This window comes from Chelonoidis abingdonii, chromosome 2 (genome assembly GCF_003597395.2).
Source record: "Chelonoidis abingdonii isolate Lonesome George chromosome 2, CheloAbing_2.0, whole genome shotgun sequence".
Taxonomy (NCBI): domain Eukaryota; kingdom Metazoa; phylum Chordata; order Testudines; family Testudinidae; genus Chelonoidis; species Chelonoidis abingdonii.
The window spans coordinates 62,696,281-62,768,369 of NC_133770.1; positions in this window are offsets into that span (position 1 = coordinate 62,696,281).

The following is a 72,089-nucleotide window of genomic DNA, read 5'->3' on the forward strand; positions in this document are numbered from 1 at the left end:
TGATCAAGAGGTGATGGCTGTCAGGGTGAAGGAGGAGCTGACACCCTCAGTAAAATTTCAGAATCGGTTTGTGAGAGCTTTCTTCTCCGTTATCATGAAAACATGCAGCATTGTATGTTCACTGTTGCATTACAGACAAAATACCTGCAGGAGGGACCTGCGGTGACCAACAGAAAGATCAGTCCCAGGGTCCCAGCTTGGAGAATGGTGGCCTGCCTACATTAGGGCTTAAACTATTTAAAGTTGAGCAACCAAAATTACTAGCTACTCTTTTTTAAAAAAAGTGGCTGCAGATTTTCAGATGCCAAGTGATACTTTGCTTTTGCACGTGGCAATGTATAACTCTTGCATTTGCCACTTTCAACCCCTACTCTAGTACTGTACTTCCTGTCCTTCATTGTACATATATGGTAGTTACTGTGTGATCTTTCAACTTGACTATAATGGGAACTGGAATTGTGCTCCCATTTTGTATTGCAGAAAGGCGAGCACACATCTTTCTATGAATACTTTATTTTATGCAGTCTTTGTCTCTCTAGGTGTCTAATGCAACTAACTTGTGGGCAGTCTTTTCTATTTGATCATCTGATAACGTGGCCTTTTGCATTAAAATAGTACAGGACAATATATACTGTACGAATAATAATATACTTTACAAAGCATATCAAAGAGTTTTTCCAGAGCTCATATCTGGAAAAAATGAGGGGAAGGGGGAAGCTGCTTTTTATATAATATATATATGTTTAATGCTTTAAAAATAGAGAGAGTGAATAGCAAACTAGTTTCAGCTGTGCTTATAATAACTGCTTGCTAGCTGAATTATCACACAGTTTGTTGAGATTGACTCCATACCAAGAACTGTTTATTGAAATATACTACATAAAAATAATCCTCCTCTTTGAACAGCAGGAGGGAATTCATCTCCAGAAATGTTTGTCAGGGCTGGGCAAGTGTTGAAATTTGTCAGAGAGGAGATCAATAAGTGGGCACTGCTTGAAAAGTAAATCACCTGGGGAGAGCCAGAGAATTGTCATTGTAGTTGAGGCATCTCAGTAGAAAGAAGTATCTGTCCCTGTTCATTAGAAAGGAAAATGAAGAGGACAGGGAGGGAATGAGGAGGGCGGATTGACTAACATAAAGAATAACTGTAGGGGGTTAACTCTTCCTGTTTGTGCAGTCAGAACCCATGTTTTTAGTTAGTTCTTGTCTCTGGGGACCCCAGAAGGAGGTAACAAATTGTTCCCCGGCTGCAACACATTCACTGAGTATACAGACTTGCCTGTTCGAACGCAGGGGGGAGAATGTTGAGAGGAGCAAATGAAAATATTTCCTGGGGATAAAATGAGTATCCCACATTTGTACCAAATATACCCCTTTAGAATGCTAGGTGTGACATGGGGTAATGATGGGGGCTGTGCAGTGGGAAAGGTTAATCGCCCCACGTCTCACATGTTATTCTGGAGATATTTAGGAACAGCAAAGCAGACAATCAAAAAGGGCCTGAGCCGAAGCCCACTGAAGTTAATGGGAGTCTTTCCGTTAACGTTGCTGGGTTTTAGACCAGGCACTACACTAGAACAATGAAGGCCTATAGTATTCCAAGAATGAACCAGACCCACTCTGGATTTCTCAGGAAAGCCACAAAAAGGGAATGGGAACCTGCAGCAGATATGTTAATTTCAAAACTTCCTTTAAAATACAGTAGATTAGGCCTGGTCTACACTACGCGTTTAAACTGATTTTAGCAGCATTAAACCAATTTAACGCTGTACCCTTCCACACTAGGAGGCCCTTTATATCGATATAAAGGGCTCTTTAAATCGGTTTCTGTACTCCTCCTCAACGAGAGGTGTAGCGCTAAAATCGGTATTACCATATCGGATTAGGGTTAGTGTGGCCGCAAATTGACGGTATTGGCCTCGTGCGTTCCACAGTGCTCCACTGTGACTGCTCTGGACAGCAATCTGAACTGGATGCAGAGGCCAGGTAAACAGGAAAAGCTCCACGAAATTTTTGATTTTCATTTCCTGTTTGCCCAGCGTGGAGCTCTGATCAGCACGGGTGGCAATGCAGTCCCAATCCAAAAAGAGCTCCAGCATGGACCATACGGGAGATACTGGATCTGATCGCTGTATGGGGAGACAAATCCTTTTATCAAAGCTCCGTTACAGAAGACAAAATGCCAAAGCGTTTGAAAAAAAAATCTCCAGGCTACACAGTGCTGCGTGACAAGCGTAACGGGAAGCCCGAGACTCAAATGGATGCTCATGGAGGGAAGGAGGGAAGGGGTACTGAGGACTCCAGCTATCCCACTCCACAGCAGTCTCCGAAAAGTATTTGCATTCTTGCTGAGCTCCCAATGCCTGTAGGGCCAACACATTGTTCGGCGTGGTTCAGGGTATAGCTTGTCAATTTACTCCCTCCACCCCCCCGCACCGTGAGAAAAGGGAAGAATAGTTTCTTGACTTCTTTCAATGTCACCCTGTGTCTACTGAATGCTGCTGGTAGACCCGATGCTGCAGCAGTGAAGAGCAGTATGCGGCTCCTCTCCCTCCCTGGTGGCAGATGGTTGCAATATGACTGATATCCGTTCGTCACCATCAGCCCGTGATTGCTCCTGGCTGGTCTCGTGGTGGGCTGGCCGGGGGCCTGGGTAAAATAGGAATGACTCCTGGTCATTCCCAGTAGATGGTACAGACGGCTAGTAACGTCTTCATCATAGCAACTGGGGCTGAGCTCCATCAGCCCCCTCCCTTTCCTGTGTAAAGAAAAGATTCTGTACTGCCTGGACTATCATAGCAGCGGGATGCTGGGCTCCTCTCCCCTGCACCGCTTAATGTTCTGCCTGGACTGTCATAGCCCGCGGAGGCTGCCTCCCCTCTTTTATCTCACTAACAAGTCTCTGTTTCTTATTCCTGCATTCTTATAACTTCATGAACAAATGGGGGGGACACTGCCACGGTAGCCCGGAAGGTTGGGAGGAGGGAAGCAATGGGTGCGGTTGTTGTAGGCACCCCCGTGAAGGCATATAAGCTCATCATTTCTGCGGGATCTGACACAGAGCCTGTGCTCTCTGATACACTGGTTCTCTAGTACACTTGCCCATATTCTAGGCAGACTGACTCTATTTTTAGAAACCATAAAGGGGATTGACTCGGGGAGTCATTCCAGTTTTGCTTTTGTGCCGCCGCCAATCTCAGCCAGGGGCTCCCATGATAGCAGCAGAACAGTACAGAGGAACAGATAACCGTAATCTCATTGCCAGTTTACACTGCAGCAGACGGTACAGACAGACTGGTAACCTTCTCTGCTATCATGCAAGCAAATGAATGCCTGCTGTTAGGCTGGAGTATCGCCTCTTGTCCGTGGCATCCAGTACACATACGGTGACAGAAAAAAAAAAACGCTGAACGGGCTCCATAGTTGCCGTGCTATGGCGTCTGCCAGGGCAATCCAGGGAAAAAGGGCGCGAACTGATTGTTTGCCTTTGCTTTCCCGGAGGAAGGAATGACTGACGACATTTACTCAGAACCATCCGCGACAATGATTTCTGCCCCATCAGCCACTGGGCTCTCAACCCAGAATTCTAAGGGGCGAGGGAGACTGCGAGAACTATGGGATAGCTACGGAATAGCTACCCACAGTGCAATGCTCCGGAAATCGATGCTAGCCTCAGACCATGGACGCACACCGCCGAATTAATGTGCTTAGTGTGGCCGCGTGCACTCAACTTTATACAATCTGTTTTATAAAACTGGTTTATGTAAAATCGGAATAATCCCGTAGTGTAGACATACCCTTAGAGAGAAGTTAAGATAGCTGCTATGTTTTTCAGGGATCTAGGAAAAGCATCATTGATCAGGACAGAAAGTATGATAGAAATCTCATTTATTAAGGACAGGCAGCATATCTATTAAGGAAATTAGATCAGACCTTAACTGGTGTTTTTGTATGTAAGCATATGAAACTGCTTGTGCAGTAAAACTGCTAATGGTTGCTGTACAGTATAGTCACATTCCTCTGGTACTGTATGAAGTAAATTTAGTGTTGTTCAGTGGAACACGCTCTGTGGAACAGGAAATCTTAAAGACAGAAGGAATTTTAAGACTCCAGGACTGCTTGTTTTTGTGTTTGTTTTGTTGTTTGTATAACAGCATCTAATAAATACGATTGACCTGCAAGTTTACAAAGCTTAGTTTAGAAGGTGATCTACTTGAGAACAGATCAAGAACTGGCTTGCATGTGAAACAGATATTATTTACAACCAGATTTTTCTGGGCCTTTTCTAAGACCCTGTTCCTGCAAACATTTATGCAAGTGCTTAGCTTGAAACATGTCATCCCATTGTTTTCATTGGAACTGTTCATGCGCTTAAAGTTAAGCACATGAGTGTTTGCATTATTGGGATCTAAATTTGTATCTGCAAGTTTGGTATTTATCCAGCTGACTGGTGCATATGAGGTGACCTTCTGGCCCATTGGGAGCATAGTCAGGTTCTATCACCTGCCATATCATGGAACTTTAATCAGTGTAGGAAGTTTGTCATCTGCTATCAAGAATAACTGAGTTCCTTCTCATTTCTTTATGGAGGCAAAAAGGGAAGGACACTGCTAGCTATGCCAGGGATGTTGAAGGGCTTCAGGAGGAGCCACGTTGGATGCAGGAAAGGGTAAGGAGTGTATCAAATGATTAGTTATAATGACTGGCTGATACAAAAAATATATTTTCTTGGGTCCTGGGCCTCAAAGACTTGCAAGTTCTATCAGACCCAGGCCTTAAATATTTCTTCATCTGCCTAGTGGAGGCAGGGGGGTGGGGTTGTGTTGCACTAGCCATGTTTTTGTCTCTCACTTGATGAAGCTGGACATTTGGCATTGTTGGGGGGTGGTGGTTGGGGATGGTTTATTTTCTTTGTTGTTGGTTTTTTGTGTGAGTTCTCAATATTTCATACAAAAAATATTTTCTCTGCAAGAAAAATGCAAAGTGAGAGTGGGAAATTTCACCCACCCCTGCGAAGGGCAGGATGAGGTAGATGGTTAGGAAGATGACATAGCTCATCCATATAAGCATCTCAAAGTGCCTCATAAACATAAATTAATCTGTGGGACAAGCCCTGAGATCGAGGAAGTCCTATCCTACCTATTTCATGCGCAGTCACTGTGCCACAGTTCCCCTGCTCAAGGCTTAATATGGAGTCAGAAGAGCCATATCTAGAAGCCAGGAGTTTGGGTGCCCAATCACTTGCACTAACTAGAAAATAATCCGGCAAGAATAAATTAGAACCAACAATCATTTTACACCACAAAACAAGATATTCTGCAGTCTTTTAGCACAATATGAAATCTTTGTTTTTTAAAAATGTAACTCTGGAACGTGCTGAATGAACATAAACCAGGAATGATTCAGGCCTTTTACAAGGGAGCAGTGAAGGCTCATTTGGAACACTGTACAGTACTGTGTCTGACTATTAAAAACACCAAAGGTTTGCCAGGCGAGTGGCTAGGCAGAAGGGTTTGAAAGGAACTCAAATAAACTGGGGGCATAGTGTCAGTTTGCCCGTCCCTCTCTGTTTTTTACCCCCCTTCAACCTGTTTTGCCCTGCTCTCCCAAATCTTCCCACACTGCTGGACTGATTTTTTTTTCTTTTTTTGCCAGATAGATTTAGCACTGAAATCAGTGGAATAAGTATGTCTGACCATCAAGCCACTAGTCTCACAAACTAACTTTGTGTCTTAATCCTGAGCATCTGATGGCACTGAGTAACTGATACTAGAGTTGCCAACCCCCCAGGATTGTCCTGTAGAATACCAGGAATTAAAGATTAATCTTTAAAGATTATATCATGAGATGAAACCTCCAGGAATACATTCAACCAAAATTGGCACCCTACCTGATACTGCCTGGCATTTTGGGAATACCTTGATTTTGCTAAATTTGCTTTTGCAGCACCCCACTTTCCATATGCTGTGGAGCACTGCATGGGAGGAATAGTTCAGTGGTTTGAGCATTTGCCTACTAAACCCAGGGTTGTGAGTTCAATCCTTGAGGGGGCCATTTAGGGATTGGGGACAAAAATCTGATGGTACTTAGTCCTGCTGTGAAGGCAGGGGACTGGATGTGCTGACCTTTCAAGGTCCTTTCCAGTTCTATGAGATAGGTATATCTCTATATATAAACTGCATGAGCATACATGCTTCCAGAGTGTTGCTCCAAATTTTTCTCTGAAGTATCCCTGTGATGATCAGGGCCCTCACTAAGGCCTTGTCTACATTTACAGTGCATTACACATACCTCTTTACAATGCAAGATGTGGCATGGGGGAATGCTTGTGGCAGTGCAGTGGTAAAGACTGATCATCCATGTCTCACAGGTTGTTCTGGAGGTATTTAGGATCAATAAGGATGTGAGCCAAAGCTCACTGATGTCAATGGGAGGCTTCCCATTAACTTCACTGGTCTTAAGATCAGAGCCAAATTAGTATATTTAATATAAATTAAATATCGTTAAAGTGGTGCAAACCCACATGTACACTTTTATTCTGGTGTAAGACTGACTGACTTCAGTTTAACTTAAACCTATTTCCAATAAACTTAAATTAAGACACCATATGCCAATTTTACCCTGAAATATAGTGTCCATATAGGTAGTTCCACTGGTTTAACTATACTGATTTAAATTCACACCTTAGGTTATACCAGGGCAACTTTGCTATGTGGACAAAGTCTGAGTTTAAAACAGGATACAGGCTATATGACAATTTGAATGTTTATATGCAAGAATAAGAGTGCGAAAGTAAATAAAGGTAAGGCACCAAAAGAATCTAAAATTCTTTCGTGGAGATGGTAAACTAAGGACAGCTGTCAAAACAGATTCGTGAATGAAAAATTATTGTGGTGTGTAAATGCTAACTCAAAGAAAGGACAAATCTAAATGAGTCTTCTGGGCACCTTCCAGTCAAATGAATGTTCTTGAATCCAAGTTTACTCCCTGTATCAGGCTCCAGCTTAAGCTGCATTGGTATCTCCCCATCACCATCAAAAAGAACTTCTTCACTGGGTGGTATGTGTGCTGAGCAAGATTTGCAACAGCTTTGGCTATTATAGCAAAGGTTAACCTGAGAAGATGAAGTTTAAAAAAGAAAGTTCATGTTTTTTTCCCTCCTTAAGGTCAAACTCTTCAAATTTGTGCATTTAAAACTAGGCCTAAATTGAAGGACTACAAGATAGGCTCAATACATACTCCATCAGTGTTTCTCACAGCCCTGGGGAGGGAAGTCAAGAAAGGCAATCAGGATGTTTGCTAACCATTGAAAGTTTTATTACAATCTAAAACAAAGAAAATCTCTCCTTCCCCCCACTCCTGGTATACCCATACCTTCAAGTCAGGTATTCTGTCAACCTCTCGAAACACAGACACAAATAAATTATATAGTCTCATCCATGTAATCATTGATATACTTTCTACTCTTACTTTTCTAGTAAATATATGGGGGTTGTGAAAAGTTTTTATTTCAATAAAGGGGTCGGCAGTTTGAAAAGGTTGAGAAATGCTGTAAACAAATATAGGCCTATATACTGTAAACATTAAATGACAACGTACAGTACAGAGTGATGGAGAGATAGCACAGAAACAAAAAAACCTGGAGATATTCTGAACTCCACAATGTATGCCATTTAAAGGTCTGTCAACAGACAGTACTGAAGGGGGAAGATGTGTTAGTGTTAAGGGGGTTTGGTGCAACCAAGGTAGGTAGACTTTCCCAGTCTGGATGCTCTGGAATTTTGTCTGACCTCTCTGTAAGGCTTCTTGTGGCATCCTGCCACTGCTCTCATTCTCCCTCTGCATCTACTCAGAGCCAGCCACAATCTGGCCCAAGGTCTCTCTCTATATTAATTACACACACAAAACTATATTAAAAGAACATATTAAGATAGCAAAGTCAAGGCCTCAGACATTTGGAAATGCCAGAATTAAGGTTGCCTGTGGAACTTAATTCAGCCCCCATGGGAATATATAATTACGTGAACACTTAGTGTGTTTTCCACAGGACCTTTGACTCATTCATGCTTTTCCTATCTTTTGAGTGCTTGAATTTGCAACCTTAATAACATTCTTTAAATGTATTTTTGTGTGTGTATTTTCCTTGGGTTTTAAGAAACAAACTGAAAAACCCAGAAATTCCTTCATGTGGCAGGATTGGAACCTTTATATCCACTGCCCAGACCTCTTTCTTCTCCTTGAGCTAATGGAGTAAATGATAGCAATAGTAGATTGTCATCCTCTGTGTGGACCCAGACTAGAGGGATGTTTTACAGATATTTGTTGACAGCAGAGGAATGATGAGACTCAGGGATCTTGGGTTCCATTCCAGGCTCTGAAGTACAGGGTGCTCTAGTGAGCAAAGATTATTTTGTCTATTTCCCCTCAAGTTCAACCCCATCTGCCCCATCCCCTCCAACCTGTTCTTGTCCCACCCAGCGCTACTCTTCTGAGTCCCATTATCCTTGCCTAGCCTGTCCCAGTCTCCACTCATCAAGTATCTCATCCTAGTCCCCATCTCATTATCTAGCAAGCCCTGGGCTTCCCAGCCCACCCCTCTGCCATACTGCCAGTCCTGTCTCCAACCCTCCCCCACCCTAGGCACTTTGGCTCCGTGTCAGATCTTTCACTCCTTCTCTTCTGCATGCTGGTTCTCTGTCCCAGGCTCCATGCCCACCAAGTCTCAGTCTTTCCCCAAACTTACTGGTTCCTAGTCCCACATGCTGTTTCCCTCCTAGCTCCCAGTCCTTTCCTGGTTCCTTGCCGTAGTTTCCTTGTCTAGCCTTTCCCACTTTTCCTCTTCTCCCTTCCTCCCAGTCTCTAGTCCTTGTCCTCCCCCACAGGCTCCTTGCCCTAATCTCCCAATCTGCTTCCCTCTCCTCCCTTGCAAGTCTGGCTCTTCTATCCTCTGCATTTGAATCAGGCAGCGTCCTACTCCACCATGCCTGGGTTTAGCAGGGAGTCAAGAGCTCAGGTGAGACAAGCTCCCTCCTCTCAGGTCAGATATCTGGACCTAGACTCAGCATGGCCCGTGGCAGCCCAGAATTGTAATTGCAGAAAAAGACCTGTTCAACCCCAGGCTAGAGCATGCTCAATATTTATGCAGTCTTTGGAGAATTTAGCTGCTAAAAGCTAAGATGTATCTATTGAATGTGTGAGAACGGTGATTTTTTTCCCCAAAGGCTTGTAAATTGGGTGAATTTTCACAGGAGCGGCAAAAAACACTTCCCTGACACCAATGCCATCACCTACCAAATTCAAGTGTATAGTTCCTGGAGGCACTAAAGCTTTAAAACAAAACAAAACAAATTTATTTGTTGCTTTTTCTTAAATAGTGTATTTTTTCATTAGCCATGTTCTTGGAAATAGCTGAACTATTTTGCCTGAAATTTTCCAGAACATTGCAGTTTGAGATGCAATTAAAATTTGGCAAAGTTATAAGCAACTGAAAACAGGCTCTTACAATGGGAAATGTCGGACTACCTTAATAATAGATGGTACTCCTAGCCCCGCCTGTAATGAGAATTTTATATATACGTGCTTTTTGAACGTTATATTGTCAAGCACTTAACGAACAGGCACTCCTAGACTGCCTAATGCTTTTATCCTTGGTTGCAAGAGTTATACTGTAAATTGAAAGGCATGGGTTATATCACTTTCTAATTGGCCCTCCAAAGAGATTCAATGCACCAGATACACAGGGCTCGTAACAAAGAACAAGGAAGGGGTTAAGTAATTTTCTCTCTCTCTCAAACCCTGTGAGAGAAGCAGCTATTCTGTATGGTCAATGTGTTACTGATACAGGTTGGGAATAAAGCTCTTACACTAATTCACCTTGCAAAAGTCACTACAAGAGAGTATATATAATCCAGCAGTTACAAAGACTTTATCTGAGCACTGATGATATCCCTACTGATAAACTGACATTGCATTTTTTGCTGCTGCTGCTTTCACTGAAAAGCCATAATAGTCCTGTGGTACCCAAAGGGAATAAAAACATAAGACAAACAGTTTTTAGAATCTGTTTCAAGCTTTCCCTGATTGACCAAATTCACTTAGGTACTAGTTTAATTTGATTTTCTTTTGGACAGACATTTAACACCCATTCAAACCTCCACGTGATTAAAGTACATTTAGAGTCTGACAAACTGGAACACTTAAGGCTCCAGGAAATGTTATGTGGGGTATGTCTGGCCTTTATTTGCCTTGTGTATGGTTTGGACTCTTCCAGCATGGTAGTCTCTGTACCTTCACCCACTGTCTCAATCTTCACCAGTGTCAGGCCAGTATAGATGACAGCACTGGTATAATAGACCCAATTCTGCAAACAATTCTTCCATTGACCTCCAGCAGGGCACCAGCCCCTATCTGTATGGCCTCTCTGGTCTACCTTCTATATTCTACTGGCCTGGGTCAGAGGACATGACGAGAGATGCCAAGAAGTTTTTTGTGAAGCAGGATTAATTTACGGAGAACAAAGAATCTATGATGAACTATATCTGGCATGACTGGGAAATGAGGTTGATGCTATGGGAGCAGGAATTCTACAGGGAAACGTTGAGAGAATGTGAAGATACAGAAGGAATTGCACTGTTTCCCCAGCAATAGGCCACAATTCACGTTCATCATGTACCCACTCCACAATACCTCTAGAGGATAGATGACAGTAGCAGTTGTTAGAATGCCCTATATTTACCAGCACTCTCTTAGGCACTTCCACAGCAACAACCCTGCACAAACAAGAGTGCCATATTGCCCTGCTGTTTTACTTTACAAACCTGATCACTAATTGCAGTTGGTCTTTGCATTACATGATGTTTGTTTTGCCTAATTACCTCTGAGAGTCGATTAAGTATACTGTATTTTTAAGTTATTCTGTTCTATAGGTCCTCATCACCATAGTATCTAAGTGTAAGCAGAGTCAGGATGAGCTGTACCCTGACATCTGGTGGTGAATTATGGGAAGTGTGGAAAGAATGTCCAGAATGTGAAGTCTCAAATATTTGCATAGGCACACCCAGCAAGGAGCCAGCAAGGGGCCTGGGGATGGTTATTTTGACATTTCTGGGATCCCCAATTTCTTCATTATTGGGGCAGGATAAATAAAGTGTTGGCACCTGATTATGTGAATGAAGAACTACGAGACTGCTTTATAACAGAAATGTCTCAATATAAATTAAATGACACTTGCTAGACAAGGGACATGGGTCTAAACCCAGGAATTGAGAGAGAGGGTTGGGGACAGGTCTGTGCCTGATCGTGCAGTCCTCGCTTGAGCAGAAACACCAAATGCCCCCTCCCTTCTCCACCTGGAATCGCAAAGTTTGATTTTCTTTATTCACTGTAACATCGCAGATACAGTTGCTGACTGAACTCACTTTGACTAATGTTGCACTAGCACGGGCTCCCCATATGCTGCTGAATCACCAGAGCTGAAACACAAAAGAGAAATAGATGGGAGCACGGAGTACTGTGCTAACTAGGGGGAGCCTGAAGCTAACTGTGGAAACAAAGCAGCTGGCAGAGTGGAGCAGTTTGTGGGGAAGGCTGGAGCGGACCATCGGACAGCGTGAGTGAGCAGCTGCAGACGCGGAGCTACCTGATGGGATGATGGACAGCCCCACAGAAGCGAGCGTGCAGCCTGACTAGTTGCAGGTACAACTGGAAGCAGCCACCGGGCAGCTTGGGGAGGTGGAGCGAGCAGTTTGTGATAACGCTGGAGAGCAGAGTGGAGCGGCTGTAAGGCGGAGCAGTCGTGAGAAGGCGGAAGCAGAACCATGGAGAGCAAGGAGTTGCCCTGGACCACGTAAGGTGCCCCTTCACCCAGTGGGGGGAGGAACCTGTCTACCAATAGACTCTTGATTCCTGGGGATTGACCGAGAGACTTTTGGGTTGTGGACTTTGGAGTGATTGGATTAAACCCAAGGACTTGCCAATGTACTGGGTGGTTAGGTTTTGTTAAATCTGTTTGTGGTGTTCCTCCAATGGAATGGCCGCATTGATTCCCTCCTATTAAAAGATTGGCTACACTCAGACCCGTCTGCGAGAGGGAAGTATTGCCCCCTAGAGGCGCCCAGAGGGTGGTATGTAAGTGTCCCAGGTCATTGGGTGGGGGCTCGAGCCGGTTATGCATTGTGTTGCTGAAACGGAACCCCTGGATACTGAACCTGGCCCTTGTTGCTGCCAACTCAGAAGGACAGAGGGTTACATAAGCACTCCCCTTTAATGTAGTAAGTGGCATGACAGATGTTAGTCATGTGTGGTTTGTTCTCTCTCTTTCCACTATTTTCCCTGATTCACCCCTCCGTAAACTCCCTCAAACTATTCACATAAAAATCAAGATAAAAAGAAACTCATTCCTACTAGATATGGATGAACCCATCATCCACATAACAAGTAATGATATTATTGTGCTGAGTGTTCGAAAGTGCTAGAAAGAGTCTTTGATCTATTGGCAATAACAGACCTCATTGAAGCTGATGGCATGCTAACCAGCTTTCATTCTAGCTAAGTGGAAGAAGCAATTAAGCTCTTTTTATGGAGTTAGCTGAATAAATAGATCTCACCACCCAAGGTGGAGGTTGCATGGGAAGGTCTGACTGAGAACTTAACTCAGAGAGGTTTCCTGGAACTGACTGAAAATGCAGGGCTGGCGATAGGGAGTGGTATTTGTGTGTGTATGTGTGTGTGTGTGTGTGAGAGAGAGAGAGAGAAAAGCAGAAAGCCAGCAGAAACAGCCATAGCGTAGCCCTGAGAGGGAGCAGAGACAGAGCATCCTGGGCACAGGACTGGCTGGAAAAGCAGGCTTATGTTTTTGAACAAGGAAACTGCCTCCTGTTGTTTGTTCCTACTGTGTTCAGGGAAACAGGCATTTGTGTGTTCTTTGCAAATAAATAAGATTGCCCCAAAGAAATACCTGACTCTCATAACCAATTTTGCTTCCTAAGGGAAATAATCTGACAAGGGTCCAAATAATAGCTAACCACTTGGGCTAAGGGACCATGATATTTAATGGCAACAAATACTAACATTTAATTCTGCCTCTATTGGACATCATCATAATTCATCCCCAAATTCCCTGCTATACTTTTAAAATGTGTATGGAGGGATTTCCAAATTGGGTGGTGCCCCTACAGATGGCTGCATTGATATAGTGGCAGCCTCGGGTGCCACGGCTATACCGTTTGGCTTTGCATAACTTGCTGCAAGTCCTAGGGCCGTCTCACACCAGAGTGTATCGAACTCCTCTCCTTGCCCTGATTTTCACAGAAATAATACAGAACGGTGATAGCCACATTGTTGGAGGGACTCTCATGGCACATCAGCAGCTAGCTCCAACTTGTGCCTACCCATAAATAAACCACAACCCACCATTACCAGTGGAGTGTACAGCTGAATTCCCTTCTGTCTGGGTTCCTGTGATTGGGGCGTGACTCCATGAGCCATAGCAGCAGTGGGGTATGCTGGGTCACCAAGAAGAGCTGTGGCAGTGGAGACAGCAATGACATAACTGTTGTAGGATGGGAAGAGTGTGCCCCTCTGTCTGCCTCCAGAAAGTCCAGCATTTTTAACAATTCTGGTATCATGCATTTTGCCTAGCGCTCCGATGGGTTCCCTCCACTACATACCAATGTGCCTGAACCCTGACCTTGAAGGGACCACTCCTAGGGTGAGAGGGCAGTTATATCTCTCAGCTAAGAAGGCAAGCAATCATACCAATAAATGTCAGTTGTTATTTTTTTGTTGTTGTAAGGATATGAGTCATACCATCACCATGCAGCAGTTACAGCACACACATTTAAAACAATTCCAATGGCACTGTCTCTGCTGAGAATCATTAGCTGGGAACCTCACTTACTGTATTTTTAATTTAAGGATTATGTTAATATTCTATTAAAATAATTAAATCATGCATTCATAATTCTCTCTGGAGATGTAGATAAACACTAAAGCTGGTTAGGAAGGATAGTGCTTAATAAAATTTAATGTAATTACAGTAATTAAAAAAAATCACAAAATGGGGCAGGGAGGAGGGAAACTTGGTGCTGGAATTTTCCACGCTCTGCATACACTGTAGCGTCACAGCTGCTGCACAGTTTTTATAGGCCTTTCTCCATGGTGGAGTTCGACTGGCAAATTAACAATGGGATCTAATCTTCAGGTTACTTCAGCTCTTTCGTTAAAGCTCTGCTCTCTCTCATTGGATGGACAGCAGTGATTTCTGTCTGGGGCAGAGCTGGCTGTGGGAGATAAACAACAGGGGGCAGGGCGTTATGCCTACTGGAGTCCCAGGGGTGTGTGTGCTCCAGTGCCATGCTCCCTCTTGTGCTGGGGCAAGCTGCGGTTCAAGTGCTGACTGCTTCCTGGTAGCGTTACTTTGGGCATAGGCCATCCCAAAAGAGGTGAGGGCATCTGAACATTCAGCAGATCTGTTTGGCCAAACAAGGGAGCGAGTGCACACCGCATCCCCCTCAGAGGCAGTGCAGTAGGTGCACAACCTCTGTACATTGGGATGCCCAGAGAACCATTGTGCCTCACTTAGGCAAAATGCCGCATGGAGCTGTCTCTGCAGCGATGCAGCTCCATGCCATTCCTAATGTGGGCTGTGGCTAGTGCACAGAAGCTGCTCCATTGTTACTACAGTGCTTCCTACTAGTAGTAGCCCTAATATGCAGAGATGTGGATGGCTACACATTACTTTGTATACATTCTCTTCAGGGCAAGGAATATAACTTGCTCTGGGAGTCTGAGTCTGCTCTCATTGAGATCAATAGCTAAACATCCCTTAAATCCAGTGGAAGCAAAATCAGGCCCCAAGGCCTACATTTTCAAATGGGATTAGTGATTTTTGGATGTATCAGTTTTGGGGGGTACCCAACCTGAGAAGTCTAAAAAATAGCTTAATTCCAAAGGGCGAGTGTTGAGCAGCTGCCACTCATTTGCTGTGTGGTTTTGGGCAAGTAAGATATCTTTCTGCCACATTTTCCCCATCTGTTAAATGGAAACAATCCCTACCTACCTCACAGGGGTGTGGTGGTGATTATTTAGTTAATGACTGTAAGGTGCATTGAATATGCCAAGTATTATTACTTGCCCCCTGCTACCCTCATTTGTTTGCCAGGGAAACCTTAAGGGATCCCCCAATTGACTCTTCATTAACAGTCTTTCAGAATAACCCCATTCCTCACCTAGTGTTTTTTGGGCACGTCTCCAAATTTGCTCTCATATTCTCTCAGAGGGGACATCTTTCCACTTCTCAACTTCCTACTGGTGATGTCAATAACCAGTTTCCCTTTTTTGCAAGCCTGGTTTACTCCTTCCTGTACAAATGTAGTTCATGCAGGTTTCAACTTTTAGCACAAATCAGTTCACACCCAGAATGAATAAATAACAAAGTGACACTCACTGAATGACAAAAAAAAAATATGCAGAAATGGAAATGTATTGACAGAAATGAACTGGATCGCTAAATAGATGTGTATTCTAAAGATGAATTATTTACATAATAAATAGCAGAAGCCAGGAAAACGTTAGCCATTTGATACTTTGGCTGAATGTATCATATATAGAGCTGGGTGAATAGTTCAGAAAGAATAATTTATTCAACAATATTTGCCTTTTCTTTTAATTGGTGGCAGGCTTCACAGTAGGGAAGGGGTTTATCCTAAGAGATCCAATTGCAAGATTGAGGTTTTGGAAAAAAAACTAGCTCAGTTACTTCCATTTTTCAGTTCTTTTATAACTCTTGACTGAATGGTACGTGATCCTGGTTGGTTGATTGCCCTTAATTTCTCCAGTTGTCCCATCACTGTTCTATGTTTCTGTGTCTGAAGATCATCTCATCTTCACTATGTGGGCTTGATGCTTCTTCGTCATCCTTGTTGGTGAAGACTAATGGAAGGAAATCACTTAACTTCTCATCACTGTCTTTATCCTGTTTATACTTTGGTGGTGGCCTCTTCATTCTCTGGAGAGCTATAATGGCCTTCCTACTTCAGATGTACTTCAAGAGTTTCTTACTAATTTTCTTTCATCTTTGCCTCTTTGTTCTTCAGATTTCCTTTGCTTGCCTTTTAAATCTCTCTGGTACAGCTTACATACTAAAGGTTGTTCCCTTTCCTTAGAATCACTTGGGATGTGAAAGTGACAAAAATTAAAGTAAAAATGTAAAGCCTCTGAATATATGAATATTGTTGCTAGGCATCATCCCTTTTAGAGCTACATCCCTGCTCTGCAGAAGAGGGGAGGAGAAGCATAGGATACAAAGATACTTTGAACACATTAAGCTATCTGAATCCAAAGATCAAATAATTCAGTTTTTTTAAAAAATCTATAATAAATAGTTGTAGCTGACAGATACATTAATATAGGTTCTGTGTGGAGAGTTTTGTGTGGTACTGCAGAAAACAGCTATTTGGGATTATTGCAGTTGCATCTGAGTGGACTGCAGATCTATATACTGTACTATATTCGGAAATTGTCAGGGCTCTGCACCTTGCTGGAATAAAGTTTAAAGTCTTCAAATCTGCTAAACTGAAGCAACAATGAAAGCAGTTTTTCAGGGAATACTGAATTTCTGTTTTTTTCCCTCAGGATTAATTAATTCAGCACTCATTTTTATACCAAAAATGTCTTTTAGTTTTTGACTGGGAGCTAGGAACAGAGAACTAAAGAATGTCTTTCTAAGCTAACTGCTCTTATTATGATCTGCTACTTAAGCCTGTATCTGTGGGAAGTTCTGTGGCTCTGCAGCGTGAAAATAGGAATAAACTTAGCCTTGATATCATACACTGGATTTATGCACATTTAAGTGCATTTTTTAGTGGTTCCTCTATTGTGTGTTTCATGGTGCTGTTGTCACTGTGTTCCTACACCATAATTTGCTTGAGCACTTCACTGCTTCTTTATCGTACAAGAAACTGTAAGGGTCAGTGATCTTCTGCACCACCACTTCCATTTTCTCATTACAAAAATTGACCTTTTTTCTGTTGTTTGAAAGGGCTCAGACCACTGTCATTCAGACTTCAGGACTGTTGAGCAGTAATAACAGTATAGAAAGTAGAACCAATAGCAAAAGCAGTCTGGCATTGTGTTCTCTTCCTGGACTCCATTTTGAATTTCACAGTACAGTCAGCAGGCATTCTTTGCTACCTTCAGTGTGCATTGTATTTTGATGTAATCCCCTACTTGTCATTAAATCATTTCAATGTATTAAGGCGACATACTGCATGAATGCTTGCCATGTTTCTTTTGCTTTGCAGGTGATTGGCTAGTACTGATTCAACTACCCAGAATTAGCACAGCATTCCTTAAAAAGCTAAGCATTCATTCTTGTTTTTAACAAGCTGGGAAGATGAAGAATTGTCCTACAAAATCTATTCTCACACTTACTTCACACACTTAAGTAAGACACTCATAGACTGAAGGGACTGATTCTACAGTTGCTAGGAACATGAGTGTGGACTCCTGTGGAAGTTGTGGGTGATCAACATCTCTGACAATCAGTCCATTTGTTTATTTGCCTAACCTTAGGAGCCCCCTTTTGAAAACTTCGGCCTTTGTCTCTCTGCCACTACTACTAGTAGTTCGTGCAACACACATTTCAGTTAAAAAATGTGACTTTAGTATTTTCATAGAAGGTAGGAGCAGAGAACTAAAGTTAACGCACAGGGCATTAACCCACAGTAACTGCTCTCTGATAGTTACTATGAACTTTCCAATAAGACACTGATCTAGAACTTAGAGATTGAGATCCTCCAACCCATTATCCTTCATTGCACCTGTAAGGTCAAGTCCTGGCCTACTGAAGTCAATAGAAGTATTGTTTTTGACTTCAGTGAGATAGGATTTTGCCAATTGTATCTCAGACTGTTTCTGCACTGTCCTGCCATTTGAACTATAGGAGTGTGAACAGCAGTGTACAACAAAGTGCTGTGCTGTAATTCCCCTGGGTGAATGCTGTAGGCCTGAACTAAGAAGTTCCTAGTTCACATTAATGTAGTCTTGTTTAATTCGCACCTCAGCACTAGGGAACCGTAGCCAATGGGATCTGCAGGGGTGGCACCTGCGTGCAGAGGCAACACACACCTCACAGAGCTGCCTGTATGCCTAGGAGCTGAGGGATATGTTGCTGCTTCCGGGGAACTCCCTTAGGAAAGCCCCACCTGGAGCCCACACCCAGACCCCCTGTTGCAGCCTGGAGCCCCCTCCCATGCCCAAACTCCTTCCTGGAGCCCACATCCCCTCCCACACTCCAGCTCCCTGCCCCAGCCCTAAGCCCCCTGCTGCACGCAAACTCCCTCCCGGAGCCCACACTTCCCCCCACCCCTACACACTTCAGCCCCAATCTGGAGTCGCCTCCTACACCCCAAACCACTCATCCCCGGCTTCACCCCAGAGCCTGCACCCCAACCCCTGGCCCCACCCCAGATCCCATATCCCCAGCCAATGCCATCACCCCCTCCTGTACCCAAACCCCCTGCCCCAGCCTGGTATAAATGAGCAAGGGAGGGGGAGAGCAAGCGACAGAGGGAGGGGGGCTGGAGTGAGCAGGGGGTGGGACCTTAGAGAAGGGGCAGGGCAGGGGTGGGGCCTTAGAGAAACAGCAGGGCAAGGGTGTTCAGTTTTGTGCAATTAGAAAGTTGGCAACCCTACGCAGTGTCCACACAGGGGAGTTACAGCGCAGCATTTTGACGCACACTGCTGTTCACGCCCTCATAGTCCAAGCTGCAGGGGAGTGTAAACAAGACTTTAAGTAGTTAATTTGAAATGGACAGTGCACAGATTTATCCTGGGAAGGTCATGAGAAATTTTTTATATGTCATGGTGGAGTTATCTCAAGGTGGAGATCTTTTGAGAACCTGACTTTAATATAATTTTTTAAAACCACAATAACTTATATAACCTTCTCTCAGTTTTTTGGGGAAGTGGAGGTGGGGGAATGCTTGGTCAAGGAGAGTTGGATGACCACATAATCAGCCTATTTAATGTAGAATACAACTCAGATTTTCCAGACACGTTTAATGTGAGCTATGCATATGAAGCAATTAAATAGCAAACCAAATTGGACATGGGTTAATTGTTATCAATGTATAAAACTAAAAAAAATCTTCTCTCTCCTGTGTAATAATAATGCAAGTAGTTTTATCATAAACTAAGGGTTTAATTTTACAGTCTTTATTTTGGCAAGACTTCTCATTGAACCCCCTGATTGAGTGCTGCAGGATCAGGGCCCAACTGTGGTATATCAGACATGTATTATTTATTCACTTGCTCTATCATACTGAAAGATTATATCCCCAAATGCATAGTTAGATGCTTCTCAAACTATTGTTTTGGTGTCCTAAACCTATTTTTATGCAGAGCTACATTTTAGCTTTTGTTAGTCATTGATAGAAACAACTAATTGCAGGTAAATTGCTGAGTATTGTTACAAGTAGCATTGTTTGTTTGAGGGTTTTTTTTGTTAGTTAGTCTTTTTTTTTTTGTATAGTAATAAAATCTTAAAGAGGAACATCAGCAGTAGACATGGACTCAGAGCAAAGCCCTGGATCCATGATCTTTAGGGACTAAGGAGGGTGGATTGATCTGAATCAAACCAATTTAAATCACCAATGTTAATTGTGATTTAAATCAGCAAGTAGAAAACCTTGATTTAAATAATCGATTTTAATTGTTTTGCATTTGTATTATTTGATTATTTTCTTGAAGAAAGTTGATTCTCATTGGTTGGTAGCCATTCAAGCATGTTTATTTGCAACTAAATATAGCTTTTACACTAAATTTGATGGTTTCTTTTTGCTTAACTGGATGGATACACTATATGCACATTAATTTAAGCAGTTTATATCTTAACTTAAATTTATTCAGAGGCTTAATTTTTACATTTTTTTTAATTAGAAAATGGTGAACGATACATTTCTTATTTACTAGATGAAGTTTAATTTTTACTTGTGATTTGTATTAAGCTCTTTGGATGGAAATTTAAATGTAATTAAAATACATATATTTTTAAGTAAAACGACCTTAAATGTACTGACTATGGGCATGTATTTGGCGCAGTTTACCCCTGTCCCAGACACCTGCCCCTTCTGCGGCGTGAGGGAGACCCTGGCGCATGCTTACTTGGAGTGCGCAGGGTTGCAGCCCCTATTCTGGCTCCTCAGAAATATTTTGTTGTTTCTCACTGCATTTTTTCCCCTCCCCTCCTTATCTATGCACTCTCCATCTGTGGCACCACGAAGCCACGGGATCTCCTGGTCAGCCTCCTCCTGGCCCTGGTTAAAATGGCCATCTATAAAACCAGGGAGAGGAGGTTGGCCGATGGAGACTCCTGTGACTGTGGGGCCTATTTCTGATCTTCTGTCCATTCACGCATCTGGGCAGAGTTCCTCTGGGCAGTGTCCGCTGGTTCCCTTGACGCCTTTGAGGAACAGTGGGCGCTGTCCGGGGTTCTCTGCTCGGTGTCCCCATCAGGTTCCCTTCGTTTGACCCTTTTGACCACACTTCTGTCCGTATTATTTCATTAGTTGTCCCCCAGAATCACTTGGCTTCCAGGTCCTGTGGATCCTCCCCTTAAGCTGGTAGGAGGTCCTTTTAGCAGTGGGCGGTCTTCGCCCACCCACTTCCTGGATCCCAATAGGATGTACTGGAAACATATAGAAAAAGTTTCTCAAAACATGAAATAGTGATGGAACAGGGGGGTCTATACCTGGCTCGCCCACTGCCCAGGTAGGTGCTCTAAATCACTAGGCTGCAGACTGACTTTCTCTCTCTGGTCCAATGACTATTTAAGTATTTATCCACAGTGGAGCAGCCATTGGGACAGAGAGAGACAGAGCGAGAATGATTCTGTACTCCAGTGGTTAAGGCACCCACCTGGGAGTTCGAAGACTTGCTCCAATCACACTTTCATTATTTATCTGTGGATCCTGTGCTCCTGAGCACACACCCCTGTTGTTAGTGTCTTCCATTGGGTGGTTTAGGTGGCTCCCTTCCTAGCATGCTGGCTTTTGTTGCTCACATTAAAAGGTACCTATCTGTCTCTATTCATAGTATAGAAGCCTAGGTGCTTCACTGAGGCTTTGTCAATTGTGGTTTTCCAGGCACCTAAAGGTTAGGTGTTGCAATGTTCAGAGTCATAACACTTAACTCATTTTGTGCATCCAGGCCTATGTCCTTCAAGATTTTAGCACTAGTAGATCTCATCCTTTCACACTTAGTTTTTGTTCATAAATTGGAAGAGGAAAACAAGCTTTCCTGCTTTTTTTCAACTTCCAGTTAGTTTCTTAACTTGGAATGAGCTAGTCACTGAACTGAAATAGATGACTACATTGAAATGAAAAAAAAATTCTCTCTGCGTATGCAAAAAAGCCTACTGCTGTGTAAAACTGTTTTAGCTTTTCAGCAAACCCTAGTTGCAGTTGCTTAGCCAGTGATTTCCTGGTTCAATTGTTTGACTTGCAAATTTGGCAGCAAATACATACTTAATATTTTGTGTAACTAATTTAAATTATTTTAATAGATTACAATAAATTTAGGCCTTACATAGATTTTCAAATTTAATTTTAAATAGGTTTATTTTAAAAATAAACTAAATTCATTATATTTAAGTGAAATAAAAAATCCATTTAATATCTTTTTTAAGAATAATAGATAGGAGCGAGGTTAAAATCAAAATCTGTATGCAAATTTAGCAATTTGGCATTATCTTTGTAATGGGGAGAACCAAAAGCACATATCAGAACATTTCTGAGCCTTGTTGGGGGTTTAAATGCCAACCCCAGATTCAAATATTGTGATTAGTCACCCGAAGTAGAGCTGGGTAAAATTTTTCAGACAAAAGTTTCGTCACTCAAAACTGCAGTTTCAGATCAACCAAAATTAGTCTCAAATTTGGGTTGAATTTGTCAGTTTAAGCTTTTAAAAAAATATGAGAAAAGAACAAAATCTGAAAAATTCAAAATGTTTCATTTTGACATTTTTTGGGGGAAAAAAAAGTTGTTTCATAACAAAATACCAAAATGTTTCATTTAGAAGTATCTCTAGATTATTTTTTTTACAGGGTAAAAAATTCCCTGAAACTGAAACAAAACTTTTTGTTCAATCTGAAATGATTTTTTCCCCGGTTTTCATTTAGTTGGGTGTGGAGGAGGGGAGAGTTCTGTTTTGGATTCAGTGAAACAATTATTTTTGCCCATTTTACTTAGTTCAGCCTCTGAACCAAAAAATCAAATATTTGCTAAGCTTTATATCTAAGTCACATGATGTTATTTCTGCTTTCTTTTTGGATGATTACACTTTTTTAAAATAGGAGAACAGCAAATAATGAATTTCCAGTTGCAGGCCCAGAATCAGGACAGGGATGGAGTTAAGCACATGCTTAAATGCTTTCCTGAATCTGTGTCTGAAATTTTGGAGATCTGTGGACATTTTCATAAATACCCAGGGTTTGTCTAAAGACTCTCAAATAATACAACTCCTGGAGTTATAAAGAATTAGATGGTTTTTTTTAATTTTAAAAACTGATTTTAAAAAAAGTAGAGCAGTTTTAATATTTTTTTTTCTTTTAAAAATATATGCGATGGAATCAGGTCAGTTAGCTTCTGTAGCCTGCAAAGTGACTATGTTCGGTTCAGTGATTATGCAAATAATACTACCACTAACCAAGATGTGCATAATATATATAAAAACTGCTGATATTATAAGCAGTGTGAGCTTAGCCTAGGCAATTCAGACTGCACCATCAGAATCTCCTATTTGAATTTCCTGGTCTGGAACTCAATCAAAAACCCCATAATAGTTATTCAGAATAAAAAGGGAAATTAATTACACAATCTAAAAATGGATACAAGTGCTAAATGTATCACACATGTGACACAGAAGGGGAAAAACCCTTAAAAATGGGATGATTTTATCGAAGTAAGTTTTAAAAAGGAATAGTTTTAAAGCTAAATTATCAAAATGACTTTTTTTTTTTTAAGAGAGTAGCTGGTTGAAGAGTGAAAAACCTTATTGTCAAATCTGTTTGCAAATCTGACACCACAGTTCAGTTTGTGGGGTGTTTTTGATTGTGAGTATTTGGACAATCTGTAGGTATTGGTGAAAAGCCTGACAGATTCTGAAAGTTTCATGAATTATAGCCAGAGTATATTCACCTGAATATTAATACCAGATGTTTATTATTGGTGGGTTTTTTGTTTTGTTTTGTTTTTTGTTTTTTTGTTTGTTTGTTTGTTTTGGTAGTATGATTGATTGCCAGCGCCAAGCATTTAAAAATCAGGAGTAAGGCCCTAAAAATCATATGATGGTTTAATCATTTAAGAGATTATAAAATAAAAATTTAGGGTTCTTTTTATTTGCCTTCTGGATTTTGAGCTTTTAGGTCACACGTGGTCACGTAATCAAGCTTTTCTCCACAACTATGAAGGCTAGACACTTACTTTGAAAACACGTGAAAGCTGAGATTCTCAAATAATCACGTAATTCTGAGAGTTGAGGTTTAAAGAAAAACACCAAAAAGTGCAAGGCTTGCTATCATGTCATATGAGATGGCAAAACTACTGTTATTCTTCTAGTTAAAACGTTTCAGACATTCTGTCAGGAAACAGAAATAATGTGATTTTTTTGAAGACCATTCCAACATCATGATAATGATTAGTCATCTAGAAAAGTTTGCAAACAAGGCATAGGCTGAAAATAATTTTTCCAGTCTATTTGACGAATGCATATCAATAAGAAATGAAAATGAATAATCACAAATGATATGCATAGACACTGAGCATTTGCAGTTTTTACTGAAAATAAAAATTTTTCAATTGTATATTGACATGTTTCAGATACTCTACACCAGACTGCAACTAGAAGAATTCATGGCTGTCCCTACAGCATGGTTGTCAACACTATGGTCTTCCATATGAGACCAGAGGGCTGTGGACTTTGCTGAGTTGTTCTGTCTCAACTATCTCACGTTGAGTCTATGGAGGTTTTCTGCTTTTGCTGGCTGCAACGAGCATGTAGCATTTGTCTAGAGTTTGCTGGCTGCTCTGTGGTATAGGGTATGAAGAACAGAATGATGAAGAAGCAGCAGAGAATGAAGAGGACCCTCCACCCATAACGAATTGATCTCATGAAATCATGTGCTTTTCCCCACTCCACTCCTCTGCTATGGTATATACATGGGTTAGAGGAGAGGTTGCTCTTGTGTTATCGTCTCCCATTCGTGTCACTATTTCAGGCATTCCCCAAAGTTCTTTGAAGTAAATGGAAACACTCCTGTTGACTTCACTGGGTGTTGAGTTGGGCCTTAGTTTCTCTTCTGCAAGTAGGGGAGAATGTTGGGGCTGTTAGCACAGGGCTTACGAGCTGTTGCTATCAGGTTGGCTATAGGCTGGCTTTAATCCACCTTTTGATTCTTTTCTGCTGCTTTATCTTTGTATATGCCTCATGTTTCCCCTTTCTTTCAAAGAACAGCTAACAAAAGGACAAGTGCTATATTCTCCCTATAGCCACTCGAAGAGAGTCTCTCTTTGCATGTTTCATCATACAAATACATAACATTTTAAAAAGTGTAACACCTGTATACAACTATATTGGGCCAAATTCAGACCTAGTGTTAGTGAATATCACTCCAGTGAAATAAATGATGCTAAACACATTTATCCTAGGTCTGAATTTGGCTCATTTTGTTGAGGTTTTTATGCTCAGTAATACATATTCCCCCCACCCCCACACACACTTGTAACTAGATACATTTGTAAAAGTGTTTACCTAGGAGCAGAGATAGAACATGCTGCAAATGCTGTTGGCAGCAAATGTGTTCACATTTCACTACAAAGAACATATGAACTCTTTGTACCTGACACTTTACACAATATGCTCTCTGGCTTTAAGAAAACATTATTTCATGTTCCTACTCTAATCAGTCTTGTCTGCCAGCTCGGAGAACAGAGAGGTTCATTGTTATATGCAGCTGTCATTTGTTCCATCTCCTTGCTCTTTCTGACTTCAATATCTTTGTGGTATTTAGTGAAAGTAATTTTCAGTTAGAAATCTTCTGCCCTTTCAGTAAGTGCAAGTATAGCACTTCATCAATGGCTAAAGAATTCCAAGCTATCTGGGATGTATCAGGACAGTTGATAAAACCTCACAGAGCAACCTATGATAGTACATCCCATCATAAATAAAAAAAAAGCAGAAAGGGCCTTTGTCAGTGTTTATCTGTAGCGCTTTTATTCTTTGCCCTTGATTTCCTCTTCAGAAAATTGATGCGCCCTTAAATTGAAGCAAGAGGCTTGACAGGTGATGGTTAGTGTGATAACTGCTCAGATTTCATCAGCCAGTGTTTTTCTGGTGGTGCAATTGTAGGAACTTTCAGCTAGATTACCTGTCATCCACTACATCAGATAAAAGAGGGAGAGTTGAAAGATGCAGTTTTGCCACTGTACCTTATAGGAAATGAAAAGTGCAGGTGAGGTAACAGTAGCTAGAAAGAAGTACAATTATTTTATAATCAGGCTATTCCATCAAGAATGTCAGTGCTCAAATTGGCAATCATTGGACAAAATCCATTCTTGAATTTGCATTGTTAAATTCAAAGGTGAGGGGAAAAAACCCTAAAAGGAATAGTCAGTCACATAGATGCTGGAATTAGGGGTGCCAAGGGGTGCTTCTGGATGCCCTGGCTTGAAATGGTTTTCATTATATGCAGAGTTTACAGTTTGGTTCAATGGCTCTCAGCACCCCCACTATACAAATTGTTCCAGTACCTGTGGTCAGTCACGCTGTACTGAAGGTAGCACTTCAAGCACTAGCTTTGACTATCCATTTAATTTTCCTGTATGTTGAAATCGTGATATGATCTATAGTTAGCTCCCCTCCCAAATGTTCCTCTTTTGAGTATATTTCAATATTCTGATTTCAGTCTCCTCCTTATTCAGATATTAAGTGGTTCCGAACTTTTAGCTGTTCAATTACTTTGTAGAACTTTGTGATTTTTTTTTTGCACAGAAAATTTGTATTTAAAAACTAGATTCCATTATACACGCCTGTTTTCTGAGGCATATGTAACTCAGCCATGACAATTTCCTCCAGAGTGAAACTTGACAGGCATAGCTGCAGCCTGAGACTGGAGCAATTTGTTGTTTTTTTGTTTCGTTTACCAGATATTATCCATTATCTAAAAGATTCTTCTATGTTTTTTAAGTTATAAGAGTGAAAATATTTCTGGAGTACAAGGAGGTTTAATTTTGTGTTTTCATAGCATCTACCTTTTATGGATCACAAAGAGCACAGAAAGGTCAATTAAGCTCAACAACAATTCTGAGAGATAGGTGGTGTTCTTTATACAGATGAGTAAAATGAGATGCGGAGAAGTTAAGTGATGTGGCAGAACTGTGACTGGCAAACGGAGGCTGATTGCTCCAGGTCCCCTGCTTTTGCCACTAAACGATCCTGTCATTTTTGCTCAAAAATAGTTGCACTGCTGCTAGTTCTACATTGTGGACAATATATCAGCAGTGCTATGTTCAAATCTTGACCAAAAACGTAGATAGATTTTTTGGCTCACCTACACCTGCATACTCTCCCAGACCCATACCTGTCTGTCATTTTCATGCTATATATTTTGAATTTCTGTGTAATTATTTAGACCAGGAGTGGCCAACCTGAGCCTGAGAAGGAGCCAGAACTTACCAATGTACATTGCCAAGAAGCCACAGTAATAAGTCAGCAGCTCCCCATCAGCTCCTCCCCGCTTGCAGCACCTTCCGACCACCAGGAGCCCCACCAACCAGCACCTCCCCCTCCCTCCCTGCACCTCCTGATCAGCGGTTTAATGGCATTCAGGAGGTTTGGGGGGGGAGAGGGAAGAGCAAAGGCACTGCAGGCTCAGAGGAGGGGGCAGGAATGGGTGGAGTAGGGGAAGAGCCTGTGGCAGAGCCAGCGGTTGAGCAATGAGCACCCTCTGGCCCATTGGAAAGTTGGCACCTGTAGCTCCAGCCCTGGAGTCAGTGCCTATACAAGGAGGCACATATTAACTTCTGAAGAACCGCATGTGGCTCCGGAGCCACAGGTTGGCCACCCCTGATTTAAACCAATAAGGTTCAGTACAGCTCTGCTATGTACAGTGAGAAAACTTAGTTTGATGTCTTAGAAATGCAATGCATCCCAGAAGTACTTTCTTTTGTTCAAGGGGATGTGTCTAATACAAGGAATAGGAAATTTAAGCCATAGTTACAAGATGGAGAAGCAGTGACTCTGAAAAAGACTTGGGGTTCATGGTGGACAAGCAACTAAACATGAGCTTCCATGACTGTGGCCAAAAGAGCTAATGCAATCCTTGGATGTATAAATAGAGAGATAACAGAATCTCTTTACTCCTATCTGGCACTGGTGTGACCACTGCTGGAACACTGTCTAGTTCTGGTATTCACATTCAAGAAGGATGTTGAAGACTTTGAGAAGAGCCACACAAATGATTAAAGGATTAGAAAATATGCCTTATAGTGAAAGGCTCAAGGAGCTCAGTCCCTTTAGCTTAAGAGGAGATTAAGGGTGATTTGATCACAGCCTTTAATTACCTACATGGGAAACAGAAATTAAATATTAGAGGGCTCTTCAATCTGGCAGACAAAGATGTAACAAGATCCAGTTGCTGGACGTTGAAGTTAGACAAATTCAGATAGAAATAAGGCGGAAGGGTAATTAGTCATTGGAGCAACTCACTGTGGGTTGTGGTGGATTTTCCATTACTAGACATTTTTAAATAAAGATTGGATGTTTTTCTGAATTCATGCTCTATTCAAAGAGGAATTAATTCAGGGAAATCCTATGGCTTGTGTTATGCAGGAGATCAGACCTAGATGATCACATTGGTCCCGTTTGTTTTTATAATCTATGAAAGAAAGAGTTGGGACTTCCCAGGATTAGCAATTTACATGCATTGTACACCCAGGCCTTCCCCCCCATACGACCCAAAAAGAAAATATAGCAAACAAAAGTTATTTGATCCCACAGAAAATCTTACAGATACCCGGAGGACACAGTATGCTTCACCCTCAGCCAGGCCCTCAATCAGAACGAAGCACGGGCTAAAAGGCTTCAGATAAAATAAGTACCCGACCAGATTTTGATCCAGACTGAACCCAAACCTGGGTTAAAGTTTAGACTATTTTGGTTTACTTTGGAAAAAACAATTGTTACTGTGTTTCTTTGCTGGTCAGCCACATGCCCAGCTACTGCTGCCTGGTTTTGACCAGGTGGAAAAACAGCCTGAAAAAGATTATGGACCTGATTCTCCCAGGCCCTTTTACAGCTCTTTGGAAGTCTGAAGGGGCCTTAAAGAGGATATAAATTCCAGGTTTTTAACAGTAATTACAGATGGAGCAATGTAACGTGGCCTTAGTGTAAGTGAGAATTATGCCCTGTATTTTCACTTTTCCACCCAGCCAAAATGAGGTTGGTTACCTGTTGTGCAAATCATGGGAACCCCGAGTCTCCCTTATTTCCACTCTCTTAACAAACACCTTTAAACCCTTTACCAATCCATTTACCTGATCACTGTATCCCTCTCCCATGCAGCACCTGACTGGACATCCGTCCCATGCTTACAGAATGAGTTGAGACATCATCGCCTAATTCCTGTTCCATGGTTGCCCCAACTACACCCCTCGCAAACCTGCTGTGAGGAAGGCAAAAAAGCCCACACTTTGCCTTGGCCAATGTGGCAGTGAGGAAGAATTCCTTCCCAGCCCCTCGAGAAAAGTGCGGCTAGTGCAGTGCCCACAGTAGATCCTGACAAAACCTGGCATTTTGCTGCTTCCAAGGGAGGGACCTGCTTTGCTTGGGTGAGAGAGGGCTTTTCCACCTTGGTTACCCTTCTATACTCTCCCCTACCTTCCAGTTAGGTGACCTGGGCAGATGAGTCAGCGTCCCCTTACTGACCCTCTGTGGCTGCACCAGCATCTGTGCTTTTGTCTCTCAAAGAGGTATCCCCCTTTCCCAGGCATGCATCTTAAGAGGTGGGGTTTTTTACCCGGGAAAGCTTATGCACAAATAAATCTGTTAGTCTTTAAGGTGCCACGTGACTCCTTATTGTTTTTGTGGATACAGACTAACATGGCTACCCTTCTGATACTTTTCAAAGTAAATTCTATTGCATGGCGGCATGGCAGAGCTGAAAGAGAGGAACAGACTGGAATTCCTCCTGCTTTGCATTGTTACAGTGCAGCAGTATGTACTAATACACATCATTAATTTACACAAGCTTTTTGGCCAAAAACACGGCCAAGTATTAAAAGGAGCTGTCCACTCACACTGCCCATAAATAGGAAAGTAGCTGAAATGATTGCTCTTGATCATCAGCCATGTTCTGTTGGAAAGTCTATTGGCTTATGAAGGCTCTCAGAGCATATCTAATCACAGAGCTCCCTCCCAAGCAGAATATTGTTTTCCGCCATTTCTGGGCCTCATTTTTATACTAGTCTGTCATCAAAATAAAACATGCTGTCAGCGGAGGGCAGAATAGTCATAAATTTCACCACCACTCTCCGGACAGACAGCCAAACAATTGCAGTCTCTACTGCTTATTAGGTTAGCTTTGAGAGAAACTAGCACAGTCTTTTGGGCCTTACATTAGTAGTATTAACCTCAGCAGTAGGAGTACAGGTGGTATGTTGTTAGATGGGACAAATATTTATTTGTAATAACACTGACCATTTTACTAAATTTGAATATCATTGTCTATTGAATAATCTGTGTTTGGCTGAAATATCAGTGGGTCACAACAGCTAACAGTAAGAAAAATGAGGTAGCTGATACTCTTACTCATTATTTAGAAGAATAAATGTACAAATATAGAAATACAGTAAACAACAGGTAAACCTTGTTCATAATTTTTATATGAAAAAATTATTTGAAAAATATAGTAAAAGTTTTAGATTCAGAAAATTTTGATGTTTAAGTTTTAGTTCTACAAAACCAAGGCAGCGGCTGTTCCAGTCTGGTGCATGTTTTGTCCAAACTTCTCAAGGTTGTTTTTGACCATTTCTACAATTAGAAAATGCTAATCAGAAGATGCAGTTGAGACTTGGGGGTGTCAGCTATGTATTCATTGATTGTTTGGATGATGCTGTTCATAATAATTCAGAGGATCAATGCTGGTGTATTTAAATATTTGTACTGTCAAATGCGACTTGACAGCCAACATGCACCATTTGTTTAACAGGTTAATGTCAGACAAAATGAATGGCACTGTGTAATCCATTCAGAAGTATAAGAAGTTATACCATGACTTACAGTTATTAGACAGAAATGTAATTATGCATTGACAAATTTCCTTGTGAACATTTTACAAAATACCATGTATAAACATAAAAGTTTGTAGGGCTAAAGATTGAGACATTTTAAAACCACATATAGTCAAACTGTTCATTACTGGCTAAATGCAGCGGAAGCTTGGAGGTTTAATAGTCTATCAAAAGTGAGCTGTAATTTACATGCCCCAAACTGGGTTCAAATCCATTTGAAACAGATGGTAGCATAAAGTGCGAGGAACTTCAGTGTTCGAATAATTCAGCCAAATTTTAGTCAAATGTGCCTCTTTCTGGAGATCTTCTAGTACAAATGTGACAGCCATAAACATCCAAAGATGTGTGCCTTTATGAGGAAGCTAATTTCAGCCTTTCATTCATGGAAATTACTACCAAAAATAGTTAAATGGGGGAGCAGGGAGGGAGGGGTCAAAATCTGTGCAACTCCATTGATTTCATTGAGTTAAAATAGGAATTAATTCGGGGAGGTTCTATGGCCTATTATGCAGGAGGTCAGACTAGATGATTGCAATGGTCCCTTCTGCACTTAAAAAAAAAAAAAAAAAAAATCTGTGAATGTATGAATTTGAGATCACAGAACTTGGCCCATGTAGTGCAAATCTGGGTAGTATTTGAATGTTTAAGGGCAGATTTTCAGCTGCAGTTTCCAAACATGCTTGCACAAATTTTGCATATAAAAGACTCATTTTGCCACACAAATAGAATAGCTGGGTGCCTAACTACATGATCAGTGCACTCAATGCCTGTCTGAACAAGTGTGAATTCTATGTGTGCAAATTTGGAGGCCAGGCTGATGCCCCTGAAAACTTGGTCCTTAACTGTGTATATTGCACTATATCAGATAAAACATGAAGTTGACCCCATCTCCCTATATGGGAATTATTGGTTTTTTTTCCTGTGGATTGTTAATGGAGTATTCCACCTCTGAGTCACTGCTCAGTTCAGCGAAGACCAAAAGCTAGAACTGTGGCCTATGTGAAGTGTTTTGATGGCCTGAGTCTAGTTCCTAGTGGACAGAAACCACCATTGCCACCAGCAATGAAGTAAGTTGTCATGGAGACTGAACAACCTTCTTACATAAAGATGTGGGGTTGGTCAGGGTTACAGAACACCAATCTGGTAGAATACAGAATGTATTTACTACTGCCTGAGCTATTTATGTAGATAGAGAGGGCTTAATTCTACAGACATGTCAAGCTGGTACCCTTCATGAGTTACAAAAATTAAAAAAAAAAATAATGATAGTAAAATAGTCAAGTTGAGCCAAAATAATTCTACGTGCCATTACGTATCTGTCTATCTTGTATGATGAAAAGGCAGAATACAGATCCTTAAAGGAGACTTGACATGCTTTAATTCAGAATAAATTTTAGATCACAGCATGTGTAACAGTTGAATAATCTGTGGATGTAAGAGCTCACATTTCTTCAGTGGCAGAGTGAACTCTCAGAGTGGTTACACTCTACAGAGCAGGGCCAGCTCCAGGCCACAGCACGCCAAGCGCGTGCTTGGGGTGGCATGCTGCGGGGGGTGCTCTGCCGGTTGCCGGAAGGGCGGCAGGCGGCTCCGGTGGAGCATACGCAGGCATGCCTGCGGGAGGTCCACCGGAGTCACGAGACCACCAGGCCCCCCACAGGGAAGCCTGCGGGAGGTCCACTGGAGCCGCGGGACCAGCAAGCGGCAGAGCGCCCCCTGCGGTGTGCCGCCGTGCTTGGAGCGGCGAAATTGCTAGAGCCGGCCCTGCTATAGAGGGAAAAACCAACTTTATAAAGTTTCCATAATATGGACTGACTTGATAGACTGTAATTTGTGCCAGTATATTTAGTAAAGATAAACATTTTAAATGTCAATAAATAGCATCTATATTTAAATCATGCATTTAATCAAGAAAATCCTACACATTGCAGGTGGGTAAAACTGATTAGCGTGTCTAGATCTCTGCCAAGTCAGGATTATTCTCTACATTTTCTAGTATTTTTCCAGTCTAATTTTAAATGTCTCAGGCTTCCTAAATGTCCCAAGCCTTTTAGGAGATTGTTCCGTAGCTTAATAAGCATGTGGTGTCAAGTTGACGGTCAGTGTAAATTTTCCCTTTCTTAACTTCAACTGATGCCTCATAGTTATATTCCTGATAGTATATTTTCCCTATCATTGATGTTTATACCCTTCAAATATTTGTAGATTGTTATCTTAGACTCATTGGGCTAGAAGGGATCACAAGGGTCATCTCGTCTACGCCCCTGCCAAGATGCAGGATTTGTTGTGACTAAACCATCCAAGACAGATGGCTATCCAGCCTCCTTTTGAAAACATGCAGTGAAGGAGCTTCCACAACCTCCCTAGACAGTCTGTTCCATTGTCCTAGTGTTCTTACATTTAGGAGGTTTTTCCTGAGATTTAATCGAAATCTGCTATGCTGTAGTTTGAACGCTTTGCCTCTTATTTCTACTTTAACCATCTCTTAACGAAACTATGCATATTTATATCTTTCCTTGTAAATCAGTCCTTTCAGAGCTCTGATAATTTTGTTGTACTTCTCTAGTCTGAACTCCCACAAGTTCATAAATATCTTTCTGCTAACATATTGCCCAAAACAGCACAAAATTCTAGCTATGGTAGCATCTTAGCAAGATTATTTTTAAGTATCAAGATAATAAGAAAGGTTAAAAATATACAAGGGCATGTTTCAGGTAAGTTACTAACTAGAGGTAGAAAGAAACGTCCTCTATGTGCATGTCATTGCAATTAGGAGAGTTTTATACCTTCTTCTGAAGCAGCTGTAATTACCCAGAGTCAATAGGATACTGTACTAGAAGGCCAACCGGCTGGTTGGGCATGGTAATTCCTATGTTCCAGTCCATCAGTGCAGTAGGCAGAGGGTCTGATACCTCCCTGCTCCATGATACCTTTACTTGTGCAACACAAAACTGGGCTTTTTTTTTCTTCTGTCATTTTGCAACTTAATGTCCAATTTACTGTCCCCTGTTACTGGTAAGTCTCTTTCAGAATCCCCACTTTTCATGTTGCACTATCTTATTGAATATTCATGTTTTGGATTATTTTCACCAAATATCTTCACAATTGCATCTTTCTAATCCAAAACTCATTTTGTCATGGTATTTATTTGCCCGTATTTTTAATCTCTCATGGTGCTTTGTGTGTGTGCTTGTGTGTGTTGGGGTTTTTTTTTTGTTGTTGTTGTTACTTGCAAGTCCTCCCAGTGTACTATAATGTGTGAATTCATTAACTTACTGTTTTCTTTCTCACTGTCTATTTTGGATAATTACTGAAGATGTTAAACAAGACCAGAATTAACACCCCTACTTGGGGAATCCCATTAGATACCTCTCCTTCAACCCAATACGTTGTCGTTTACGTTACCCTTTGTTTTCTATCTTTCATTCAGTTTTCAATTCACAGAACAGTGTTGCTACCCAGCCTGTGAATTAACTTTTTAATTAAAGTTTCATGAGACACAATTTCAAAGGCTTTAATGAATTCTAAATAGGTCTGCTGTGATCCATGTATCCCCTAAGGCCCTCCTGATCCTACAACTATACATGCGCTTAACTTGAAGTTTCTGGGACTCCTCACGTGAATAAAGTTAAGCATGTGCATAAGTGTTTGCGGGAGTAAGGCCTATTTTTGTCATTTATTTTTTTTAAGAATATAATCAAGTTAGTTTGGCAAAATGTATTCTTCATAAACCAATCCAAATCATTGCTCATAGTTCCATTACCTCTAAATGTTTAATGATTTCCTTCCCCCGTCCTGCCCTCCATCCCCTTAATATGGATCATTATTTTATTTGGAATAGGAGTTAGACTAACAGAATGATTAGTTGCTAGGATTGCCCTTCCTTCCTTTTTTTGAAAATCCGTACTAGGTTTGTTTTTCTCCAAAGTTCTGGTACCTCTCCAGCTAGCTATCATTTAAAAAAACCCACTCAATAGTAGGGTATATCTATTAGCGAATTCCCTTAATAACCTTGTATCTATATCTATATCATCTGTCCTAGTTGATTTGAATGTCACCATCATCCAAGAGATAAGGTGGGTGAGGTAACATTTTTTATTAGATCAACTTCTATTGGTGAAAGGGACAAGCTTTTGAGCTTACACAGAGCTCTTCATCAGGTCTGTGAAACTTACTCTTGGGACCAACATAGCTACAATAACACATTATCCAAGTAATTCCTGACAGGCGCTTTATCAGTAGTTATTTTTACCGAGGCTTCCTTCCTTCTAAATTGGTCAAACCATTTTTCTTTAATTTTCTTGATAAACACATATTTTTTAATAGTCCTCCATTTAGTACCATTAATTTCATCACCTGCCTGAAGTATTCATGGACCTTGTGATAAATGATGGTGGGTTGGGGGAACAGAGAGCTTCCTTTTATGGACACCAAGCCAGCCAGTTAGCCATAAAATCCCTCTTGGTAGCTATTCTCTACTTGCTTTATCTGTAAAGGGTTAAAAAAAAAAGCCCACAGGTAAAAAGAAGGCAGTGGGCACCTGAACAAAAGAGCCAATAGCAGGGCTAGAACTTTTTAAAGTTCGGGAAAAACTTTCTCTTTGTCTGTTTGTTGTTGTTCTCCGGAGAGAGGAGACATAGAGCAGGAACTAGGCTGAACTATGATGTAGGAAGCTTTAAGCCAGGTGTGAAAAATCATCAGATCATACCTAGAGATTGCTTATCTGAAACCCCAGATATGTAAGTAAGTCAGGGAAGGTCTAGGACAGGGATCGGAAACCTTTGGCCCACGGCCCACCTTTGGCCCATGGCCAGGCCAGTTTGTTTACCTGCTGCGTCCGCAGGTTCAGCCAGTCGGATTCCCATTGGCCGTGGTTCGCTGCTCCAGGCCAATGGGGGCTGCGAGCAAGGCCGGCTTTAGATCAATTCCCCCGAATCAGGCCCCGCACCTAAGAGGGCCCCACGTCTCAGGCGCCTTTTTAATTTTTAATTTTTTTTAACATACCCAGCGGCAGTCTGGGTCTTCTGCAGCACTTCGGCGGCATGGGGTCCTTCACCTGCTCCGGGTGTTCAGTGGCATTTTGGTGGCAGGGGGTCTGGAGCGAGTGAAGGACCCCCTGCTGCCAAAGTGCCACCAAAGACCCGGACTGCCACCGGGTATTCGAATCAGGCCCCGCAGTTCCTAAAGCCGGCCCTGGCTGCGGGAAACAGCGTGGGCTGAGGGATGTTAGATATACACACACACAAGCTATTTTTCTATACTTATTTAAGGAAAAGACTAGTTTTTAGGCTTCATACAGTAGTTTGACATTTAGTCACGTGCGGGCCGCATGCCAAAGGTTGCTGATCCTTGGTCTAGGAAGACGCTATTAGAATTATTTCTTTTATTTCTTATTGGCTTGTGGACTCCTCTGTGCCTTTGTTTTGCTTGTAACTTTTAAGCTGAACTTCAAGAGAGCTATATTGATGTTTAATTTTTGTAATTGTTTTTTTTTGATCTAGCAAAAAGCCTAAGTTCCAGATGTATTTTCTTTTTGTTTTTAATAAAATTGACCTTTTTTAAGAACAGGATTGGATTTTTGTGTCCCTAAGAGGTTTGTGCATATGTTGTTTAATTAGCTGGTAGCAACAGCTGATTTCCTTTGTTTTCTTTCTCTGCTCTTTCCTAGGCAAGGGGTGTGTATGAAAGGGCTTGAGGGTACTCCCACAGGAAGGAATTCCCAAGTGTGCCTTTCTGGGTTCTCAAAAGGGGTTTTTTTGCATTCGGGTGGTGGCAGCATCTACCCATCCAAGGTCAGAGAGAAGCTGTAACCTTGGGAGTTAAATATAAGTCTGTAGTGGCCAGTATTAATCTTCAGAATCCTTGCGGGCCCCCACCTTCTGCACTTGAAGACCTTTTAATACTTTCTCTGTGAAATACTTGTAAAGACTCTTCCTGTTGCCATCACCTTTCTGGCTACCCTTCATTCATTAAGCTTTTGGAGGCCTTGACTGTCGGGTAGTATTTTTGTTTGGTTGCCTCCTTCTGTTTGTAGTTCACATAGTTTTTGTTTTGGACCAGAGCAGAAGCTTGTAAAACCACATTAGCTGATTCTTGTTCCTTGGATTCTTCTTTAGGATGGGAATTGTATTCTGTTGTTTCTTATTTATGGTTGGCCCAATTTTCCACTGCCATGGACCTTTTCTGGAGTTTCCTCCATATCCTTCAATGGCAGAGTTTTGTGGCCTCACACAGTGAGGAGGAATGATAGCCTGAAAATCCTGTGGATCCCCAGGATCAATGGCCTAAACAAGAATGTGACTGCTTATCCCTGGCTGTCCCTTGAAACAGTCTGCCCCTCTGCAGGCATGGCAGGACCCTTCCCCCTTCATACCTAAAACCCTTCCCTTCCGTCCTGCAACTGTGCACTGCCTCTTCATCTAGGGATAGATTGTGTACTCCTTATTCACACAGTGAGCAGATACTCACAGGATTAGTCCCACTGACTCCACTTTGGCCTTTAGGGAATAGAAAATAGTAATAGCATTAACTCCTGCAGGAGTATCCCAGCAGACAGCCACTATGGAGCTTGATCTTCCAACTTGTTGAGCACCTTCAGTGGGAGGTCAGACTGCTCAGCACCCAGCAGGATGGAGAATCGTAAATCAGGAGAAGAGCATGTTACTCCCAAGTTCCATCACCATCCTCGTGCCATTAGGGTCTATAGGTATATAATCCTCATTTAAACTCTTCTAATGTTTCATGGACTGTTTGCTCCCTTGTTTTCCCCTCATATTTTAAAAACAGAACCTTAAAAAGGAAACGTGTGAGGGTCTAGCTTGAATTCACAAAAGTCCTGATGGCTAGATCCTTAATTGATGGAAGTAAGGTTAGCTTCATTCACTACTGTGGAGCTACGCCATTTTACACCAGATGAGGATCTGGTGAGTGAAATTCAATAGCAGGACTAAAATTCTGACTCTCACCTCACAGTCCTTTAAATAGTGGGTGCTATGTAACATAACCTCCAACACCTAGGCAGAAAGGGTTGCTTTAAAAATGACTTTTCATCAGATGACCTGTCTTTTATGAACAGAAATGAGATCATTCACGTTACTTTAACATAACATTTTGTGTATGGATGATTTTTCTGTAAATAAAATATATTTCCATTAAAAGGGAATAATGAAATCTAGCTGCTTAAATAGTACCCTGGCAAGATATTTAAAACATTTCTGCTTTATTCCATATTCAGCATGTAGACGTTTATATTATTTTCTAATCGATATAAATTGGGGGAGACATGTTAAATCCTTTGTTTAAAATACATTTAGAATGAAACAGTCCATATTCAAAGTAGTTAAATTATCTGAATAGATTTTGGAAAGAAAAAGGAGTCTGTTCCTTTTAATATACCTTCAGAAATATTTTACTTCTTGATGATGACAGCAGCTCTTACTGACAACTATTAATACATTATAAACACCCCATCAGAGTTATATAAAAACATGTCAGTTTTAAAGAGAACATCTTTGACAGCAAATTTTCTGATTGTGAAACAGCTGTGCCTCCAGTACAATGCATTAAGTAGTTTATTCCTTTTAGATAGTTAAATTGTGCATGAAATGTTGCTGGCGCAAGGGCTCCAAATCTGGCCTGATTAGCGAACATCTGTTACATTGGAAAAATTCATGTCTACCCTAATTAGCTGTCAGGCTGATGTACATCAGCCCTGATGGTGAGGGATTCTGTGCTGTTTAAGTCAAACAGGTTTCTCTCCTATCCCATCACCTGCCCTTTCAAATCTCTTCCTCTGGTGTGTTGCTGTAATTAGAGATTGTTGGAAATACAATAGAGCAGGTTATGGTCAGTTATAGTCCCATCTGTGCAATTTTTTTATTCCCACAAAACTTAGGAACTGACAGATAAAGTAGTACAAGGAGTGATCAGGCTAAGAGGTCTATATATTTGCTAATTCTAATCCACTCTCTTGCTTGAAAGAATTTTCATACTCCTAAAGCTACCCTCTTGTGGCGATTGAAAGAAAATCTATAACTGCTTGATCATTTTGTCTTTTTTTTAATAAGGGTATTTCTGAGTTGAGAAACAAACATGGTAATGTATTTTAGAAATGTCATGGAACAGCATTCCCAGCTATAGACAACATTATTGCTAGTTAGAAAAATGATTCAGGGTCTCTTTAGTGGGATTCATGTTTAGACACCTATCTAATGTCTACCTGTAATTTATTTATTTATTTATTTTAAAGTTTCTCTGTTAGGGCTGGTCTACACTGGAGACTTATATTGGCATGGCTACGCTTCTCAGAGGTTTGAAAAATCCACACCCCGAGAGATGTTGCTATGCTGACCTCACCCCCAGTGTAGACAGCACTGGGTTAACAGAATAATTCTTCAGTCGACCCTACCTACCGCCTCTCAGGGAGGGTGGTTAACTACAGCGAAGGGAGAACCCCTCATGCTGCTATAGTGAATGTCTACACGGATGGGCTGCAGAAGTGCAGCTGCAGCGTTTTTAGTGTAGACATAGCCTTAGGCTTGTCTTCCATTGCAGCAGCTAGTTCAAATTAGTACACTGGTGTTGCTCCACTTCTAGCTCATGTGAGAGCATCCACAATCAGGCCTAGTCTACACTAGGAAATTAGGTCAGTATAACTATATCACTCAGGGGTATGAAAAATCCACACCCCTGTGAATTCTTCTGTTGACTTAGCTACCATCTCTTGGGGAGGTGGATTATCCTCCCATTGGCATAGGTAATTTCTCCTCTGAAGTGCTGTGCCAGTACAGCTGCACTGCTGCAGTGTTTTAATTGTAGACAAGCCCAAACACTGGAGCTACACAGAGTGATTGGATTAGCAGCACAGAGGGCTTGGGTTAGCAGTTGTTTAATTGTAACTCAGACTGTTATATCCTCACAGCATTACTAGCTCCAGTGTCACCAGCACTTGAGCTTCTAACCCTACTCCCCCTTACTCCCATCTCTACAGCCAGGGCAGGCTTTAGGAAGCGCGAGACCCGATTCAAATACCTAGCGGCAGTCCAGGTCTTCGGTGGCGGGTCCTTCACTCACTCCGGGTCTTCCGCGGCACTGAAGGCCCGCAGCCAAAATGCCACCAAAGACCCGGAGCAAGTGAAGGACCCGCTGCCGAAGACCTGGACCACCGCTGGGTGAATAAAAACTTAAAATGTTAGGCGCTCTTCTTTAGGGCGTGAGGCCCAATTTGGGGGAATCTGCCTAAAGCCAGCCCTGCCCACAGCCCAGCTAGCGGAGGTATAAATCACCAGTTAACTCAAGCTGGATACTTTTGTGTGTGGATGGGAGTCAGGTGAGGGGCAAAACTCAAGATGTACCATTGAATTGACAATGCAATGAAGACAAGCCCTTAGTTGGAATTTCTTCATATATGTTTCCAAAACTTTATATATTTTTCCCTAGTAATAATGCATTGTTTTACTTAGTAAACACAGACTAGTCATAATTATTGTTAGTGCTAGAGTCATTATTTATTAAAGATTTACTGTGTTTTGGTATTTTCTGTCTTATGCGTGTAATAGAGGCACCGGTTATAAACAATGGATCACATCCTCTGCTGGTGTGAATCAGCATATCTCCATTGATAGAGCTACACTGATTTACACTGAGAATCTCTGGCCCTGTTTGGCAAGGGTCTGTTAGTACTTTGATTATCAACCCCTGTTTTCAGGCGTTTATGACTTAATTGTAAAAATTAGAATGAGATTAAGAGATTGATACTTAATGGGTCAAATTAATCACTGGTGTAATTCTATAAAAGTTGGTTGAATCACACTAGTGATAAATTTGGCTGAATATAAGTGCCTTACTCCTGTTATCTTCAGTTAGGCCAGGTCTACACCATCACTTATGTTGATATAACTTCTGTTGCTCAAGGGAGTGAATAAGTCACTTTCCTGAACAACGTAAGTCATACTGACCTAAGTGCCAATTTGGACAGCTTCTCCCACTGACCTAGCTAATGCCGCTCATTGGGGGTGGATTAAGTAAGAGCACTCGCTTCCATCAGCCTAGAGCAGCTACACTAGAGCGCTAACAGCAGCACAGCTGCATTAGTACAGCTGTGCCGCTGTAAGGTCCATTGTGTAGCCATAGCCATAGAGTTATGTGAGTGGATCCATGGGAGAACATGTTCTCTTGACCCCAAACTGGGGCTATGCATGTGCAAACAAACATTTTAAAAAATAAAATAGAAATGTCAGTGATTTATGATGTTTTTTTCCCTCTTTTGTGTGATTATATATATATCACACAACGGCACAACCAAGTGGCTGGCATTGTGTACAGGAACATCTGCACAGCGTATGGGCTAGACCCTCCCAAGACCAGATGGGAGATTCCACAGAAGGTTGTGGAGAATAGCAGGGCTAAGATTCTGTGGGACTTCCAGATCCAGACGGACAGGCAGGTACTGGCCAATCAACCAGACATCGTGGTAATAGACAAGGAGCAGAAGACAGCGGTGGTGATAGATATAGCAGTGCCAAGTGACAGCAACATCAGGAAGAAGGAATATGAGAAGCTGGAGAAGTACCAGGGCCTGAAAGAGGAACTAGAGAGGATGTGGAAAGTGAAGGCCAAAGTGTCCCAGTGGTGGTAGGAGCACTCGGGGCTGTGACTCCTAAGCTGGGTGAGTGGCTCCAACAGATCCCAGGAACAACATCAGAGCTCTCTGTCCAGAAGAGTGCAGTGCTAGGAACAGCTAAGATACTGCGCAGAACCCTCAAACTCCCAGGCCTCTGGTAGAGGACCCAAGGTTGAGGAAGGGTGAGAGGGGAATTTTTTTTTTATTTTATATATATATATATATATATTTATAATTATATATATATATTTAAAACTGGAATATATGGTTTTGGTTTTAATTGCAATTTTGTGGGCCATTAGTCCAGTGGGAGCTTACTATCATTGAGTACCCTTAAAAATTATAAGGCTCAAGTAATTTAGGGTTAAGTTGTGCCCTACACCATTTATTCCTACACAGGAGAACTGGATACTGAACATTTAGACTTGCAGAATTACCAGCTGATTGTTTCTTATGGAGGATAGGCTTGTCCTGCCGGAGAAAAAGCAGGTTATTTGGCTCCCAGAACCTGCAGATCTCCTGAGATCCACCAAAGCCCATCAGTGCAGAGGCCTCCACCTTGCTTCTGAAGTTCATTGGCGCATGCTGTGCTCCAGCAAGCTTCCCCACTGACCCTGACCTTCTACCTTCCGGATCAGTTTGAGAGTCCAGAAGGAGAGAACAGATAAAACCAGGCTGACTGTGAGATTAAGAATGAGGGGTGGGAGGAGACAAAATGTTATAGGGAATGGCTGGCCCCTCGCCCCTCCAACTCCATGCCTACCCATGGAGTGTAATCTCCATAGAACACTCACAGGAGGGGTGTTTGCAAAGTCAGGGAGAAGCAAAGCATGGCCTGGAGTCATCCGGCAAGCCCCTTTTCATGCCCACCTCACAGATCCACTATTTCTTGTTACCCACTTCTCCTAGACAAGGAAGGTTGCTGTTGGCCATTCCTTTGGAAAAACAGCTTTTGTACATGAGTAGTGGCCAGTCTGATTTAGACCTTGAAAAACAGGTACATATTGAGATATAAAGCTGAACCTCTGTCTTGTTGGGCTGTAGGTATCACAAGGCTTCCAAAAAATGGGTGACTTTCCCATCAAGGCTGAACTACCTCATAGAGTAAGTAAAAGTGTACAGTTTTTATCATAAGCACTGAACTACCTGTCTTTTGTCATTTTAAATCAGGTCTTGAATATTTGTTTCACAAAGATGGCTGTGGCGATATATCAGTGAGCTCCAGGTTATTATTGAACACTATTGTTCACATGAAGTGGAGCCTGTAATGACAATAATGATATTAAGCTTCAAAATGTGACCAAGATGCTAAGGGACTTTTTTATTCTTTGCAAATCTTTTCATTAAAAAATGTCTCTTTTTTCAACCAGCCCTGGATACTCTAGATTTGATCATCACACTTGGCTGATAGCAGCATTAACTTGTTAAATAAAACCTATAGGCCTAACAACTTTTAAAACAATATCTTCTGTAGTTAAAAAAGAATGGTACAACTAATATGTATACAGCACACAATACCAATAGCTAAATTAATCAGTAATAATTGTTTTCAGTGGTACCAGTCAACAGCGGAGGTGGGGGGGAATGTAATCAAGGGCACTTTATTTCTAGAAATTAGTTATAATTTGGAATTCCTTATACTGTATTTCGTCAGGATAGAACATTCGCTGAAAATGGTTAATCTATTCCAGTGTGTTTCTTTTTAGTTCTGTGGAGTTGACAGTGAGAGAGGTATTTAGAACTCAAAACTCCTATTGAAGTCAATGAACAGACAATTGGTGTGGGCGGGCAGGGATACACAAATGTCTTGTTAGCTCCACAATTTTTGTTTTCTGTGTCTGGGCTGAGTGAGGAGAAGGCAGGAGGGGTTGAGTGAGACAATTGCTACACTAGAGAGCTTATGGTGGATGCAACTGCACTGCACTGGAGCTTATGTTGGTGTAACTTATGTCCCTCGGGGGTGGCTTATTCACACCCCTGTGTGACATGAGTTATACTGACAGAATGCATAGTATAGACATAGACTTATGTGTGATGCAAGATAGTAGGAAAGGAAAGAACTGGGAAAGAAGCCTGGATGGGCAGGTGAATGATAGTGTTACTAGTGGAGGAACTGAGGGCTGGTACAGATGCACACTTGTGCAGAAATAACAAAAGGCATCAGTTACAGGCAATGTAGTTCTTTTGGTGAAAGTTTGTGTGTAGACAAGCCATGAGGAGGACAGAGGATGAGGGAGATCAGAGGAATTGGAGTTTTGCTGAAGAGCCTTGTGAATAGTAGTAGAGCTTTGAGAGTAGATAAAATATGGATGCCTTCTGCAGCCATTTGCTGTTGTTCATAATGAGCCAAATCTCACTCGCCTTACTGACAATGGTGGTCCCATTGAAGTTAATGGGGCCTGATCTACACTTAAAAGTTAGGTCTACATAGGTCAGGGGGGTGAAGAATCCAACTTAACCCCCAGTGTAGACGCAGCTAGGGCTGATGGAAAAATGCTTTTGTTGATGTGAGTACTATTGCTTAGGGAGATGGTGTTCCTACACTGACAGAAAAACCCCTTCCATCAGCATGGGCTGCATCTACACTACAGGGTTATGCTGGCAGAGCGAGGTGACCTAGCAATGTTGGCATAGTCTCCCTTGTGCAGACATACCCCAGGATTACATGTGATTTTAATAAATATTTACTATTTTGTTTTGATTCAAGTTAAAACCTAGCATTTATCTGAAGGGGTGTTGCAAATGGATCAGCACAATTACGGGGACACTACGTTTCTTATGGAGTTGGTGCCTTTCTAATTTATCAGTGTGGTTGCAGTTTGTGAAGAGGTTAGTGTATGTGGTGCTGCTGTTCTCTTTTGATCGTGCCACCAAACGTCATGACTGAAGAAGTCTCTGCTGGGTGGCTAATGTCACTTCTCCATCAGCTGCTTAGTTCTGGTGGAGATTATTGGTCTAGAGGACCCCAGCAAGGGGCTGGTGCAGCTTAACACTATCCATTTAATTGAACATAGTCTATAGACCTACTACCACTCAGTACACACATGGGAAAGATTCCTTCAGGTGACTATTAGACGGAGCATTCTCTGCTCGGTCTTTATCATGTTTGATGTAAACAAAGATGGTGATACCTGGATCAGACTGTACTGGGCATCTAAAGCCATTAGAACTAATGTTAACAGTTTATGAGCTCTGTTCTGATGATTATAGTTAAGATTTTCTCTTTTAAGGTTTTAGGCATTTTGTCCCAGTATTTTAAAAGGTATTTAGGCACAGCTGCACTCAAGCTGGAAAGCCTAACAGTTTAGGAGCCTAAACTTTTGAAAAGAGATCCTTTTAGGCTTCTAAATCAGGTAGGCATTGCAATTTTAACTTTAAAGAAGCGGTTGGCAACCTTGGGCATGCGACCCATGAGAGTAATCTGCTGGTGGGCCGTGAGACATTTTGTTTACATTTATCGTCTGCAGGCATGGGCTCCCAGAGCTCCCAGTGGTGAACTGCGTGCCGAAGATTGCTGACCCTTGCTTTAAAGCATATTTTTGGAACACTAAAGTCTTGGGAAAACACCCCTTGACTTCAAAGGACTTTGGATCAGGCCATAAATGATTTACACTTGCCAGCACTTTCATGTGTGAAAAAAGTAAAAAATATAACATCTGACAATGTGGTCGTATTATTTCCAACATATGACATCAGCGAAAAGGTGATACACCTCTCCGCTGATGTCAATGAAATGTCATTACCAGTTTATTCCCTGCTGCAGCTCAGTGAAAAATAAATCATTATATACCATAAGTCAATTCTACCTCACAGCCTGACAAATTTATATCTGTCCTAAACATGGAAGCCATTACATGAGATATCAATTACTTCAAAAGCATCTTTCACACATGCTGGGTTTGCATTGATATAGATGTGTGAAGGCATTCTATATTCCCAGCCAATACCTGTGGGAGTACTTTGAGTTACTTTTCTGGATCCCCTCCCCAAGATTGTAAACCAGGCCCCGGTCGCAAACACTTCACCTCATGCAGAATAACAGATTTTGAAATAAATCTCTGACATGATTTACATTGAAAAGTAAAAGATCAATATTTGCATTTTATCAACTTGGCTCCAATTCCCTGAAATATGAAGTTTTTAGAACGCCAAAAACAAGTAAAGAACATATTAGGGGGAAAACCAGGTTTGTAGGAAGAAAAGTTGAAAAACATAAATGTAAGTTTAGTGTTGACATAATCCAGGTTAAGTCTAAAAAAGAAAAATACTTACTTTTGTAAAATGAGAGGCTATTTTATCACTCAGAGAATGTCACATCAATTGTAAAGCCATCAGCCTCAAGGCTTGTTGGTGATTGCTTCATATTTACTGTTAGTCCAGCAATGGAGATGGTACTTTTACAGTCTTTGGACGGACTCGTGAGTGTGACATTTAAAGTGTTGATTTTTGCAGCACTTATGCTAATTGTTGTAATTTTCCTGATGAACCACCATTCTGGTTCCCTGATGCAGCCAAGATAGTTTTACATTTTCTATGCAGGCCTCTTTGCCATTTGGTCTGTGTAGTGTCAGCTTCGAGTGCTACTGAAAGCAGACAAAATTGCAAGCAAATTGCATCAGATTGCCAACATTGTGAAAAGGTAAATTGCTTGCAAATCTATTTAAACCACTGCCCTATTTTCATCAGCTTCAGTACTTGGTATTCATGAATGCTTAATTGGCGACCTTTCCTATTGTGTAGTGCTTTATGGTGTAATGGAAAGCGATCTTTACCAAACCAATTACCCTTTTTTTCTCAGCACTACATTATTGCTGTGATTGCAACTGCCAGTCCTTTGTAAATGAACTTTCTGATTTCAATGTTGTTTTTAAAATGTAAGATAGAAAAAAGTGGCATTCATATTGTGCGATGTTCTATTTTGAAGCCTCTTTGTAGTCACCATTGTCTGGGAAAATGGACTGAAGGGTTACACAGTACCTACAAATATCCATGTAACTATTATTAATATTATTATAATGTCTCCCTTTGTACGGCAGCTCAATTAGGAAAGGATAGGAGAAATATTTTGTCACCCTGTCAAGTGCACAGGAAATGCTTTTGATGCTTCTTTTTTTGACACATACAGTATTGCCACTAATAATACAAGATTCCTTTTTAAGGCATGGAAATAAATACACAAAATCTATTTAATCACCAAATGCAAATTGTTATATACATTTGCAAAAATATAGTTTTTAAAGAGTCTGAGCATTCCAAGACATTTAGGCATGAAATATTTTGAAATATTGTGAGCAGCATAAATGAATGTAATGTGAATGTTTCATAGGGCTAGAATTGGGATGCCAACTATTTCTCTCATAAATATAGATACATTGGAAGAAAAACATAATTTATTTATTCATATACTGCATTTTATAAATGTGGTTTCAGCACTAATAGTGTTTCAATTGCTTTAAATATTTGTATTTTTTTGTTCTGTAAAATAAACTTCTATACAAATTACTGTCTCACTTATCTTTGTAATGCATGATAAGAAATAGTACAGAACTCTAGAGAGTTTAGTTTGTGTATTTATTTATGTGATTTAGGAAATTATATCGTTACTCATAAGTGGCAGTGTAGACAAGGCTCTACAAGTAATTTAGTCATTCCCTAATACGGTACTGTAAGTGCAAATGGATGCCTCATTCTACCCCCTACAGTTAAGAATTATATTGTAACCAAGAAAAACTGAAAAGATTTATTTTACTCTGTATCTTCTCCTTTTAATTAGTCGAAAGGGATCTTTGACCAGAGTTTCTGATGATTTTGGTAGTTTTGATGCAATGTAATGATTTATTTATATCTCTGCACAACATTTCTTGAAAGACTATATTTGTAAGGGAAAAATGTGCTTTTTAAATGGCATTTTTTTAATAAAGGTGTTGCTAAAACAGATTTTGCTGAAATTAAGATAAATGTATTACAGCATCTGAGTATTTAGAAACAGTGACAAAATACCTATTTACTGTGTTTTAAAAATGGTAGAATTCACCAAATCCATTTTTGTTCACAGATTTGCATAAGTGGAAATTAATAAAAGAGCTGTTTAGACTCAGAGCTGGTCTTAATCATATTCCCAGAGGAAAAATGTCTACATAACAAAAACCACTAATTATTTTTATTACTTATTATGTGTATTTTGGCAGTATCCACAATGTGCTAGGTGCTGTCCATGCACATGCAGAGAAGACACAGTTCCTGCCCCGAGGAACTTAGTTGGAGAAGATAAACTACATGTGAAGAGTGGAGGAGAGAGAGATAAAGCAAAATAGATATTGTTTTATAGAGTGAAAGGGTGCATCGATTGACATTTTCCAAATTTAAATGATTAATGACTTTTTTGGTAAAAAAAAAAATGAGTTTAGATGGGAAAAAGCAATGAATTTTTTAGGGTTTTTTCATTCTCTCTTATTTACATTTGTAATGCAAATAAACATCAATAATACTCTGCTACCCCTCAGTCTAGCCACTATTTATTGGCAACTTTCTCATAGAGATCATAGAAAAGGTGGGTTTTGAAGGAAAAGAGGTGGTGCCGTAATGGATCAGTTCAAGAGGGTGCCCCATTCATAGGAGGTGGTGTGGAAGAAAGCATGAAGGTGATAGTCCCTCTCCCCAAGAGCTTAGTCTTTTTTTGTTTTGTGTGTATACCACCTAGCACACTGGGGTCCTAGCCCCTGACTAAGGCTCCTAGGTGGTGTGGTAATACAAATAATAACAATGATTGTGGAAGAGTTAGTCAAGGCTGGCATCATTGGTTTGCAATAGGGAGGCCAGTGGCTGAGGTGATAAGTGATGCGTGGATGAGCAGAGAGGAATAGAGTCATTTAAGGCCACACAGGCGAGAACAAAAGCTTGAAAATGGTGCAGTATAAAAGTAGGGATGGGTCAGTGAAGGGATTTGAAAAGGAAGTGACATGGTCCCAATGATGGGCAAAGAAGATGATCTTAGCATCTGTGGGATGGTTGGGAATGGAGGCAGTGTTACTATACTGGGGCATTAATTGGGAGGGGCCAGTAGTCAAGACTGGAGATTATGGAGAAGAGTTTTATCTGTACGGCTAGAAAAATAAACTGGATCTTAAAAATATTATGAATGAAGAAGTGGCAAGATTTGAACAGTCTGGATGGGTAGGAAAAGAGGGAGGAAGGAATCAGAGTTAGGTTATGGTCTGGACGACAGGAAGGATTGTAGTGTTGTTGGCAGTGACAGAAATGTGTGGAGAGTTTGGGAGGGCAAGTAGTTTAGTTTTGGTCAAGTTAAATTCAGGCTGACGGTGAGACAAGTAGGAAGGGATGTTAGAGAGAGGCTGAGATGTGAGATTGGCTTAAGGGAGTTGAGTTAGGACTGGAAAATAGTTTTTTCAAGTTAACAGTTTAAGAATAGTAGTTGAAGCCACAATGAATGGGTGACATCACTGGCGCATGTGAAGGAAGAAGAGGAAGGGGTGAAGGATAGAGCCCTCTCCCTGAAGAAACAGGATAAAGCTGCAAAAGCCAAGGGAGAACTAGATTTTGAGGAGGTGGATATGGTAACTGAAAGTAAGAGAGAGTTTAAGGACAGCGAGGCTAGAGTAAAACCCGAGATGTAACCTGTTACTCTCAAATGGCAATAAACTGGCACCCGTGTTGCCATCTCTGCATGGAAGCCAAGGATTAAATGGGCACGATGAAGAATGAACTACTTTTGTACTCCCAGAGCCAATCCCTCCAGGTCATGGTTGACATGATGTAATTGCTGTTGCACTCAGTCTTCTCATAGATTATATTACACAACATGTAGAAAAAATTAACCAGGATTACATATTTCACAGATTAAGGATTTGTCTATTATCACTAATTTTAAAATGGAATAAATTAAACCACACATCTCCCCATGTAGACACACTTATTCAGAATTAAAGTTGCCTCAGTTTGGTTTATCAAAATTCACTTGGAAGTTAATCTGAATAACTTTTCTGGCTGTGCCTGTGTAGACAAGCCCTAATGTGGAAATTTAGGGCCTGGAATGTTGCCATTGACTTACATAGTGGAGGAACATAGTAAATCTTAATGGAACAGTATAATATATTCAGAGAGGCAAAAAAAATATACTTTCTCCTTTTCAACTATTCTTTCACATGGAGAAAAATCATTAGGCATTGTTGACTTTATATATGAAGACCTAACTCTATTCCAACCAATTTTTATGCATGAATTTTTGAAGACAGCTGAAACATATGAGGAAGTACAGACGTTTGGCAGCACAAACTCTGCTCTTCTGTTTTTTAAAGGGGTTTTGAATTGAACTTGCAGTTTTGTTTATAACAGCTGGAAGCGCACTTGTCCAGGCAAGGTAAATGAGGAAAATGAGCGATCCTTGCATATTCATTGGGAAGTTCAAGTTCAGTATGGGTGAAGTGAATCTCTGAAAAGTTCTTAAGAGAAACTACTGTTTCTAGTTGCTTTTGTAAGTAAATAATGTTACAGAAGTATTCACCACTGTTGTCCTCTGCATATCCTTACGAGCATAGTGAATACTATGAATGCTGCATTGATGTAGTTATACCAGTCCTATGAGTTACTCCATGCACATAGATGCCTCTGCAGAACCCCACTGATTTCAAGTCTAACTTGCAGGATCAGGAACTTAGTTATCAAAGGTAAAGGAGGGCATTTATGAGGGTAATTACTGTTTAAGGTCGGATCAGCCCATCCTTACTCAGACAGAATTTCTATTGAACAAAAAAAAGTAAGGACTGCAAAAAAAGAAGTCCTTTGAGATTGGAGGATAACACAATATGGGGGTAATTTGTGTGTAAAGATACCTGTTTATAGTACCAAAGCACTGCTTTGTATATAGCTTTACGTTTGTGAAGTTATTTGAGATCCCTTGGAATGAAAAATGACATATCAGTGTAAGATATTATTTGTACAAACATACAATTCAAATAGCAGTATGTATTCTCTTCTGAACTTTATCAATGTGACACAACAGCAAATTCTATCACAGAATTCCAACATGTTCCTTTAAATGAAAAGAGGGTGTTTCTCTGTGACAATATTTGGTTTTTTTCCCCTCACATTTATGCCCTAGACTAAATTATAGTATTTTGTTTGCAGTTTTTTTGTCATATCATGTTAGCCTAATATACTACTAATACCAATTTAATACAGAACTGTTAGTACTCCTACTCATCTGATGTTGCAGTACCTTATCACATTGGCCTGCTATGACTTTTTCTTATGGTATCAATTTCTGGTATATAATTACATTCCTGCCTTATTTTCAGTCTGATGGGCACCACAATTGTTCACATTTCTATGTTGAGACCCTACATAAACTCCATATTTCAGCAGTCAGAAAGCATATGGTAGAGAGAGAGAGAGAGTTGATTTGTTTAGCATACTAAAATAATGTACCTATAGATAATTATGGATCCTGTTTCTGCACTGCTGGAACAACAATAACTTAAAAATGAACAATTATTGTTTTAATTCTTTAAAACGGTACAAATATTTTTCATACAAAACCAAAACCATGCTCCCATTAAGAATCTGCACCACAGGATAACGCGAGTGTCTTGCAGGATCACAAATAAAACAAGAAGAAATGGATCTCTGTAACTGTAAAAGAAACTCCCTTGTTTCTCTCCAGTTCATTTTCTCTACTGCGCCATGTTTCATTAGCCCATTCTCAAAATCTAAAAGTCCTTCCATCATTTGAAATGGAAGAAGGGAAAAGGCAAAGACAGAGAAAACAAAGGTCCCCATCCTGCAAACTGTTCTGTGTGTTCTTTTGCCCACACGCAGCCCTACTGGCTGGAACCATCCAGGCTGCAGATGCTCCCACTGGAAGGGACAGGGAGCGAGGGGAGGTTGTCCCTCAGCAAGCTAAACAACCAGGATATTAGGGGGGGAAAGGAAACCAAGTAAAGCATGTTATTTCTTGATCATTTTGTTTTCTTATCCTATCATACAATTTCATGCAATGCCTCCTAAGAGTGTGGGCAAAATATTAACAAGCCCACTGTATCAAAACAATACATTGTATAACTGCCCAGATAATCCATTTAGGGCTTGTCTGCACAGGAGTTATTCCGGAATAGTTATTCCAGATTAACTCCATGGGTGGACGCTCTTATTCCAGAACAAGAGTACTTTATTCTGATTTAAATTAATCCATTTGGAATAATTCAGTTTTATTCTGAACTAATAGCATGCACCCATGGAGTTAATCAAGATTAGTTAATCAGCTTTAAATTCGTACCCTACATTATGACAGATTAACTTCCATGTGCAGACACGCCATTACTCCTCAGAATCCCCCTGGTCTGACTATTTGTGACCGTTCTATGCCCAAATTTTCTCCTGATCTGTAGCTGTTTCTAAGCACTAGGGCACCCATCATATATCACCTATCATGCAATCCTAACAAGCAGTTAGAAACACAGCAGACCACTTCTCACACACTCTGTAACATCTGAATGCATTGTTTCATGTTCCATGATGCATTAGGGGCACTTTAGTAATAGCTAAAGGGCTTGTTTGAGAGAGTGCTGTGCCATCTTCACAGTCCAGGGTGAAGGAAACACTGATGACAGATGTATAGTATCCTTTTTATTACAGATTTATCATTGTATGTTTGTTTATTCACTGTGCATGCCAAAGTGTGTAAGGCATCCTAAAGGATTACAGGGAGGATGTCAGGGCAAGAGGTGTAAAGGGGATATAGCATGATATGTGATGTACACAACACAGAAGCAGCCCCTCTCACAGGAGACCCTTCTGTGTCCTGCTGACTCTCCAGTACGAATGTTTCTCTTATAGGAACATTTTCTCAGCATGTCTTTTTGAGGACTGGTCCTTTAAATGCGGAAAAGACCTGTACCTGTTAAGTGGCCATTTTGGAACTGCTACATGTTGGATATATTTGCGTTCCATTTTTAACATCCTGTTGTTTCTCCTAGTTTTCCTTTAAATTCTTACTATGTCCTTCACAGTTGCAAATACAAAATCATGGATTGGTGTAGAGATACTGTACATGTTTTTATTATTAGTTGGCTAGCAATTGTTTTTCCTCTTTCAAATTTAACCATTGCTCGCTTTCAATTCTAAGGGGCTTTCCCCCTCTTCTCCTCCTCCCCCCGCCATTTATGTGTTAAATCTAATCTACTTCTAATCTCTTTATTTTCCTCATAGTTTCCTATTTTTTCCTTTGTTATGACTGAACAAAATCAGAAATTTTTGATAAGAAAATCATTTGTCTGTGTCTTGGGCCACATTGGAAGGTGCTCGTGATGTTGCAGACTTCATGTCAGTTGCAATAAAACAGTGAGATGTCCAAAGGCAGGAACTGCTTCAGGCAGTTAATTACCAGATGAAATTCTATGTTATGTGCTATGCAGGAGGTCAGAATAGATGGTTGTAATGGTCCCTTCTGCCTTTAAAATCTCCAAAGCTCGCTGTGTGTTACATTTTAAGGCGGATGTATAAATGGTGACTAATGTGTGGCTTGGCAGGTGAGCAGATTTACAAAGCACAGGTAAATCAGACAGTTTCCTTCTGTCTATCTATATCTTTTTATTCTTTTTTTTTTCAACAGCTTAGCAATTAATTAATAATAAATTGTGTACTTGTGGCAATGAACACAAGCTGTTCCAGCTAGGGTTGACATTAATCTGGGCTCACAGATCTCTGCCTTTTTGGAGGCGGTATCCTACAATTTAGTGCAGGTTTTTCCCCCCTTTGGCTAATGTTATTTTCTTATAGTCAGACCACAACCCCTCTGGGGACCTTTCATATCACAAACACTACTTTCACGCAGAGCTACAGAATCACTCTCTTAAAGGGAAAGTGTCATGCCAGCTCAGTCAAAATTTGATGCAGAAATTCATCCAGCTCTTTAAATGCATAAAGTGGACACACTTTGGGTCTCCCGAAGTCTGACTTGGATGTTATGAGTATCTATAATTGGACTGGACTGTATCACTCGCTATCCACTGGCTTCCCAGAATATTATTATTGGTTTTATATCTACATTGCAGTAGCATCTAGGGGCCCTAGCGTGTTAGACACATATTGTGCTATGCTCCTAGGTTAGTAGCTCAGTATTCGTGCTGACATATTTTCCTTGGGCAGCCCGCAAAGAGTGACTTGGCAAATTGTATTTTATTCGCTGTTGCTCATACTTCAAAGGAGTTAAACTCACAGCATGAATCCTTCTTATAGGATTTTTTTTTTCTGAAATTCATTAGGGATTCAATCTGTTTCCAACTGTACTCAGATATTGACATATCTTAATAAGTGTTTAACCATAATCTCTTACAGAGAGGTGTACCACATGTGGCGTAGCAACTGAAAGTAAAGGACCTGTGGGATATACAATATCTTTAAACACAGGAGCTCTTTACTTACTTCTGGTGAATCCAGTAATACACTTTTTAATTTATTTACATAGCTGTATTGTGGTTTTATAGATTGACTGTACCTTTGCTTGCATATGCCCTTAGGCCCTGGGAAAATTAAATTCATCATCTCAATAAATTTATACTAACTGTAGCTTGATAAATTATATAGCACTTTACCAAAGGGATTCTAGGAGGTCAAATGACTAGAGTAAAGGGCCACTTTGTTAGGTTACTGTGGTTTCCTTTGAATATTAGACTCTCCCTATCTGGTTACTAAAGGGAATCTTCAGATTACTTTAATACTGAAAGCAACCTCATAGAACACATGAATTTCCTACTGAAGTTTAACAGGAGTATTGATGCTGATCTCTGTGATGTAATTGGGTAGCAAAAGTGTTTAGCATGTTTGACCATTAACTAGAAGATTGGTGAGTTGAGCTTTCTTGCTCCAGGCTGTATTAACTTTATTGAGTATTCCCTGTGAGGGATGATACGCCTCTGCCCACAGCTCTCCACTTTCATCCCTCCAACATGCAGGTCTCTGGACATTCAAAGGGTCCTGTATGATCATAGACAAGAGGGACCATCCTGCAAAGGTAGCTATCCCCTTTTCTACGGGGGTAGGAGGAGACCTGTCCATGAATCCTTGGGGCATGACCCCTTCTTCCTCTTGCCCCATAGCTTTTAATTCTTTCCGTAAGAACATTGCCACATATAACTTGCTTATTTAATTTAGTATTGCATTTAGATTAAAACTGTCTTGATTGTATGTAGATACAGACATTTTAAATTCTAGTTGAGATGGGAAGGGCCAGAATTTTGCAAGCTTTCACTCTGTTATAATTTTAGGATTATCATCTGAGGTGTGTACATTTTGCACACTACAGTTATCTGCAGTATTTTTTCTTCATATTTCCCATGAGTTCCAATAATTAAAAATTCAGTTTCCCATCACACAGAGAAACCAAAACTCTGTAGTGATACCATAAGCAGCATTGTGTGATTTGCATCACCCTTCCTGGAATGGTGACATCTTGCAGGAAAACATGCTTCCATCTCTGGTTCTGTACCAATAGGATGTTTAAGATTTCCTGTAGGATGAGTGACAATTGATTTAGCTTTCAAAATAGTCCAGCACATGTTCACTAGGCTTGAGGTAAAATCTTTTAAGTTATGTTCTAAAGTCTATTCTCATGAATATGAAGAAGCTGAAGAAAAGGTGTGTGTGTGTGAGATACTGCATGTGTTATGCAGTGTAAGGGCAGTAATATGTACATATTTACAACCATTCAGATGGCTGGCCAGAGTCATGGGGCGAGAAGAGTTTTGGCTGGGAACTGTGCATGGTTGGAGTATTTCCTCTAGCCAGTACAGCTGCTGTAAACTCCTGGCTGAAAACTAAAACTATAGCCTGCCTTCTTGGTAGAAACCCCAAGAGAATGTGCTAACAATAATACCAGCTATCCTTCCTCAGCATGAATCGCCCAGGATGCAAGGGTCTATACAAGGAGATATAATCTGCAACTTCCTCCACTTGCACTAGTGAATCTGGCCGAGAAATTTGCTTTGTGTAGGTTGGAAGTTAAATTAGTTTTATACTAGGTAGCAGCAGCTATTTAATTATTCCCTTATTGAAAAGTCCTACACATTCAATTGAGAGTGATAACCTTTCTAGAGAATTTTACACCAACATATAGAATTTAATTGTATCCTAACTATACATTCCATAGTTTAGTTGGTTTAAAAAATTCTATTGAAAGAATGCATCCGACGAAATGGGTATTCACCCACGAAAGCTCATGCTCCAATACATCTGTTAGTCTACAAGGTGCCACAGGACTCTTTGCTGCCCTATTGAAAGAGTATCCTAAATTTGATAGAACTTTAAGAATATTCTCTATAGAATTCTATTGACTCTTCCTATTACACTTCACTGGGTTTTTCCATGAGGTTTAGCCTATACAGTTGATAGTACAAAGTTTTTTACATTGGACAATTCATGTAAGCTTGAAAGATGTTAAGGGAAGTAATATCAAATACAGAACATCCGATTATATCTATTAAATTAAAAGAGGACAATATTGTTTCTTTCTTTAAATGAGCCTACCTTTAAATCTTTATGAAGAATGTTGTCTGGTGTTTAGAATGGGATTGTCAGTTTAAATGCAAATTGTTGTTATAAAAATTACAACTGGCTTTGAAACAGAAATTTCCACCTTCAGAACTCAACAACACAATGTTGATTTGTGTTTGTTTGTTTTGTTGTTGCAAGTAATGCAGCTGAATCAGGACTTTGGAGGAAATAATAAATCTTAGAGTAAAAACTCATGAACATTCTATCTATGGTATTCTACATGGTCCACATTATTGTATAATATGAGCAACTCAAAATCTTTAATGTATTTATCCTCACAACACACCTGTGAGGTAGGGAAGTGCTATTATCACCATTTTATGGGTTGTACACTGAGACCTGGAGAAACTAAAGGTATATGTACTCTACAGCAGCTATTGTGTCCCAGCTATGGTGCTGTAGCATAGACACTTCCTACATCAGCTGAAGGGGATTTTCTGTTCATGTAGGTAACCCACCGCTCTGAGAGGCGATAGCTAGGTCTACGGAAGAATTCTTCCATCAACCTAGCTGTGTCTACAACGGGAGTTACATTGACCTACCTATGTCGTACAGGGCTCAAAATTTTTCACAATTTTTAGTTGTAGACCAGGCCTAAGTGATCTGCCCATAGCCATACAGGAAGTCTGTAGCAGAGCAGAGAGCTCCGATCTCCTGAGTCTTAGACTAATCCTCCTAACCACTGCATTGTTTTTCCTCGTTAATTTGTGATAACTTCAATGGGCGTGACTTTCCGAGGGTGGATGTTCAACACTTTCTGATAATTAGGCCCCTTGAAGACATCTCAAGTTGGGCACCCAGAGACTGAAGCACACCAAATCATTAGTCATATCTGAAAATCTTATTGTAAACCAAATTTTGTTAGTTGTTACCTGGTAATTATGTTCTTTGTTTAAAACTGAGCCCTTGACTTTAATGGGAGTTTGAGTAGTCTTTGAAGGCACAGCTGGACCTAATGTAGATTTTTAGGTTACTTCATGTAAAGTTACACATGGATCATGATAAATGTCTCTATAGCTGTTGAAACAAGTTTTTAAATAAAATTGGTTGAATCTGAAGCTTGTCTTGGTGATTGCCTGAGAGTTGTAGTAATTTCTTCCCAGGCATCTGTTGAGGCGAGCCAAATGCTGAATAGCATGGAACTGCCAAATAAGCAAGGGGATCCAGGGATCTAGGAGAACCAGGGGACTAGGATTTTTCTGTAGGAAAAACAAGTGCAAGATCCCCCCCTGCAGAAGATTATATCTTTCTAATTTCTTTAGGGTAGGTCCTGTTGTGCCAGACAATCAGAAATAAGGAGAAAACAGAAAAGGTAAAATAAATTACCACTGTTAGCTTTGCTTTTTGAAACCATAGTAATTTATTGCCAGATTACTTGAGGGCAAGACACATACTGGGGTGCTATAAATAAATCACGTTCTATTTCTTATACTGCATGTCATCATATTTTGACCATTTCAGAATCCAGACTGCTAGGGTATTTGTGTTTCTGTTGTGCCTTTCCATCTTCTCTGTGTCAGCTTTTTTTGTTCTTGTCTCAGGATAAGTCAGAAAACAACAAATTCCATTTCCACCAAAGTAAGTGTTTAGACTGAGGAATTACACAGAACTTCCTACTTAAAAGTATTTGCAAGACATCAATAGCCCTGTCTACATGGGCAGAAAAGGTGTGTGTTTCAACTGAGTTAGCTTAACTTGATTGAAAACCTCTTCTTAACACCCCAGGGCTATTGCAAGACCAGCTCAAACAATTTTAAAGGTACTAAACTCTTCCTACAGGGCTGTCAAGGGGACAGATTCAGTCAAGTTCACCTAACTTAATTCAAAAACACACCTTTTTAGCTTATGAAAACCAAGCCAAAGGCTTTGCTAAAGGAAGTTGTGGTCAAGTGTGTTGTGCAAAAAAATAAATGAATTCCCTTCCAGGCAAGAAATTGACATGATTTGTCAGGCCTGCCAGCTATTTGCCAGTTGTCTGATGTGAAAATCTGCCTCTATAAAAGGGGTAGATATTTATAGTTCCTGATCTCTCATCCAGTGTACAGAGCACCTGGATTGTTCCACTAGAAAAAGTTTTATGAAGGGCTCTGAGTCAGATAGGAATTTTATCATAAGGATTTTCCAGAGTATCAACACACAGAATAAAGGCTGAGTGTAAATGATCAGGTGTAGTCCTGAACGGGCAGCTACCAGAATGCCCTTGCCAGCATGGGAATGATCCTGCCAGCATGGTTTCGCACTCACACTGTGCAATTTTGCTCTACCAAACGGTGTCCTCCATGTAGTGTGGCCTTGCTGGGTCACAAAGTGTGGAGGTTGCCATTTTGTTCTCAAAATGGTGTCCTTCATGTGGCAAAAATACTGGTATCCTGTTCTGGTACGATCCCAGCCCCGCTACAGCACAGCTTTAGATCTGATCCTGTGATAGGCTGTTCACCCGCAATGTCTACTGAAAGCAAAGGGAGTTGAATGCACTCTGTGCTACACAGAAAACTCATAGCACCTAGGAAGATTGGGCTCCTGATGTCTTGTCAGCTGATCAAATGTGAGGAAGACTAGAAAAGTGTGCCATTGAGTGTTCCCTAGCTATTGTATTTCCTGGCCCCAATGGGCCTTGATTTAGTCACTTAAGTGACCACACTGGCACTCCCTGAGGGAGTTAAATAGCAAAACTCGATTAAATACTTTATTTTACGTAGCCCAGTTTTAGCAGAGTCAGTTCTTTTTAACCCCCAGTCTTGACATTTTGCCTTCAAGAGAGATTCAGCAAATATTTCACAAATAATCGTCTTTTGCTGGCCTCGTGCTGGCACACTGAGAACTGGAAACTCTTGAGGTCTTTAATGTAGAAGAGCTGTATCCTATCTCTCATGTGTACAAGTCAGTGCAGAAGCAATCCCCAGTTACAAGATAAATAGTGTGGAAACAAGTCAGCTTAGCCAACAACTGCCTAAGCGTCACAGTGTCTTTTCTGTAATTATTGCATTTAATACATCTAGTTACTTGCACAAAAGAGCTTCCGGATACAGCAATTTCCACAGAGGGCTGTTTAGGAATGTACAGGCCCATCATTTAGCTCTGATATTGTTGGGTTGTCAAAATTGATCATAGCTCTTGATGGAACACCTCTAGCTTTTTTATGGAGTGCTTCAGAGTGACATTTCACATTGTTTAAGTAGGAGTGATCTGTTAGTTTATATTTTATCTAAAACTGCAGAGAGATGACCTCCCTCAGGGCCTAAATACATGAATCGTATACGCATGTTATAATTAATAGTAGAACTGGGAGAGAAATTCATAACAAGGGGCCGAAGAGCTGGGCAGAGCAACTTGTCAAAAAGAAGGAAATTCCACTACAGATTAGCTTATTTTTAAGCATGTCAGGCTCTACATACAAACATGATCTATTGCTTCCTTGTAATGTCTGTTTAGGCCCAGATGCTCCAGGCAGTGTCAGGGAGTGCTGTAAATTTTGTCTGAGTCAGGGCAATTCTGATTGATCTCTGAGTGTAAAATCGATAAGAAGACACTGTCATTTTCTTAAAGGATGAGCTAGAAAAGGAAAATAAATTAAGACTCTACTGAATGTCTATCTCCAGTGCTCATTAATTCAGTGTGGTCTGTACTTTGTTAATGTTATGTCCACAGCTTTAATCTTCCAGGTGCTCTTCCTGCAGATAGTCGACAGCAGCCCTTTATTATGTTATGTATATTTCATCCACACGTGGTGGAAATAAAATGTCTGTCTTCTTCTTTCCCTGGGCTCCTGATTAATCCATTTTATTATTTTTCAGAAATACATCACTTGGGTGCTGATTAACTTAAAAATGGAAAGCCATTGTCTTTCTCACATGTCCTTCATCAGAACTAACGTACCAGCTACTCATTTGTCTTGAGTTGTTACTGCAAATAACGACTACCAAGCATTTCCCCTTATGTAATGTACTTCGGGAAGATTAATTTACTTCTGCTCTTTTTTGCCTTTGCTTTTTTGTCTACTAAGACTATTTTGACACATTTTAACTTTTTTTTTTTAAACTGATTATATAACTCTTTGTCTCAGTACTTCCTCAGTTACTTTTCAAATGTTTTTATGGCATCCATCCGAGTTGTGGAACTATCACTGTTCTGGACTTCATCAGTTATAATCGTAAAGCAAAGAAATTCAGCACTTCCATAGGTTTTTCTCCTCATCCCCCTGCTATAGGTTTAACTCCTCATTCTAGGTGAATTTTCCCCTTAGGGGTATGATTATAGTTTTTAAATAAAACTTCCGAGATTGTGAGCTCAATTCTGCAACTTTCTCATGCCGGATTAGTCCCATTGAGGTCAATGGACTGCTAGTGCGGGTAAGTGCTGCTCACAGGAGTAAAGGTTACATGATCAAATCGTGTAACATTAAAAGGTCAGGTTCTCTTTATGGCTAAGTGGCACTTTTCAGTTATCTAAACATATGTTCCCAATATATCATTTCTACTAAACATCAACACCAATTCATTTTATAGATCTGAATCTGCATCAGTGGGTTAACATTCAGACCCAAATGATCTTTCTGTCTCTGTGTGTTCAAATGTGGAGGCTATTAATAATTAACTGTATCGTATTTTTTGGGACTATGGAGCACATAGCTGCTCTTTTCTTTTAATGTTCACAAACACAATGTATGCTACTTGCCTATAGCTTCATTATGTACCTCTAAGGTGCATAGATTGGAGAAGCAGACAGAGATGGCTCAAAAAGAGGACCTTTTGGCTTCAACAAGCATTTAATTCATATTCATGAAATATCTTACTCCCTTCCCTTAACAAAGCACAACACATGCCAATTAATTAATTTTCATGGAGAGGTCATTGGTGGGACTTGATCTCGGCCCGTCTGTTTCCCCAGTCGAGCAGGCTTCTACTGAGCTAAATGAGCAGATTTGCAAGTTTCAGCTAGCAGAGTCTTTAACATTTCATCTACAAATTGTCTGTCATAGCTTTCTTTCTATTTATTTACTTCATTTAGGTCTTTGACAGAAACTCAGAAAAGGAAAAAACCCTTACACACTACAGCAAAATATCTCTAGGACTAAATACAGTGAGCCCAAATTCTATCCTGTTTCCTTTACCCATATTTATCTCTGAAAAGTGACTCAAGTAAGACTGCCTGTGGACTGAAATGCATAACTGATGCTCATTGTTGTTGTTCTGCTTTCAGATTCTTCTGTACTCCATGAGTTGTGAATGGTGTCACAGACAGTAGACGTCAAAAAAGGGAAGAGGTTTGGCAAAACCCCGACATTGTTGCCACAGGACTACCCTTCATTATTTTCTGCAATCTGAAAATTAGTTAATGGGTATCCATCGTAGAAGTGCTTCTTATACAATTTGGGCTAGACTGTGCTGCTCTGATGTTCGAGGCAGAGTAAAGAATGCAAGGAGCTGGCTCCCTGACTTTCATCTGAGTGCACAGGTTGGTCACACTCTGTTCCCTATATTCCACTTAATGCACAGACTCCATGAGGCTAGCACCACTGCTACCACTAACACCCCCAACGTGACAGGGAAAAGGTGGGATCATGGCAACTACAGCCCAATGGGATGAAGGAGGGGCACTCATTGGTCCTTTACAGTCTTTCAGGTTGTCCATTGAGATAATGTGAGGTTTTTCAGTAGAAAAAGTCATAAACGGTCTTCAGACAGTGCTGCTCTATGTTAGGAAGAAGATTATTGTCATGAACTGAACACACAGTATAGCCTCAGATATGGAACTGCCTTTTGGTTAAATAAACATTGGCTTGATTGTTGTCTGAACAACAAATCTGTAAACCGTTCTGGCTGTCAGTTCTTTACAAAGGCAATAAGCATTTGCGAGCGGGAGGGATTTCTTAGTGTTTCTGCTGCCCAGCTAACATCTCTAGATCAGCCGAACTTGGGAGTTAAGTTGGTATCTTACCATCAAAATCGAATTGCACTCAGTATATGGTATTATATAAGTGTGTTTTTCAAGCAGATTGTAAATGTGACTGTAATATAGCAATACGTTTATAAATTGTATCATAGTAGACACTTTTATACTGTCCTTGAAAAATGCACCTGTAGTCAAACTGCTAGAATGTATTTTAATAGTACTATATTATAAAAATGCACATAGTAAATATATAATACTGTGCACAAAATACATGTAGCAAATGACAGTGTAGATAATGCATTCTGTGATACACTTTCACCAAGCCCTCTACCTGGATTTTCACAGGTTCACATGCAAAACAGCATGCAGGAATACATGTAAACATCTGTGTGCATACTTAAAAAAAATTAAAAAATCTGCACTTGTGCAAGGATGAGCATTTTATTGGCTGGAGTTCTAGATCCTTTCAGGTGCTATAGTTTTTAAAATGTGCCTCAGATGGCTTTAGGACTACAGTAGAACCTCAGAGTTACAAATACCTTGGGAATGGAGGTTGTTCGTAACTGAAATATGCCTAACTCTGAACAAAACGTTATAGTTGTTCTTTCAAAAGTTTACAGCTGAACATTGACTTAATACAGCTTTGAAACTTTACCATGTAAAAGAAAAATGCTGCTTTCCCTTTATTTATTTTTTAGTAATTTATATTTAACACAGTACTATACTGTATTTGCTCCTTTTTTTTTTGTCTTGGCCACTGCCTGATTGTGTACTTCTGTTTCCAAATGAGGTGTGTGGTTTACTAGTCAGTTCATAACTCTGGTGTTTGTAACTCTGAGGTTCTACTGTACACATACATGCACATGCAATTTTGTGTCGGAAGCTCAAAATTTTGTCCTGTCTATCCGCTGAAGAGACACAAAAGAAATACCAGTAGGTTCTCATGCTAAAAGATGTCTACCAATGAACCAACCTGATTCCACTGAAATAACTCCAGCATCTAAAGTTCCAGTTCATGCAGGCTAAGGAGGGGACTTCGCTGTTGTCAGACCTCATTTTCTTTTATGAGAAATGTGAAACAATACAATGTTAAGGACCTAACCCGGTTTGCTTTATTCATGTGAAAATTTCCATTGACTTATAGATGCACTTACAATTGCCTGTTTCTTCTTTAATAGGACTGCTTTTGTAAGCAAGATTGACCCAAACAGCTGATCCTGCAATTCTTACCCATGAGAGTAGACCCGGTGAGGTGAATAGGACTACAGACCTGAATAAGGGCTGCAGGGTTGGGTCTTAAGATTTTAGTGGGCGTGATTTCCCCAGGTAATGACCAAATGTTATTCAAAAACTTTAAAACCAAATATAATTGTTACTTGTTTTTAAAACTAAACAGAATTGTTGACTGTAGAGATAACTTTCTTACATAAGAATGAAGACAGTATGTTGGATAAGATCTGGTTTACAATTTACAAAATCATACAGAGACAACTTCCCAGTTCCTTCACCTTTTACTCAGGTGGACTCCCTTGGATTTCAGTGGACATAGTTTAAGCTAAATGAGTCCAAACAAAATTGAATGAAACTAGACAAATACAAATCATTTACAGATATTGTGTTTGATTAGATTGGCTCATATATGGAGTAAATATAATGCACAGATGTATTGGTGGTTATTCAACATTTTAAAAAATGTGTAAACCTGTTTACGTAGTTTCTAAACAAAATAAGCCAGCCTCTGAGCTCAGTTAAATGAAGTCAGTGGAATCACATTTGGCCAGAATGTGGCCAGATAACTTTAGTGTGCTGTGTTATTAGTATGTAACTAAAGAATAATTATGAACAGTTAAGTGACTGGTTATTATAAGTCTGTGCATGAGATTTTGATTGACAAGGCCTAGTCTCATAATCAGTTGGGTCCTGGGTAAATAGACTGATGAGGAAGAAAGTCTGGAAGCTTCTGGGAGATGGAGAATCCTGAAGGAAGTGCAACTGGAGTGCTGATCTCAGGAGGTGAAAAGTGTGTAAGAATGGGTACCCAGTTGATTTCGTACTGTAGGACTGGACCCATGATGGTAAAGTGGAGATAAAAGCCAGAAAGGGAATGGGAAGATTCGTGATTTATATGATTAAATAAGTTAAGTGAATCTTGAACAGTGATGAACTGAATAATTCAAATGAATTTGGCATATTGATCTTATGGGATTTATCTACTGGAATCTACATAAAAAGAAGTTTCAAACTCTCTGGCAGTGTTAATTGCCTGTGTTATTGATTTAGGCAATCTAAAATTTATTAATCTCATTGTATATTTTGGTTATTAAACATCTAGGAATGTACTTGCAGTGTAGCAAAATATAGCTATGCATCTCCCATGAATGCTAGTGGAAATCATTGGTTAATACACATTTCACAACACTCAACATTTACATTTAAGGATTCAAATGTTTTTCATGAGCAATGTTTCATTGCTATTTGCAAAAATTGTTGATCCAAGAAATGTTAAATAAGAATGTGAATGTCTTTATATAGGGCATGATCCTGTTGAAGTCAACAACTAAATTCCCATTGACTTAGTCCGAGAACATAAATAAATCAAGAATTGTTCTTTATGATTGTACTCACTGAAAAATATATCAGTGATAATATAATAGAACATAATTTATCATATGTATATTGTGTGTGTGCATGTGTCTTTCATATAAAGGAATCTCAAATAGCCTTACAATAGTGTTGAGTACTATGACTGAGCAGCTTTATAAAGGATCATGGTATTCCTTCTTCCTCGTCTCCCTTTTTGTCAAAGTTTGACTTAGTTTCAGACATTCTTCTAAGAGTAGTTAAGTTCTTTTGCTGAAGCAGCTCCCATCCATCATTTATCGTTCAAACCAAGGTACCAAATCAGAAAAACAATATCTGTAAATCATTGGTATTATTAATCTTTTATGTCTTGAACCCAATTGGCAGTTCATTAGGTACCCTACAAAGATGTTCTTTTGATACAGCATTGTTAAAAATGAATTGTAGCCATGCTTTATTATAATACAGGTGTTGAACATTCACTCTATGTATGCTGAAATAGCAACCATGGGCACTTTTCCATCTTGACTGGGAATCACCAACATTCAGAAGCACCTCTGTTGCTTCCAACAATTTTGCTTTCACTCTCAAATGAAAAGAGACAGTTGCTATTAACGAAAGACAAAAGTTGATCAAATAATCTCCTCAGTAAGACATCTTGGTTAAAAGTACTTCCTATTTTTAAGTAGGAGGGAAACTTCTGAAATTATTTTCTCTAACTCTTTTTAGTCCTGCTTATTTTTAGTCCCTGTAGTGAGGGGGCCTCGCTTCCTGCTGCGCCTGAGAGGAAAAGGCCAGAACAGGTGCGGCAATGGGCGGAGCCACCGCCGCCTGTCTCCGCCCCCTGGAAGTCAAGGGGCGGGACAGGAAGTATAAAAACCGGCCCCAACGCTCAGTTGGGAGGAGGCTGCCGGAGAAGGCAGACGCTGGGGCCTGAGCTCCCACTGGGCCCAGCCTACCCCGTGCTCGATACCCAGAGGAGTACTGGCCTGACCTACCCCGTGCCCAGTACCCAGAGGAGCTGCCTGAGCTTCCCGATGCCTGGCCTTTGGAGGAGCTGTCGGAGCTTCCCCACCCCCACACCCCACTTCCCCAGAGGAGTGGACTGGACCTCCCGACACCCAGTGCCCAGAGGAGTGGGCTGGACCTCCCGACGCCCGGTATCCTGAGGAACCCATGGTCTGGGACCCCCCGGATGACGCTGGCGGATGGCAGGTACCCAGTGAGGGGGAGGTTTGAAGTGGCCCGGGGGCAGCCGACTCCAGTCAGGCTGCAGACTCACCTGAGCTGATGCCAGTGTGTTTCGGTCAGGATCCCCCACTGACCGTCAGCGGTGTTGACCGCTACTAGGGCCCCAGGCTGGAACGCAGTGGAGTGGGAGGGCCTGCGTTCCCCCTGCCACCCCTTCAAGAGTGGCAGACTCCCCCTCCCCGGGCCTGAGGAGGCCATTCAGGGTGATTGTTTGCTCAGCCCCTCCTGAAGGGCCCGAGTCCTGAGTTGCTTGCTGCCCCGCCCTGAGCCAGGGCCTGGGCTTTATGCACCTGAACTGCTTTTTGCCCCCCCCCTCCAGAGGGCCTGAGCCACCTATTAATTGTTTGCTGGTCTGCTCAGCCCTGCAACAAAGGACCTGAGCCACCCAGTAACTGTGCTTGTTTGCTCAGCCCTGCAGCAGAGGGCCTGAGCCCCCTGTTAACTGTGTCTGTTTGCTCAGTCCTGCAGCAGAGCGTCTGAGCCCTAAGTGACTAGGGGCCACTGCACAGCCCTGAAGAAGGGGCGGGCCCAGGGCCGACAGAGTGTGGTGAGCCGGTGTGGCTCCCCTCCGCCCTCAAGGAGGGTTGAGCCCCGGTCCCGCACCGCTACAGTCCCCTTTCTTGCATTATCAGTTGCCATCATAATGCTGGGTTCTAATGTGGTTCCCTGATTATAAGACAAGTGACAGGTTCTTTCCTCATTTAATAAAATAAGCTGCAATAAGACAGCCTGACTTTCCTCCTACAAATTCATCTTCACAATCACTTCTTTCAGCACTCACTCCATCGCTGAGCTCCATACAAGTGCTCCACATTCCCTTCCCAAGACCTGACCATGGGAGATTTATTAACCGTACTAAAACCAAAGAGGTTAGTGGCTAACATTACCTGATAAGTCAAATGATTGCAATCCCAAATTCCCGCCCATGAAACATTAAGCATACATAAAGGCTCATTCTCCCCTAAGTGCTTCTCCTGCTCCAGCCATGTTTTGTTACTTCAATAAGTAAAACCCTCCCTCAGTGTTGTCTTTATTGTATAGCTATATATTTTAGATTGCAAGATTCTTAAGGCAAGCGCCTGTCTCAGTTTATACATATAAAGCACCATGCCGACCTACTATATGCACTATATGAATAATAATAACCACCAGCTCAAACTGATTGCTTTTCTGAGATAGACACATCCTCTCTCCACTGCAGTAACTAGTAAAATAATTCCCAAAGACAGAAGAAAGCAAAATAATCTCTGATTATGTTTATGTGGTACATCCTGATTTTCCATTATGTGGATGATTCTTGAAAAGGGATGAGAAACCACAAATGTTCACTCAAGTATTTTTTCCTTTGGAGTGTTTCATTGGAGAAAAGGGGGTTGCTCCTTTGCAGGGAAATGGCAGGTGATTTGGCCTCCAAATGGAATGGATCACTGGAGGCTAAGGCAGCTAACTTTATGCTGGTCCTTTACTTATGTACAGGCTCCTGGCTTATTCAAAGAATCACCTGCCAGCCACTGCCCCAGGCTATCCCTGTAAGTAGGTTCCACACTGTGGATGGAGACAATGAGAAATTTCTTCTCACAGGGCCTGTATTAACTGAGCTGCTAAAGTCCTGTAGGGTTTTTTTTCCTACAACGCCAGGGACAGTGGTTGTGCCCTCCACCCAGCAATGGCTCATTCCTTCCCATGGATAGAACAATTTCTCTGAGATCATTGAGAAGGGTTAGTGCCACTCTGACTCCATAGGTTTTTCACCTCCTCTCCCTTTACAGCATTTACAGCAAGGAAACAAAGGAAAAATATACTCATTTCATCTTATAAAAAGCATAAGCAAGCACCCATCCTCAGGGCACCCTCCTGCAGTTTATTTGCGCAATAAAATTTATATATAACTTCAGTAGTATATATACAGTGTTTTATATAAAAGTAGGTGGGTCCAGAACCATTACCTTCTTCTCCAGTAGAATATAAAGAACAAAGATATATCTCAAATTGAGTGCATAGTCCCAAATAGACCAGTCCTTATTTGTTTTGATTGCATCCTTTCACTGCCATTCCTTCTTTTACCACACAATACTCAAGCCTTTCCTCCTCACTTTGAAGGTGTTACATAATATTGCCTTCCTTACCTACCTGCTCTCCTTGTCTCTTGTAATTCTCTCCCACTTCCTTTGCACATCCTAATCCTCTCACCTTCTGCTTCCTGTATCACCTTCTCCCAGATTTTGCTTTGTGTTTTTTACAATAATGTTGTCCTTATGTCTGGAATACTAATTCCTAGAATAATCTTGTCACCATTCACCAAGAGTCGTCCTTCTCTTTTCTTCAAGAAATCTCATCCCTTTTTCTAGTCACTTGGAACCAGTGTTTAATTTGTAATGAAAAAGGTGCTGGGACTCAAGCAATTAGGTTCTGGGCTCAAGGATTTTTTTTTTTTACCTTCATAACTGATGCAGTAAGCCCAGAGGTTGTGTGGCTATGAACTGCCAAGCTGAGAGGTGCCCCGTGGGCCTCAGCCCTGGCATAAATTAAGCACTGCTAGTAATCCCTAGCTTCCCCATCTTCTGACCATCTATCCTATGTTTTGTCTTGCCTTATTTAGACTTTAAGCTCTGTGGAGGAACAAACATGCCTTACATTATAAAGCACTATGTAAATGTATAGCATTTTATAAATATTTGATAAAAACAATCTTTCATGGCCTCCCAGAATTCTTTTTCTTTCTCTTCCATGGAACTGAGCCACCATTTCAGCTTCACAGCAAATACCGTTTTATGTTGGTGCTCAATAACATGAGTAATCAGAATCCTGTGGTTACCCAATTTGCTGTTGAATTCCCTCCCACATCCCTTTAACTGGATCAATAGGGGTTTCCCATCTCTCTGACACAACCCTACCCACAGTTTCAGAAAGAGTAATGTAAAACCTTGATCTCCTTTGAATAGGGTCTTTTAATCAGGTCAAGATATGTTATGTTTCTCAGGTGTAGCTGAAAAATATCATTTCATCTTCCTCTTTCATAGTCTTGGCTATTGCATTATAGATTCCTGTGGTATAGAGGATAATAATGATGGCATTGAGTTCCGCCAAGTACTTTTGATTTAGAAAGCTTCTTGTTATGATAGGGAACCCCATATCCCCCCCTAATTTGTGGACCTCCTGCAGGCATGCCTGCAGAGGGTCTGCTGGTCCCGTGGCTCCACCAGTCTGGAGCCACCCCTGTGCCCAATAGAAACATTGACACACACAAATTATTTTGATAGGATTGTGGTCATAATAAAGGCAATTATTTCATTAAACTTCTGCTTGCTGTTTTCATAACTCTTACATTCATTATGTCATGGCCCAGAAAAAAGGAAGAGGCTGATTTTTTTTTTCCTTTCACTTACTCCAATGTAAATTAGGAGTAACTCTGAAGAGGTAAATGGAATTATATTGGTGAAAAAATGGTGTGAGAGGAGGCTCTTGCCAAAAGATTTTAATGGGATCATCAAATAAAGCTTCATGTATCAAGCTAACATCTGGCAATAGGGTTCCACTTAGAGCTGCACACAGCTCTTCTGTTACAAAATCAAGAGCCACTAAATATTTTGTTGACCTGGCTCTTCTGCCAGCATGGTAAAGTCTTCCTGTGCGTATAGTGGTACCATTCATATTATGTTCTTGTAGTCTATTCTCTAAAACTTATCAGTTCCAAAACTGCATAAAAACCGTTGGAAAGGAGAACACATTAGTTCTAACAAAAGCTGTGTGAGGGCTGTGATTTACGCAGATTCTCCACACACACATGCCCCCAAGTCTGCATGAGTATACTACAGGGATTGACATCTATGAAAATCCTACAGATTCCCAGCCAGGCCCATGTACAAACCATGTTCTCTATGCTGCACTCTGATCGGCCCACTAGCTAGCATGGTAGAAATGGACCACTCACCATGCTGCCATTGGCTGCCGGGTCAACAGCTGCACCTAGCCCACAACAGGAGTTAGTGCTGCAGTATTATTTTTACACAACAGTTACTGTGGACTCGATGCAGTGTTGCCATGCACTGATCAGGACTGTTCCTCAGCTCCTCCTCCTTGGCTGGTTGTTCCCCCTGTTCCTGTGTTGCCTTGTGATCAGGATAATGGTGGCTCCATGGAGGCAAAGAACATAACATAGAGATACCTCCCTGCTTTGTGCTGCCCCTTGGCAGCTGTTTCTTGTGGTTTTTGCTTTCCTCGACACCAGGCAGCTGCCGTGAGCATATGGGCCCTGGTCAATAATATTGCTACTATTTTCTCTGAAGTGTTTACATTTTTTCAAAGTAATATTTAGAAATGGGTCAGTATGAATTCCCCAAATCCTCTGCTTTGTACCAATGCATATGCCAAACGTGTTGGCCGCCACTTGGCCTCATTCTAACCTTGGCAACACTGAGAAAATCAGGAATAACTCCACTGAAGCCAGTGGAATTATACCAGTGAAGCATTTGTATGAGAAAATAATCAGATCCTCAGTCTTTTACCATCTATTGAAGTTGTTACTTTTGAGAATAATGTCCCCGTGCTGGCCATTCAGTACCGTCCAACACTGTGGTATTCTCAAAAGCAGTACATGTAGTATTTCACAGCATGACTATATCTACTCTATTGATACCCATCAGTTTACAAGAGCATATACAGGGAAAACACCTGACTCTCATATGGACTCATGAATATCTCTTGACTTACATGTGTCTGAAGTTGCCAATGCAGTTCAAACCTTTTCTAGCAACTTTCCAGTCTGGTTTGATCAGTTGTCACCTATTGGTTAATTAAATACATTTTCAATACTTGTAGAAACCATGGGGGCCTGTTCTCTCTTTATTCCAGCTGCAGAGCTCCTATGCCCTGTGGAACAAGGTGACACTGTGCCCCAGGTAACTCAGAGTAGGATTTAAAAAGTCCTGTACATTATATCTGAATATTACATTTGACATTTAAATCTGAAGAGAGCTAAGACCCATAGCTAGGTTTAATAATTCAAAATGTCACCCCTTTTGGCTTCACGCACATTACTGATTGTATTAACGTCTTAATTAAAAAGTGTAACTCTAATAATGAACTTATTTTTAGACTGCCTCTCTGTGCAGCACATTGTATCAAAGGACAGGCAATTCAGAAAGCAGTTAGTCTGTGGATCAACAGTGACACTGAGCACTTGTGTAGTAGCTGGGGTCAGTCAGTACATTTCTTTCACACTGGCGCTAGTCAATCACTTTTGTTTTCCAGTTTAATTATGTGGCCTTTCATTAAAAAAGAGGCACTCTGGTTTCATGCCATTTCCATTTCAGTTGTGGAAATAGACTTGCCTATATGAATTTTACATCAGGTTTGGGGGAGGGGGGGATTGTTTTTGTTTTGTTGCAGGGCAGTGAAGAGGTTTCTAAAGCCATGCATAGGATTGCATATTTTTGGTCCATGTTTTCTGTAAAGTTGGATAATGTAAACTCATGTTCTAAAGGTGAAGATTTAGCTTTAGAAACCATACTACTCTCATTGTCTCCTTTCTTTTCATGTTCTATAGTTCTCTGTAAAAGCTGAAGCAGTGACTTTATTCAACACCTGCATCTTTAACAACCAGTGCAGTATAATTACCTTTCTTGAATATTCTATAGAATTGTCAAATAGTAATTTTCTTTCAGAAGACCAGCTTTTGAATAATGCAGTTTACATTCAGAGCTTAACATGGCCTACATTGAAAATCTAATTATAAGTATCCAAAATTTACTGCATGTTTGCTGTTTTATAATTCAATTTACATAAAATTACTAAAACAGAGCACCTTTAACATTCATTAATTAATACACTCTGTATTAGATGCTACTTTCAGTGTTAATTGATAATTTAATGCTATATCAGTATTTTTCTTATTTCCATATTATGTTTGTTTTAATTTTTAAAGCATATCTATGAAGCAGATGTACTTCAAAAGATGGGGTTATTTGTGGGGGTGTTTTGATCTGATATTTTCTTCATTCACTGAAAAATGATTTGCTGTTGAAAGAAGAATATTTCAGTTTCTCTGAGGACCTAGGAAAAGCACTCAAGCATATTTGTTAAGGAGACTATTCTCTTTCCTGTGTTATGTACTGGATACTTAATGCTAGTGTTGATTGATTAGATCAGATTGTAGATAATAGGCCACAAAATCCTACAGCAAATCACGCCTTAAATTGTATTACATACCATCATTTTAGGCTGATTTTGCAATCTTTGCAATACAAATAGGATAGACAACTGTTTCAAGCAGCTGAACTTCAATATTCTATTAGAAGGGTGATGTTAGAATGGAAGAATTAACATATCGTTATATTCTTACTAGTGCAAGCTATAAATTAATGTTATGAAATGTTATGAACATACCTATAAAACTACCTCTTACAAAAATTAAAGAGTATCTTTATAATCTTCCAATTGTCACTCTGGGAATTCCTCTGTTGCCACACGCATTATTCTCAGAGTGTCTAGTATGCATTTTCCTTCTCAGCCTTCGTTCAGGTTTTCAGTTTTTGTTGCCATTTTCAGTCCAAGGTTTCTGTAAATCTTTTGTATCCTTTTTGTAAGCCCAACCCACAGCTGTTCAGTCTGTAGCTTAAAGTGAAACCTTCCTAAGCTCTTGCTTCCAAATATGCCATTCTAAAAATACACACACACACACACACACATATATATATAATATATACATATACAAACGCACACATATATATGCTAATTGAAAATATATTTTTGTAAAGAATTAGAACTACCTGCATCTTGATGTGAATTTCAGTCAAATGACTGTATGGCTGCCCTATTTATAGCTGTATTTCATTTCT